General features: G+C 47.2%; 3 protein-coding genes and 1 pseudogene across 4 annotated transcripts; 3 read left to right on the top strand and 1 right to left on the bottom strand.

Moving 5' to 3' along the window:
- Positions 1-20,067: 20,067 nt before the first annotated feature.
- LOC119459235 (uncharacterized) lies at positions 20,068-21,881 on the top strand. The gene is made up of 4 exons (XM_049671639.1): positions 20,068-20,407; positions 21,262-21,324; positions 21,685-21,717; positions 21,835-21,881. The coding sequence occupies exons 1-4, from the start codon at positions 20,068-20,070 to the stop codon at positions 21,879-21,881; spliced, it is 483 nt and encodes a 160-aa protein (XP_049527596.1).
- Positions 21,882-21,914: 33 nt separating this feature from the next.
- Positions 21,915-25,596, top strand: LOC119458505 (uncharacterized). Of its 2 annotated transcripts, XM_049669982.1 has the most exons (5): positions 21,915-22,203; positions 22,411-22,570; positions 23,237-23,371; positions 23,777-23,989; positions 25,054-25,596. In XM_049669982.1, the coding sequence occupies exons 1-4, from the start codon at positions 22,045-22,047 to the stop codon at positions 23,785-23,787; spliced, it is 465 nt and encodes a 154-aa protein (XP_049525939.1). In that variant the 5' UTR covers positions 21,915-22,044; the 3' UTR covers positions 23,788-23,989; positions 25,054-25,596. The 2 variants fall into 2 exon arrangements, with proteins under 2 accessions (XP_049525939.1, XP_037576271.1); XM_037720343.2 differs by lacking the exons at positions 23,777-23,989; positions 25,054-25,596 and having other exon boundaries at positions 23,237-23,491.
- Positions 25,597-29,163: 3,567 nt separating this feature from the next.
- LOC119457358 (uncharacterized) lies at positions 29,164-36,178 on the top strand. Its single transcript, XM_049669974.1, has 4 exons — positions 29,164-29,354; positions 30,789-31,010; positions 32,900-32,952; positions 35,380-36,178. The coding sequence occupies exons 2-4, from the start codon at positions 30,871-30,873 to the stop codon at positions 36,165-36,167; spliced, it is 981 nt and encodes a 326-aa protein (XP_049525931.1). The 5' UTR covers positions 29,164-29,354; positions 30,789-30,870; the 3' UTR covers positions 36,168-36,178.
- Positions 36,179-39,315: 3,137 nt separating this feature from the next.
- Positions 39,316-42,959, bottom strand: LOC119458504 (uncharacterized; annotated as a pseudogene).
- Between the last annotated feature and the right edge of the window lie 28,156 nt (positions 42,960-71,115).

Here is a 71,115-nt window from a genome sequence, read left to right as displayed (position 1 = left end):
TGACATCGAGTGGGCGAGCAGTGCTTGCTCAAGCACGAAAAAAGATGGCCGAGTGTATGCCACACTTGCATGCAGAGAAAAAAGGGAAGAAAGCTTAGTGTGTTTCATGCAAGTGACATTCATGTATTGTGTACCTGCGTCTTTGTGCCAACCAGTCTTCGTATATTTGTGATCCTAGGCTTTGTTTAAAGCTTGCGTTAGTTGCGCCGTCATTGAACTCATGCGCACACTGTATTTAATACTTCATTTTATTGTATAATAAAAGCATTAAAACGCCATCTGACGTGTTTTTTTTTTTCGTTTTCGCAACCTGCTACGAAACTGAGGGCAGCTGCTACAAATCATCATTTTTCCTGCTACAAAACCTGATACAAAACACTTTTGGCCATTCCCATCACTGCGAAGAGGTTTGAGGTTGTAGCATTCTTTGGGGCGGATTATGGTAATGTCGAATAAACAACAGTACATCCTCTCACCAGTTTTATGGATTTTAATTTCCAGCATAAAATACGTACAATGTGTGAGTTGGGTATATATGAAGCTGTGGGTGTATCAAATTAAATATAGATTTAATCTCCCCCATCATGCAGGTTCTGGTGTGACATCTTGCAGCACACATTTTTCACCATCACAAGAGAGAAATGGTGTTGTTGGTGAGTCAGTAATTACTGTGTGATGGCAATCACCATGTTGCACTTGGTACGATGCAAAGCCCATTGATGGTCAATGTTCTTTTTTTCATGAACTCTTTGGAAGCTGGCTCTGCTGACAGCTTGCCACCGCGCTCAGAGCAAGGTGATTTTCATCCATAAAGCAAACACATAGGGGCTTTTTGTCCTTGCCTTTTTTTTCTTCTCGTGCTTTCGTGTCTAACAGTAATGTTATGCGCAGGCACAGAGGCATCTTTGGCACCGAGTGGCCTTGAGCTCCTGCTCGCAGCTGTGGACTGCATTGATGGTGAGGATCTCTGGTAACTTCAGAAGAGCGAATCCAGGAATATGAGATTCTTGACAACACGAAAGAAAATGAATAACAATAGATCGGGGCCTCATTTCATTTCGACAAGAATACTGGTCTTCAGTCCGGCCCAGAGAAATACAAAGTCTGCTTAACAAAACAGTTGGTGATGCATTATTCTTTCTTAATACGGTTATTCAGCACTATTTTTTTATGGCGAAGATATAATGTGTCCGCGTCATAAAAAGTAGCGCTGAATTTTTTTAAAAAACACGACCCGTTGTCGAAACCTTGGCTAGTAAACTGAGGCTATCCATCAATCCTTGTTCATTATGTTTTGTGTTCTCCCTGGTGACTTACATTTTTATTTCCTCGCATGACTGTTTCTCTGTCATGATGCAGGCACTGTGCCCTCTTGCGCAACAAAGTCTCCATTCCAGGAGGACACACATAATGTTACCTGTGAGTGTTTGCCGGGTGCCATTCATTTATGCGTCGCATTGCTACAGTACACAGCAATTCTATGGTATGGTGTGTTTTTTGTCTGTAGGCTGCTCGGATGTAGACTCTACTAGCCCTTAGCTGCAGAGATCACAGCAGGGTAAGGACTTTGTGCTACAAAATGCTTTCTTCGGGGGGTTTATAGTTTTGGTATTTCCTCTGCCTCTTCTCATTATTAACATTTACATTATGCCCAGATATACCACCTCCTTTTACATCTGCTACCCACGAGCTCCTTCCTGAATCTACAGCTCAAGTTGACGGTGAGGATTTCTTTCTGTTAATTCTCATTGCACCTGCCTATGGCATGCATTTGCATGTTATTCAATTACGCCATCAAACTGCACAGCAAATTTATCTCGCGCCTCTAATGTAAGAGGTATTGGGAATAGTAAATCTCTGCTATTATGATGTACAAGTAGCTTTTAGCTAGCACAAGCCACATCAGTCAGATTTCACATGATATACCTGCCTGCGTAAGTCGCTTTCACTCTCATTAAATCCACACGTGCCAAGGCTCAACGGTTGTGTCGGTAGTGCGTTACATTGTTCACCTTAGGCTGACTCGCGTTTGAAACAGCAGCTGAGTACGAGCCAATTTCATATATGCACAAGTGCAGCTATTAAAGCCGTTGTGGTGACTGTGGCATTGTGCTACTAAGCCAAAGAACGTGGGATCGAATTCTGGCCGCAGCAGCCGCATTTTGAGGGGGTCAACTGCAAAAACACATGGGCTACCATGCATAGGGTGCACATTAAAGAACCGCAGGTGGTGAAAATTAATCCGGAGTTCCTCACTACGATGTGCCTCGTAATCAAGTTGTGGTTTTGCACGTAAAACCCCAGAATGTAATTTTTGAATTAAGCCTCAAGGTTAACTGCGAAGAAGCTTTCAGTTTGTGTCAAGGATTTGCGAGTCCATAAAGCAAAAGGTCAGTGGGGGATAGTATACTTCATGCAACTGAAAATGGTTATTGCGCAGGTAATCTGTCATGCCACCTTCTACAGCGTGTTTTCTTGCTGCATTTTTCACTCAGACTGCTCAGCAGCCTCCTTGCCCAGCCATACATCTACAGTATGCCCAGCCTTACAACTTCCGCATACATCTGCTAGTCCCAAGCTGTTTCCTGGATTCGCATCCCAATTTGACGGTGATGATTTCTTGCGGTTAATTCTCATTACACTTGCATATGGCATGCATTTTCATGTTATTCAATTCAGTCCGCACAGCAAATTTTACTTGTGCCTCTAATGCAAGAGGTATTGTCAATAGTAAATTTCGGGTATTATAGCTTACAACTGGCTTGTAGCTAGCACAAGCTACATCAGTCATTTCTCACATGATATATGCCTGCTTACGTAAGTGGCTTTCGCTCTTCACAATCCTCGCCTGTAAATGTGTCAGGGCAGGCACGTAGCCAGGATTTTTTTTCGGGGGGGGATGCCTAATTGATCGAAAGAAACTCTTTCCGCGGCAAAAAAAGGAAAAAAGTTACGCGGAAATATAGAAGGTGCTTAATTATTAGAAAAGAACGCGAACAAAGTGGAATGCAGCACAAGAAGCGAGTTAATCCGAGATGGAAAGGAAGTTTTTGACACTGGAATAAAGCTAGTGCCTGTGCACCAGGAATAATACTTTCCAACCAAATAATCTCCACCTAGAAGTGCCATACAGTCAATAACAAAAAGAGTAGTGACAAAAAAAAAAGAATGCAAAGGAATCAGGCGCCCACTTAGATGTGCGGCAAATAAAAAAAAATTGTCGGACGCTTTCTCTACCCAAGTTCTCACTCTCTGTCTCAACAACAGGCCTGCGAGAAAAACGTGAGCCATTTTATGACAGCAATTCTTAACCAAAAAACACATATTTGGGACAACAAAGAACCAAAACACGCATATGCTTTCATGACACAAAAGATGCTGAATGCAAACATTCGTTGTGCTGTGCTTTTGGAATTAAAGTGCTTTCCGAATAAAGGTTCTTGGGTAGCTGTTCTTGGCGAGTTCCTTGACTATCGTTTGTTTTTTATTGTTTAAATCCACACGCCGCTACTTGTACTTGGGCCTCTATTCTCTTGCGTTAATGGCCGACTGGACGAATTTCGGGGGTGGAGGGGGGCGGGCTGAGCCCTCCCCTGCCTATGTGCCTGCGTAAGGGGTTGGGTCAGAGGAGCATTACACACACTGGTTGCCTTAGGCTGACCTAGGTTTGAGTCAGCAGCTGAGTATCAGCCAATGTCATATGTGCACAAGTACAGCTAATAAAGCCTCAAAGTTAACTGCAGAGCAACTTTCAGTTGGTCTCAACGATTGAGGTCCTTATAACGGAAAAGGTCAGCGGAGAATACATTTCTTCTGGCAACTGCAGATGTTTATTACACTTGTTTATTCTCGCACAGCCTTCTATACCTTATTTTCTTGGTGTGTTTCTCACTCAGAATACTCAGCTGCCTCATTACCCAGCCACACATGTGCAATATGTCCAGGCCTCCAAACCCCTCCTATATCTGCTAGCCACAAGCTTCTGCCTGGATCTGTAGTCCAAGTTGATGGTGAGGTTTTCTTTTGAATTCAAAGCAGATTTTCAAAGTTGAATATGAACACTTTCTATTGCTTAACAAATAAGACATGACGTGACTGCTCTTGCCTTATGATTCAATTTTTGACTTTGTTTCAACTAGGGAGCTCATCAGCCGAGGTCCTTTCGACAACAAACGTGGCTGCTCTGCACAAGAGAATTGCAGAACTGGAGGATAAGCTGCAAAGCCACAAACGAAGACTGTCTGTTTGTCAGCGGCAGAAAAATGCTGCAGTACAAGAGAAGAACCTCCTCAAGAGACGGGTTGATCAGTTTTTAGGAACTGACCAGCTGCAATGCATGGAGAGGCCTACGATGCGTGGCACGCCATGGTCAACGGCTACTATAGAGAAGGGGCTGAAGATCAGGCTCACATGCGGACGTAGGGGTTACAACATCGTTCAAGAGATTGGGACGCCACTGCCATCGGAACGAACGCTTCAGAGGCACCTAGAAAACTTCAAGTTTTCATCTGGCATACTTCATGAAATCCTACCGTCTCTTTCCATCAAAGTGAGTATGCTTAGCATAGCAGGTGTTTTTTTTTCCTTGCTGACCTTACCTACTTCAGCAATAAGGCTCTGAGGTGGTATAAAACTAACTACAAGCACTGTTAAGTCTTTTGGGGAAACAGGGAATACATTCAGTGGCTGCTGTTTCCTCTGGCTACTGCTTTCAGTTACTGAGTTTTTTTACGTTTATTTTTTTAATGCTGGTATTATCATGTGACATACCAAGTTTACATGCTATCTTCTATTTATCAGGTGAACCTCATGGAGGACTACGAGCGGCACGCCGTCCTGTTATTGGATGAAATGCAACTTGCATCGGGGCTCGCCTATGACCAAGGAACTGGAGGAGTGATTGGGAAACCAACCATTCCCTTATCAGATGGGACCCTCCCAAGGATGCAATGGCTACACAGGGTCTGGTTTTTATGCTCGCTGGAGTGACCACCCGCTGGAAACAAACAGTGGCATACCATTTTACATCAAATTCCTTTTGCAGTGCTACTGTGAAAGCTGTAGTTATTGACATTATCAAAAAATGTGAGGACATTGGAATAAAAATAGATACAGTAGTCTGCGACATGGGTGGTGGCAATCAAGCACTTTGGAAAGAATTTGGGATTGTTGTTGGAAGATAGTGCCACAACAAAGTGTCTTGTTGCCATCCATGCGATAACAGTCGGCAGCTTTATTTTATGGCAGACGTGGCCCATTTGTTCAAGAATCTTCGTAATCACCTTACCCGAGGACAGTCAATATTTTTGCCTGAAGATCTAGTCGGGAAACTTGGCTTATCATCTAATGAAGTAAGCCTTGTCCATGTGAAAAAGCTTCTCGAACTCGACTCTAAACTTGAGCTCAACATTGCGCCTCAGCTTAAACCTTCTTGCCTTGACCCCGGTCATTATGAAAAAATGAAAGTTGGACTGGCATTCTCGCTGTTTAATCATGACGCAGCAGCTGCATTATGCCTTCTAGTTCAAAAAGAGGCCCTGTCAGAAGATGCCTTGACTACAGCTTGGTTTTTCGAAACCGTTTTTAAATGGTTTAAGATAATGACATCAAGAACAACCAAGCTGGCTATCAGCAAATTTGATGACGCAAAGTATGTTGAGACGATTTCTTTCATGAAGGATGTCATGAGCTTGTTCTCAAAAATTAAGATAGGTGTCGGAAAACAGTTCTGGAAGCCCGTCCAAACTGGCGTTATTTTAGTAACTACAGTTGCCCTTGAGCTCCAGGATTATTATCTTAATAAGAAAGGTTATGTTTGCGTTTTGCTAAGTCGGTTTGGGCAAGATGCGCTAGAAAACCTGTTTTCAACCCTCCGGTCTAAAAATCCAGTCCCCAGGACACTCGAGTTTCGCTGTGCGATTAGTGCAGCAACAATGGCGCAGTTCTTCAGGCCAAGCAAATCTGGTAGCTATGACCATGACACTGGGTACTCGCTAATAGGTCTGAGCAGCCTGCCAGCAAGACAAAAGCAGAATGTCGACCCTACGAACATTGCTTTTCCTGATGACGTTCTTGCATTAAGTTCTCTTGAGCAAGAGTCTTTTGAGTACCTTGCTGGTTATGCTGTAAATAATGTCCAGAAAAATATGTCTACTTGTTATGAATGTCGCAAAGCTGTAACATGCAAAGATGCCAACACACTTACTCAGCTTAAATCTTATACAGAGAAGATACGGCTTGCTTTGCCTTCACCAGCTCTTGTTCAGTTTTTGGAAAGTGCTGAAAATCTTTTCCGCGTGAACAGTGCACAACTTGTGCAGAATGAGCTAACACTTTCCCAGCTTGAGGAATGTGTGCTGCAAAATGTTACACATGTGAATTGTTTTTCAGATTGTCACAACATTGCGAACAAACTGCTCAAAGTGTACTTGAAAACGAGGCTTCAAATATATTTGCGCAAGGAGAACCAGCGCTTGGCGGAGATCAAGTGCACTGTGAAATGTGGCAGTAGGAGTATTGGTAAACAGGTAGCAACCAGTAATGTAAAATAACGTCAAGCTGGAAGCTTAAAGCGATATGTAGAGAAAATTAATTTCTCCTGTATTGGAAAACTGCCCTTCTATTATACAAAAAACACAACTCCTACCACCAGGAGACGCTTGATAAACCAGAAAAGAAAAGACTGGTTGCAACGCTGCCTTGAAGTTCCTGCTCCAGCTCGCCATGACGTGGATTTTTAAGGCACCTGTTAGTTCTTTATCGGCTTAGTTCTTTATTGGTTCCAATGAACTACATTGTGTTCTAAAGCAGCCATGCACTGAGAGTTCCGGGGACATTTACTGAGTTGGTGTCGCCCGAATCCAAACATATACTTTGAAATGCATGATGTCACACTGATGTAACAGGTCAAAACTTCAGATGTAGTACTTTGACCTTCATTTTCTCTCCTAATAATCAACCTATTATCATAAAATGAATGGCTGCAAAGTTGTGAAATAATATAATATACTCTAAAGTTGTGAAATAATATAATAGTCTAAAGTGGTTTAGTTTTTAAATCTTTAGTGTTCCTTTAACACAACCAGAAAATATTTTCGCGCCTTTTGTAATTTCTATACGAGCATTGCTCGACCCCAACAGCAATGACCTTGATGGCCCAAGTAAATGTTTTCTCTCCCTCTTTCTTTCTCTTTGTGTCTGTTGCAGAGTAGAGTGCAACAGCTCACGTCTACTCTGCCAACAAACGCGCTCGTCTCGCCCGCACGGTCTCTTATCTCCCCACGGCTCTGACCTTTATGCGCCGTTCATTCGCCGCTCAGTTTCCGTTGAAGCGATAGACCGTACGTACCTTCGCCCGCTGCGCGGCCGAAGGTATGTTGCGCTGCCAGCGTTTTGACAGTCGTTGGCTGCACTCATTCAGCGTGATCTATTCATGTTTGTTTGTGCGCGCTCACACCACGCTTGTTCATTCAGTTAGTAATAGTCGGGCCACATTTTCCAACGCACGCTACACATGCAATGCTGCCCGGATCGGCAGTGCAGCGCTACAGGTGTGTCCCTTCGCACGCGCTGCCCACGGGAAGCGCTTCTTATCAACACCACCGTTTCACACGCGCCTTCTCGTGGTCATCGAGTCTCTCTTCATGTCGGTCTACTTACGCCGCAGCACACCTGCTTACTTAATCAGCTCGTGTTTACTACAATTCATATTGCTACCAAAGCCGCTCACCTTACTTCCTTTGACATTGCTGTGTTGCTATCGCATTCATTGCATCGCCCGTAGGGCGAAACTGTGACATTTTTTTCTCTGTTCTTGTTTTCACGACTTTCACTAGCATGCTGAATGCAATATCTGGTCATTCTGTGTATCATAGTGTCATACTGTGTTGAACACTTGTGATTGTCACATGTTTCTTCAAATAGCCAGAGGCAAGTACCAAGTCTGACCTGTGGGATGAATGTCTGCAGCTTCGGCCTGTTACTTCCTGTGAACTGTGCTGCATGCTTGCATTTGGGGCTGTTTAATGTACCACAGGTGAATGAGCTGACCTACATTGCTTTTCAGAAATATGGAAACAAAATGTAAAGGCCCGCACTATCCTCAATACAACACAACTGTTCCGCTGTGATATAAAGAATAGTTGCAAAGTCAATAGAGCTTGTGGACGCGAGATCGCGGGCAACATAGCACATGTTCCATATGCCATCAATGCAAAGTGACAAAGCAACCAAGTCAACTGTGATGTTCTGTTTAGTACCAGACGTTTCTGGCATTCTTGTGGTTTCTTTGGTTATATTGTTCACCTAGTCTGCCAAAGTCATGTGTATGTAAGTTTACTAATTAAGTTTTTATTAACGTCTCGCATTTTTGTTGTGCCATATACACAAAATAAAAATATTAACAATGTGGCTTGTTGTGTACTTGCTGTTCCGTGTCCCTTCTCTGAGGAGAAACGGCACAGTTAACTTTCATTGCTCTATTCTTAACCACTGCATCACCAAAAACCTTCTTAAAAATTATTGCGGCAGGAGGAGGACGGGTGCAATAGCCATTGTAAACGACTAGTGCACCCATGTTGGCCCCTAGTACGTATCAACACTTGGCATAGCTTAGGTGCACAAGGTATGTGCTCCTTGCAAAAGCTCATGGAACATTTGCTGGTTCTACCTGTTGCTCTGATTTTTTAATTACTGAAATATTTCCTCCCCTAATTGCTTCATTCGAAACTTGGTCCTTGAACAAATTCTTCTTCTTTCTGGGGTTTTACGTGCCAAAACCAGTTCTGATTATGAGGCACGCCGTAGTGGAGGGCTCCGGATTAATTTTGACCACCTGGGGTTCTTTAGCGTGCACTACAACGCAAGCACACGGGCGTTTTCGCATTTCGCCTCCATCGAAATGCGGCCGCCGGGGCCGGGATTCGATCCCGCGACCTCGTGCTCAGCAGCGCAACGCCTTAGCTGACTGAGCCACCCCGGCGGGTGGTCCTTGAACAAATAAACGTTGTGCGAGAACGTAACGGGCTTTTCGAACAAAACGCGCAAACGTACAGCATTGCTTGTACAGGGTGTCTACCAAGTTGACATTTTCAGATTCCCTGAGTTTTCCAGGTTTTCCCTGAGTGATTTTGCTAAATTCCCTGAGTGAAACGGAACTTTCTTTTACATCAAGATGGGCTGACACCATGTTGTCTGATGCTGTCACTCTTTAGTAAGCATGTTAAAAAAATGCGAAGCATCAATTGCGATAGCAAATTAGTAGAGAGCTATACGGAGTAAGGATAGTAGTTTTATCGATCAGCTGTATAAACTTAGACATGCAGCAGCACCAGCAATGCGCCGAACTGTTGTCGACGCCGTCGGCGTTTTGCCGGCGTTTGCACCGAACGCGCACGGCGCTGGTGACTGTTGCCTGTGCCTCTGGGGGCGGCTCGGAAGTTTTCGACGAGATCAGAACGGGACACTCGTCGAGCAGCGTCCGAAGTCTTTACCACCTTCTCACCTCACATTTTTATATAAATACGCATTTGGTGGCGCAGCTAAACGTCGCCTCCCCTCCCTCCCTCCATTACCGCAACTTTCGTTCCCTTTCAATTAAATTACAGCTAATTTAGGGACGGGCGAATAGTGGATTTGAGGTTCGAAGCGAGTAGTGATTTCGTCAAATAATTTCGAATCGAATAGTTTGAGCAGTACCCAATGGGCCATGAATGTCCGTTGGACGTCCCGTCTAAATCCGAACGTCCACGTGCGAAACCCAACGTCCGTAGGACAGCCAGCGGATGTTTGTTTTCGGCTATTTCCGAACGTCCGTTTGATCCTTTTCTCGGCCGTCCCAGGGATGTCCTCACTGGATTCATAGCGGATGTTTTCAACCCGGATAACCCAGGGACCGCCAAGGGACGTCGCCTCTGTCCCACCCGAGTGCGTCGTTTTAACGCATGCATGTTTGAAAACATATATCTGTATGGCCTTAAAGGTCTACGTTTTCGAACCGGACTGCATTTTGTCGTCTAACTTGGCGCAGCTTGCCATCAGATCTTTTGACCATGCATGACCGAAGGCTGGAACATAAATAATGAGTTGACCAACCGTGTACCATTAGCGCTATTTTTACTGCTTTATTAACCCTTATTTTTGTCAGATTAGCACCGAAGTTGACGCGCAGGTAGCGCTCTGTTGAACTCTAAGCACAGTTGGGTAAAAGAGAGTTTTATAATACCAGAAAGATGAAGTCAGACTCAGTGAAGTGCCTCTAGCCTGGTAGTATTCCACACTTTAAGAGGGATTTGGTTTCGACGTTACCCAGCCTTAGAGAAAACGTATGGTGCTGAGCGATGGATACACGGAGCGACGCCGTAGATGTATTTTTTGCATTACATGAAAAGTAGTGCCTTTGTGATGCAATGATCTGCATTCAGCATCCCAATGATCCCCCAATGCTCACTAGTGGCTAAGAAAAAGGCGCCGGACGCCATGCGGTTCGAATATTACGTTTCAATACCCGAGAACTGTATACGTACATTATTTTTTGGGAACCGCGCGTGAAATAATACTTCCAAATATTTCAAATCGAACTGGCAAGAGGCCGCACCGCGTCAGCGCAATAAGCATTGCGTGACGGTTTAGCCAGCATCAGATTTTTTATATTTATAGTCGGGTACAACTTTAGAAGACAGGAGGAGGCCCCGCCCAGTTGACCGAAGCGCAGCAGCCAATTCCTCCGCGACTAAAGAAATAGTCCCACTCAAAAAAATGTGACTGCTTCTAAAACACGTATTTGTCGGTATAAATAAGATTTGTGTATCTTGACGAGTGGTTTGGTAAAACTCTCATGATGGAAATGCTACCGCACTTGCCGGATCGCGAGAGAAAAATAACTCCGTGCCTTCTACAACGCTGTGCGTCGTCTGCTACAGAGCAAGATCGACGGCACCGGGCGTAGCAGTCGCTGGCTTAATTGCATAAGATTCATATATACTTTTTGTGTGTTTGCACAACCTTATTTTTTTAATGTGTTGGGCTTATTTTTAATTAATATTTTTTTCTTTTTTTTTCGCGGTTGCGAACCTGCGATCTCGTGAGTTCGCGAACGATCGCGCGCGGCATTCCGTGCCAGTTTTCCGCCATGGAGCCCAGCGAGGTGACATCGGAACGCGATCCTTTGTTGCCGAACGAGCCTTGTGTCGCCTCGATGACCACACCACCAAGGAGCCTCGGCAAGAACAAGAGCGGCCACATCCTTAACAGCGATTCACGCAACATGATCTTCCACTGCTACACGTTTTGGCGTAACAGGCAGCCTGAACGCAGCGTGGAGGACACGAGCAAGTTTGTCGCCGACATGCTTGGTGTAAGCGAAAGGACTGTGTTCAGGGTGAGGCAGGAAGTTAAAGCTTCGCATTTTTCGGGTGGCAAACTGACGACGCCCTCGCGAAAGCGCCCACGCAATGCGGAGAAGAGGAGACGCAGCGCGAAGTTTGACAGCTTCACGTTGTGCGCGCTGAGATCATGTGTGCACGATTTCTTTCGCCGCAACGAGATACCGACGGTCGAGAAGGTAACTACCGAGTTCTCGGAGCGTATGGAACTACCATCACTAAAGCGGTGTACTGTGCGTCGCCTGCTTGCCGAGATCGGCTTCAAGCACGAAAAGAGAAGCCGCAACTCGCTGCTTATCGACCGGGATGACATCACCGATTGGCGGAATCGCTACCTCCGTGACGTGGAGCGCTACCGGGCGGAAGGCCGAAAGATCTTCTACCTGGACGAGACATGGGTGACGGCAGGACACACTCGGTCGATCGTGTGGACAGACACCGTGGTGCAGAAGCGCGGACGCCTGTTCGCTCGAGCAAATGGCCTGACGACGGGTCTAAAACAACCTTCTGGGAAAGGTCAGCGCCTGATCGTGACGCACATCGGCAGCGAGGATGGTTTCGTCGACGGCTGCTTGGATATATTCCGAGGCCAAAAGACAGGCGACTACCACGAGGAAATGGACGGCAATCGCTTTGAGGGCTGGTTCAATGACGTTCTGCAGAAGTTGCCAGCTGGTAGCGTCATTGTTTTAGACAATGCACCTTACCATAGCCGGCGAGAAGAGAAATTGCCGACGACAGCCTGGAAGAAGGAAAAGATACAGGAGTGGCTCACAAGCAAGAACATCACCTACGGTGAAAGGATGATAAAGAAGCAGCTGCTTGAGCTGGTGGCATCTGTAAAGTCACGCTTTCTGAGCTACATCGTAGACAACACAGCTGTAAAGGCCGGTTGCATTGTACTCAGGCTCCCGCCGTACCACTGCGAATTTAATCCCATTGAGCTTGTGTGGGCCAAGGTCAAGAATGGCATCGCTGCGGACAACAGAGACTTCAAGCTGTCCACGGTCGACGTCATCTTGAGGGAGAAAATCAAGCAGGTAACGGCGGAAGACTGGAGGAAGAGCATTCAGCATGTGATGGACTTGGAGGCAAAGTTCAGACTTGACACGTCTGGGAGTGAGCACATTCAACCCATCATCATCCAGCTGGGTGAAGATGACACTGAAGAAAGCGACTCCGACTGCGAGCTGTCTGGCATTGAGCCACTCGACGAAGCATAAACGCTTCTTATTAACAAAAGAACAGCCCTTATTAGGGCTACCAAAATTTTGCCGGTGGGTTCGCAACAGCCAACCATCTATTCCGTGACCTCTCAAATAAATAAGCAGTTCCATTTATGGCATATTGCTTATAATAGAAGCTCAATTCTGATAAGCAACGTCCTGCACACATTGTGCTCGATTTAAGAAGTGGCATAGAAACACATTTAAATGCTGGCATATCTGAATTGAAACACTATTGTTAACCCTGATTATCGTTGGCGGGCTCAAAATGCTCATTCGCAGCCATTCATGTGGTTGCATTGTTTATTTTGTTATCTGGCTCACACAAGTAATGCGATTAAGAGAACAAATATAAAACATCATTAGCTTAGAGAGGCCCAAAATGCTCATTCAGGCAGCCACCGTCGAGTTTGACGTGCCCCATAGTGAAATAGCAGTAGTCAGAGCACGCTTTATGGTTATGTTAGCAGTCTGCACTAGAAATCGCAGTCATGCCATAGCGAGTGGTGGTGAAATAGCAGCAGACAACACGAAACTGACACTGTCAGCAGCTTGAATGCCAAAGCACATTCATGTGGTTGCATTGTTTATTTTGTTATCTGGCTCACACAAGTAATGCGATTAAGAGAACAAATATAAAACATCATTAGCTTAGAGAGGCCCAAAATGCTCATTCAGGCAGCCACCGTCGAGTTTGACGTGCCCCATAGTGAAATAGCAGAAGTCAGAGCACGCTTTATGGTTATGTTAGAAGTCTGCACTGGAAATCGCAGTCATGCCATAGCGAGTGGTGGTGAAATAGCAGCAGACAACACCACACTGACACTGTCAGCAGCTTGAATGGCAAAGCACATTCATGTGGTTGCATTGTTTATTTTGTTATCTGGCTCACACAAGTAATGCGATTAAGAGAACAAATATAAAACATCATTAGCTTAGAGAGGCCCAAAATGCTCATTCAGGCAGCCACCGTCGAGTTTGACGTGCCCCATAGTGAAATAGCAGAAGTCAGAGCACGCTTTATGGTTATGTTAGCAGTCTGCACTGGAAATCGCAGTCATGCCATAGCGAGTGGTGGTGAAATAGCAGCAGACAACACCACACTGCCACTGTCAGCAGCTTGAATGCCAAAGCACATTCATGTGGTTGCATTGTTTATTTTGTTATCTGGCTCACACAAGTAATGCGATTAAGAGAACAATATAAACATCATTTGCTTAGAGAGGCCCAAACATCATTTGCTTAGAGAGGCCCAAACTGCTCATTCAGGCAGCCACCGTCGAGTTTGACGCACCCCATAGTGAAATTAGTCTGAGCACGCTTTATGGCTCCGTTAGCAGTCTGCACTGAAAATTGAAGTGTTGTCATAGCCAATTTTCAATTTATTAATCTGACTCAAGCAAGTAATGCGAATGCAACCACAATTATTAATGTGATTAACTTTGCTAGCATTTTTTTGTCATATTTACGTACCGGAAAAAAGTTGAACGTGTTTTAGTGAGTCACTTTGTTCATTACAAGCCATAGGCAAAGTGACGGACAGATTCAAACAGTGATATTGGGGAATAAATGGTGAAAGTTGCAAAAGCTCTCACAGCACTGCTTCGCTGGACTCCATTCACTAGAAAACTGCATTTGTAATAATGAAAGCATCATGACAGGAAATGATACCACACTGCACAATGTTATATATGTGTACCACTACATGTGACGGGCAGCAAAACCATCTGTTTATAAAGACTGAATGCAACAACATAGCAAGGTGCTGTTTCACAATATGGCACCTTTTCATGTGCACTTCTGGTAAGCTACCGTATGCACTGATGCATAAACACATTAACAGGGGAAAGAGACGAAGTAACTGTGGAAGCCACGTGATGCTTTTAACATTTTGTATCTGTCAATGTTTCTGTTGTAACAGCTGATAGAACTTTCTTTGGTGCAAGTTGATTAATCACGTTGCAGCAACAGCACAAGAAGCAAGGTCAGAATAGTAGGAGAAAACAAAGCAAGGTGGCAGACTGAGGAGGCAAGGTAGACAAGAGAGAATAGCTTTAATGACATCAAAGAGACCAGCCCGGCTATTCACAGGACTTGGTGCTTTGAATGAGACGAGTTAATGGAATTGTCGAAAGTCGTGGCTGCAGCATGCTTACAAGAACAAATGCAAAAATAAAAGGATAGAAATAGGAACAAATACATACACGCACGGAAGAACTCACATATTCACACACATGAACACAAACGCGAAAACTAAGATCTAAAATACAAAAAAGGGCAAAATAACAAATATACACAAACACACAAGAAAACACGCACACACATTTAACGCAGACACGAGTAGAACTATTAGGAGTCAGTTCACAAGCAGCTGTGCCTACTTTGTCGTACTTCTTTTTAATGTACATATTGGCTCTGTTGCCTTCACTGTCATGGGAATTTTTTAGTAGCGACATATCACGACAAATCGCAAAGCTGTGTTGTCGGAAAGCAAGTCGAGCGCTGACAGCACAACTTATGCGCGATTGTATCACAGCAGGCTTTCTACAGCTGGCGCGTGCAGTGAGCGAAGAGTTCTAAGCCACACAGCGACGCGAATTCATGCCAAGCTCCCTTGCAACGGCACCAGTGTATCAGTCATAATTTTAAATTAGCATTCAGGCTGACATTAAGGAAACAAACACTGCTTCCAAACGCCTGACCGTTAACAATCCAATGGCATTCACTCAAGCTGCGCGTGTTAGTCACTGATTGTTAGCATTGGTGGAAAGCAATCAATCGACGGTGCTACACAACACTCGAACGACGCCGCTGACGCTCGGCTATCTTATCACACTGCTGCCAACGATCGGTCGTTTGCACGCTGAGCTGGCAGCAACGAATCTTTGCGTTGGAGGTTGCTTTCACAAATCTTTTCTGTTTAGAAACTCGCAGGTTGGTTTCATCCGCGCACGCTTCTCATTTATCCTGATAATGGTTTTGCTCCATCACTTCACCACGTCCGACGAGAAACGCAGGGGCACAGTACACAAACACACCCGCCGCTCACAGTAGGTACCAGACTTTGGCGAACTCTCCTCGTCGTAACTTCACTTAGGAGCAAAACAAAACACCACGGAACAAACACGTACGATGTTTGTTTGCAGCGGTATGCCGCCGCGGGATCTTGTTTCCACACGAAGCGCAGGGCAGCGCCACCGATGTTCGCTGCAATCTTTCTTCGCCGGCTCAAGGCTCAGAACAAACGCACGCGGCACAAATTGTGCATCGTAAGCTCACAATAATATTTCCGGCATGACAGACCACCACAAACAATTCGAATTCACTCTGACGAAGGGAGACGCACAGAGCTGACGCGACTCGGCCCAGTTCGAAGCGAGGGCGGCCATGTTAGGCATGTTCTCCGTCGGCGGGGACACCGGCCGTCCGGCTCATGACGTCACCTAAAGTGCGCGCCTATTGGTGCCGGCTCGTGTCCATCCGCCTTTGAGGGACAAATGCCGCTGTCTTCTAAAGTTGTATCCGACTATAGTACGTAACGTGCAATGAATAATTTAAAAAATCTGACTATCAGCGCATTTCTTAAACAGCGCATAGCAGCAGTACACTTGCGTACTTGCGTTATGGTGGCCATACTTGCGTGTTTACAATTTGTAGCTGCGCGCCGCCATTGCTTGATCATGGTTGCCAACTATTATAACTGCCACCGCCATCCATAAACGTAGGCCGCCACTGTTTAATCGCCACTGTTTTTCATTTCAGCTGCTAGTAATTTTGTTGTTACCGCATTTTATAACATTTAAATTAGGCACAGTGGAGTTATTACACTATTGTGCTCACGTTTATGTTGTTTTAAAACTAAAATTGCGTCTATCATCATCACTGCCACCAGAGTAGCGCGGGATACACTGTAGAGGACGGCCGCCATTTCTTTTGTATGATTTCTTGGTAACGCGAAGCGGGCTTTTCAACAACTTCCTCTTCGAGAACTGCGTACCTGGCTTCGCGCTCCGTAGAGGTTCTACACGACTGGAGAGGCCGTGTCTGACTTGCGGCCGTGGACGAGCTCCTTGTCTGAGGATTACGTGACCAAGGTGAGCGGGACCGCGCGCTTGGCAAGGCTGTTAACCCTTGTGTGCAACCAGCTGCTTTCTTGCTTGTAGTCGCTAGAAGCCATGTGACAGTTGTGACTATCAAATTTTGTTAGGATTTCTACAAACATGCAGAGGCCTCGCAAAAAGCTCGTTACGGAGAAGGCATCGCGGGAAGCAAGGAGGACACATCTGCTAATTGAACCCTTGTGCGCTGTGCCGGAGTGTATGGGAGACAATGCGTGTGAGGCTTCCGCCACCCAGCCATATCGAGGAGAGTCACAACGTTTGGCAGTTGCAAAACATGATCACTTAGCTGTGCATAGTGAATCTAGTAGTGCCTCGCATGAAATCGCCCATTTTGCGAATCGTGATGCCGATTCCACACAATCGTCAAATAGTTCGTCAGGTGATTCGGATGATTTGCCTGGAGCCTCATGTCAAAACTCGCATTTTTCTTCTGTGCCCGTTCTTTCATCAGAAGAAGTAGCACCCCAAAAAGAAAGCTTTCGAGAGGCTCTGCGTCAATGGGCAGTTGAAAACAACATAAAGCGCAAAGCATTAAACCAGCTATTGAAGCTGCATAAACGTTACAGCATCTTTTCCGAACTTGACCTTCCTGACGACGCGCGTGCACTCCTCAAAACGCCGCGACTAGAAAACACCGAGTACTCCGTGGTGGCCCTGTCTCCGGGCGAATATTGTCATTTTGGTCTCGCTGCCGGGCTTAAACATTCGTTGAAGTTCGTGAAAGACCCTCCTAGTATTGTTTCGCTCATTGTCAATGTAGATGGTCTGCCCCTTGCAAAAAGCTCAAGAATGCAACTTTGGCCTATACAATGTAGAGTTAGTAACTGTGGTGAGGGCTTTGGGCCATTTGTTATTGGGGCTTATGCGGGGCCTTCAAAGCCGCATTCATCCAATGACTTTTTGAGACCTTTCGTTGATGAGTTGCAGTATTTGCTGGCGAATGGGCTTGTTGTCAATGGCAAGCCAATTGAGGTTTGTCTGAAGGCTCTTGTTTGTGATGCGCCAGCACGGTCTTTCGTAATGATGACCAAAGGCCACAGTGGCTACAATAGCTGTCCCAAGTGCTGTGTTGAGGGTGCATACATTGGAGGCAAGGTTGTGTTCCCCGATTCAAACTGTCCCCTCCGCACAAATGCTAGCTTCAGGCAGCAGCACGACTCCGAGCATCACAGAGGAACGTCAATTCTTGTTGAGTTGCCTCTTGGCACTGTGTGATGTTCCGCTCGACTATATGCATGTTGTTCTGTTAGGTGTTGTGAAAAAGCTTTTTTCCCTGTGGCTTTCAGGTCCTTTAAATGTTCGGCTGGGACCACTTCAACGCAATACATTCAATCAGCAAAGCACTGCCTTGCGTCTCTACATCCCGCGCGAATTCCCACGTAGGCCTAGAGGTGTCGATGAGTTAGATAGATGGAAGGCTGTTGAATTTAGGCTTCTTCTGCTCTACACAGGGCCTCTTCTTCTCAACGGCATTCTCGCAGATGACATTTATAAACATTTCTTGCTTCTGCATGCCTCGATGTCAATTTTGGTTAACAAGCAGTTGTGCAGTCATCATGCTGACTATGCCGGGGCACTCCTGAAACATTTTGTTGCCAGTTTTGCCCATTTGTATGGAAAAGAGCACATGTCGTTCAATGTTCATTGCTTGTTACACTTGTCTGATGATGTCAAACGCCATGGTGCATTGGACTGCTTCAGTGCGTTTCCCTTTGAAAACAATATGAAGCAATTAAAGAGAAACCTTCACAAACATAGGAAACCATTACAACAACTTGCAAATAAAATGGCAGAGGCACAATCAGCTGCTTCTGAAGTGCCTTGCAGGCAACATGATCTTATTCCCAGACAACCTTGTGAAAATGGTCCACTCCTTCCTACATGCTGCCTTCCATGCTTCAAAACTCAGAAGTACAAAAATTTTGTGCTGGGCATAGAAGAGCCGGACAACTGCTGCATGCAGGGTGAACATATTATTATTGCAAGAAACATTGCTTCCATGAGGGGTAAAGAAGAGATTTGCATCATTGGTCAAGAATTTTTGCATAAAAAAGATTTCTACACACACCCCTTTGAATCTTCAAGACTTCATATTTATATTGTTTCAGGTCTTTCAGACCTCAAAGTGTGGCCTGTGAGCAATGTGCGAAAAATGGTCAAGCTCCCATGGAAGAAGCAGTTTGTAGTAATACCAGAGTTGCATACCGTTTAGTATGTGTTCCAAGATTAGCTCATTTTAGTGTCGTGTTCTATGCTTTTTCCTCGTAGCAGTGAGGAACTTGTTCTGGTGCTGACTTTTCCCTGAATACTCCTTTTGCCTTCACACAAGCTCTGGTATGAGTGCGGTAGCGAATGAGAGGCCTTACTGAAGTTTTTTTCTGGCTGCTGTAAAATAATTCTTCATGCCACTAGACCGTGCCACAATATTGAGGAATTTGGGCATCTGCAGCTGTTCGAAAGTATGTGTAGATCCTTTGTTGGCTCACAGCTGCTCGTTTCGATTCCCAAGAAATGTTGGTGAGTATAGATTGTTTTCCAAGCGTGTTACGTGGGGATCCTTTAAAGTGTTTTAGCAGGACCATTGACAACAGTTCTATAAAACCTGTTGTGGCCTGTCTATGTAGCATCTTATTTTGGTATCTAACACAGCGTTATTACTTGAACATTGAAGTTGAAGTGTGGAGCTTATTTTCTGCTGTTGACATGTAAACCTTTCATCTCTCCTGATCCTAAAAGTCTGGGTTTATGTGCAAGTACATTTCCTATGGCTTGTCAACAATGCTTTGATTTAAGGTTTCATCATGTTGTGATGAAAGCATTTTGGTACAAAATTTATTTTTGAACAGCCAACATGACTATATTTTTGTCGTATAGGCAGATGTCTGCCTTTGTAGCTTGCCAAACGCTGAGAGCTATAGCTTGACAAAGCTTGAAAAATTATTTTGAAACATGCTTCTCCTAGGCCAGGTCAGTGTATTCTATGTTCAACTTAATTCTTGAGTAGCTCTCTGCTATTGTGTAATTGTGAAAGCCTGATCATGATTGAGCATGTAATGGTCAGTTATATACATAGTTTTCATGGTGCTATTCTTATTTGAAGCAACAGTGTGCTTATAGTAATGAAAATTTGTATTGTTTGGAAAGTTAAAATGCTTTCTTGACAAAAAATTAGTGCTGTTTTGTGCAATGGGGCCACTACAATTCAGAATTCTTTTCCAGATGAGCTATGCTATTGTGGAGTTCACTGCCTCTAAAGAGGTTGAAATTGTGCCAACTACTTAGGTCACCGGGAGCGTGTGTGTCTGGCCGCATAATGTAAAAGCAGAGAAGGCTGGGAAAATGGCAAAGAAGCAGCATCCACCACAGTCATGGTGGAAGCAGTATGAAATTGCTGTGAAAGGTTTGTTCGGTAAGCACATTTCAGTCACCTTACACCTTAAGCTAGGGGTGATTATATTGATCACATTTTGCACTTTTTCAGTTACCTATGAACATGCCCGGAAAAAGCTAAATGACAGTCAGTTCCATTCAGACCTGGCCAGTGAAACTGAAATGCCCCCATTGAAGAGGCGTAGACGGCCACCAGCAGTCTGGAGCGACTCTGACAGTGAAGAGGAGGAGGAAGACTCTGCCACAAGCCAGCCAGGACTGCCACCCATCCAAAATAATTTTACATCTGGTATTGTAAAATGCATTTGCCATTACTTTTCAAGATGCAGCTGTGATTTGCATTGCATTAAGGACGTAGGTTTAGCCTTGCAAACACTCGGTTGGTGTATGAGGCCAATTTTTCTCAACCCTCTGATGTTACAGTGCACCACCTCCTTTCTTTCATCTGCATTGAATATTTGCATACCAGCATTGAAGAACTGCTCGTTAGAAGAGAAAAGCAGGCTGCTAGATGCATTCGTAGCTAGCCTGTTCTTGACAATGGTTATGTTCCATTATCAGTAGGATTTTTAAGTTTACAAAGCATATTTCCAAACAGTGAAACTAAAATAATGGGTGTGTTGGTAATTATCCATAACGAAGGTGGCAGCGCACGGTTGAAACACACAAGAAGGACGAGATGGGACGAAGCGCTTCGTCCGTCTCGCTCTCCCCTGTGTTTCAGCAGTGCACTGCCAACTTCACAGTAAAATAGATGCAACACTTGGAATGCTTTCTGATAATTTCACATTGAATGTCTAGTCAGCAATTGTTTTTGACAAGTGTGAACAAGGTACACACTTGCATGTACACCGAAACTTTGCTAGTTGCCCCTCTGGCATTTATTCACTCGCCATAAATGTTTATCATGGAGTTTAGCATGAATAGAATTGTGACATTCATGCAATTGTAGCAGATTGCTACAAAAGAAATTCATCCTGCAACACTGAACTGTGGAATTGTAGCTTTGAAGTTCAGTATAAATACTGGAGCTTTTGTAAGTTCGTTTTATATAGGAGTATACTGCGCTCCACGGCCAGTGTATGGCTGCGATTAATGCTAATAGGAATCATTACGTGATAGACTACATGTATTGCTTTCTAGGAATAACCTCGAGTGAAGCAACAAGTCTGCACACATTTGGCCAGGGAGACAAAGGCACAGCAGGTATTCTCACACATATACAGCTGTCTCATTACAAAATTACGATTTACGTGCGTATTTATTATTTTTTGTGTTTAACGAATTTAGCAACTTTCTGTCGTTCTAACCTATAGGTTAGAACCACAGATAGCTGTAAAGCTTCTTAAGAGCCATGCATAGATGAATTCTCAAGCATTGTAGAAGCAAGTGGATGAACCAAAATATGTTAACCTCCATAATTCAGTTTTATAATTAAACTAGTAAACCTTTGCTATCGGAAATTTTCTTTGCTCTGCTAGGCTCTTTGTCACTATCTGTCGCACACCAGAATTTCCAACAAGTGGAGTGGTTCTTTTGGCTCACTGCTCTTTTTCGACACTGCAGGGACCCAGTTGTCAGAGACGAACTCGCCACAAGGTACGTCTGATAACCACTCTGTTGATGCAGGTATGTGCCAGATAAGGGAGGTCAAAGTTAAATAAATCATTAGCCAGTTACTCCAAACTACTAATGAATTGAAATTGTGCTTTTCAGGTGAACAGACAGCGCAAGAACGGCCACAAAACTCGCCTCATGATTAGTACGCACCTTTTGAAAGATATGAATGCAGTTATGAATGCAGTTTTCAGTAAAATGGTTTGCTTAAAATGTTCTTGAACCCTACTAAGCTTTAAGAGCATTTATTTACGATATTTTTCAGACTTCCAGTGGCATGTACTACGACTGCTGAACACGCTTCGCTTCATGCTGGAACAACAAGCGGACACCCTGAACAAGTTGTGCGATATACTTCCTACTTTTTCAGTCACCGAATGCGCAGAGCTCTTAGGCCATCCGCTAAGCAGTCTTGAAGAACTACAAGAGTTTGACGACAAGCTCGATGCTGGAAAATTTAGGATCCTGGTAAGTTATGTTTTTTTTTCAGTTCATCAAACTCATAATGAATATTCAAGGTGTTGAAACACTGCTGTTTCGCAATATCAAGAATGTCATGGGTTTTTCGTACATTGCTTACTTGCTTTATGACTTAGTGCTCTTTTTCGTATTCTAAAACATTCACATCATCCAACAAGATTCTTTGTTGAATAGAATTTCTTCTCTTGTACACAGGTTCATGAGTTGGCACAGCTCGGTGGGAAAGATGCCTACTGGGCAACAAAAAGAATCTTGTCATACTGCATCACAGACGAGGTTGCGGCACAATTTTCCTGGATGGGTCGAAAAGGAAAACTGAGCTTCTCTGCCTTGAAGATTGCTAAAGCCATAACAGGTGTGCTGTATAATACATCTTACTTTTGTGTTTTACACAGAATTAGCCTTCCTCAGGAAAAACGAAAACATGCTCATTGGTCTGTTTTTTTAAGTGCTGCCCGTTTATCTATTTTGTAAGTTTGCAGTGTCAGTTATCACTATTGCTATTGGTTGCATATTTCAGCACTGCAAGGATGCTGCAATTTCACTGTGCACTTAAATTTTAATGTTGGCTAAAGAAGCCTACATGGTAAAAAATCAACAATTTGCTAACACTCTAAAGGTCCAGGCTTAGCTTTAGAAGCTAAAAACTTTAAATATTATAGTTAGTCTGGTAAAAAGCGAAGGGCATAAATAAAGTGTAAGATCACTGTGGAGCCTTTCAGTGCAAGGCAGTGTGAGGTGATTGAAATAGCACCAAAAATAGCAATTGAAAATGCAAAGCAATCATTTGATCGTTTTAGATGGTGTTCTGCCTCATTATCATTTGAAAAAGCAAGTGTAACTGATGTGCCCAACTCTATTCAATATAACAAATTTATAATGTGTGGAAGGACTTTGAGTAGGCAGTAATTTATTTCTCAATTTTCTGTAGGCTCAGCAGACTGTTTGACTCTTGAAATTTGTATTTTCACCAAGACAACTGTTATTGTTGAGATGATTTAAGGAATCTTGTAAATTTCAGATGCTGCTCGCAAAGCGCCAAACGCAACTGCTGCTGACGTTGAGGCCTCTATCAAATCGTGGCTCCGGCATGCCCCCGAGCGCCTTGCCACCAAGTTTCAGAAGTCAAAGCAAGGACAACTTGAGCAAGCAGCAGGTAATGGAATTCACATTGTCGCATCATGTAAAATCCTGAATAGTGCACAAAAATGTATGTTGTGCCTGTATTCCTAATGTGTAAGTGTTCTAAGCAGTCAATATGGTGAAATCTGTGTTGAGCTTGACCTACCTTTATACTCTGTATTTCTTCAGCCAGGCTCCTGTCACTGCACAAACTAGCTCGGAAGAAAGGCCCCAAAGTTCCTTACTTGTTTTACCACCTATGTTGCTGCCCTTGTCCACACGTTTGTCCTTGTTCTTAGTTGTGTAGAAATGTATATTTCCACTTTGCAGCCGACTAAAACCATGCTAGTGAGATGTTACACAGTAGATGCCTATAAAAATCCCATTTCACAAGTAGCTTCTGACAATCGTCTTTGTCATGCCATGTTTGCTGTTTCAGATACGGACTGAAACTTTCGCCACGGCTCAGCTTCCGATTCCCTGGTCGTTCTGGGGATATTGATGGCAGCAGATTGAACTTCTAGATGTTTTATGCTCTCACTTTGTCATGGGGTTGTGATGCTGCATAGCTTGTGGTCTTAATGTTTGAATTTATTGTCTTTAAATGTTTTACATGTATGTCTCATGCACTCATCTTTTAGGTGCTTTAGAGGTTTATTTGTGTATGGTAGAAGCCATTGAATTTAGCCATGACCATCTGTATGGCTATTGTTGTGCTTGGCGTGAATAACGGCTGTGACAGATTTATAGTATTATGTTTCTGTCAATGAAAGTGCCCTTATGTATTGTTTCTAGGGGCAAGAAAAAAAGTCTTTCATCATATCGTGCTTAGGAGTATACAGGGTGTCCCATGTAACTTTAGCCAAACTTTTAAAATATGCCAATGCCACGTAGCTGGACAGAACCAAGGTAATGTTGTTTGCCGTCGCTTGGGGATACTCAGATTATTTTTTGCATTCCACATAATTGCACGAGTCTTAATTAATCAACTTCTGAAATATTAAAATTAGATGAAAAATGTCAATGAGAAAACAGAAGAGCAACATGAAAAACTCCCAATACAGCTTTCTGTTGCTCAATACGTGCTACATAAAAGTGTTTTTCTGAGCGTGAAAGAAGCCCACGAATACACGCAATGTGCCTCGAGCGGCCAGTCGCGCGGCAATTTTACATGTATTCGCGGGCTTCTTTCACGCACGCAAAACCACTTTTATGTAGCACGTATTGAGCAACAGAAAGCTGTATCGGGAGTTTTTCATATTGCTCTACTGTTTTCTCATTGACACTTTTCATCTAATTTTAACATTTCAGAAGTTGATTAATTAAGACTTATTATGCAATTATGTGGAATGCAAAAAATATTCTGAGTATCTCTAAGTGACCGCAAACACCATTACCTTGGTTCTGTGAAGCTAGGTGGCATTTGCATATTTTTAAAGTTTGGCTAAAGTTACGTGGGGACACTCTATATATATTTAGTGCAATCTAGTCGGAATCTGTAAGCTAATGGTGGGCTTGGTCCACATGTCCCAGCTATGCTTTTTTTCTTGGTGTTTTTTAATTTGATGTCATAAAACTGAACTTTTAATGTGTTTTATGCACTCACTTTGTAATCGGGTTGACGCAACAGAGTTCCTTGTGTTTATGTTGGAATTTAATGTCTTTAAATGTTTTAGGTGTCTTATACACTCATCTTTTAATAAAGTTGTGTGAGAGGTTTATTTGCATATGTAGAAGCTATTAAACATTACCTATGTCCATTTGTACGGGTATTGTTGTGCTTGTCGAGAATAACGGCTGTGACAGATTCATGGCATTATGTTTCTGTGAATGAAAGTGCCCTTATTTATTGTTTCTGGTGGCAAGAGGCAAGTTTCTCATCATATCGTGCTTTGCAGTTGTATACTTTTAGTACTTCGTGTTGTCTTTGTGTTAGGTTTACTAAAGTATACTTTCCTAGAAAATGTTTAAAGATTTGAGTTGATCTGCTGATCACCCCGACATTTCGAGGTTTTTTTCTGACGCACTAGAGCTGGGGACACTACATCCACTTGCAGGCTATTGGGCTAGGCTTTGCAGATAGGCTTTGCAGTGCTTGTTCTGTGAATGCAGGAGCTGTTGTACTGTGATAACACAAGACCAAAGCCCACTGTTTTTTGCTTGTTTTTGCTTCACTGTGAATAAAAATGAAAGCTGTGACATTGTCTTTTCCTAGCTGTGCACCAGTATGATAGGTCTCCTTCAGGATCAATGCCTTAATTCTTTTGTGTGTTGTAGCATTTAATATTGCAGTAAAAATGCATATAAATGCTGCAACAACATTGAACATGGCACTGATCCAAGAGGTTGAAAACCACATCTGGTACCGGCATGGTACGTCCAGTCAAATTAAAAAATAGATATCCCTCGGACATCCCATATTAGCAAAATATGTATTTAACGGATGTCCCGTGGACATCCTGAAAGAGCTAATAGCCTGCTGTAAATGTCCCTGGGACATCCGCATATCCGGCTTTGATGTCCATGGGACATTCACTGGATGGCCACCTTGGTTGCGCCTTAAGCTCCAACGGATGTCCGTAGTACATCCAGAGGATATGTGCGGATGTCCGCGGGACATCCAAATGTCCACTAATTGTTGTCCGCTGGATATCCGTTGGACATTCATGGCCCATTGGGACATATATCACATATTACAGTAAAACCTAGTTAATTCGAATTTCACGGGATTGAAAAAAAAATGTCCGAATTATCAGGGTATGCAGAACACAATAAGCAAATGCTTACTACGTCAGCACGACTTTATTAGTATAATGTATGAGCAAATCCTTTCGCTATTTAGCACAAAAGCAGTGCGGAAGCTGCAATTCTCGTCATCTCGTGACTGATTGGCTCTCGCAGCGGCGATCGAGGCCTCGCGACTTCCTTCGCAGCACGGCTGCGGCGCGCGCCATCATTTCCGACACGCTTTGCACTACCGCGCGCACATCCCGATAATTTTTTTTGCCAGTAAGCTCAACGCCAACGGATCGCACGTCCATCGTAATGTAGCCGGTGCGCTTCATCCTCGACAGCTTTGCCCCGAGTCAAACCGAAACAACTGCTTGTCGCAACCGCGGCCGCTACCGACACGATTACGAACGGCGACTTTGCGGTGCTTAAGGGTATGGCCACGATAGCGGCAAAAACGCCCGCGTCATGCCGCGAGCGGCAACGCATCATGACGCGCGCGGTAAAAGCGGCAGGAATCGGGGGTTTTACGGCTTGCCGAGGGTGCCGAGAGCGACGAGGGTGACGTCACGGAGCCAATGGCAACCGGACCTCCGCCGCTCCGCGCCGGGTTATCAATCGACGATTGTCGTCTCTCGCGGTTCTATAGAGGGATTTCTGGACGCTGTCCAATCGCACCCTTTTCGCTCACTGTGATTCCGCGTTCCGAGAGCGCGCGAGATCATATCGCGCCGCCGCGCGGCGAGACGCGATTGCCACGGTGGACTTCGCGGCAAGGCGCTGACGCGCGGCAACTTGCCGCTAGTGTGACCGTACCTGGCCGACGCACGCACCGAGTCAGAACGAAACTACCGTTCACTGCAACAACTTCAGACGAAATCGCGGTCGCTATCTATGCGATCATGGATGGCCACTACGGCCGACGTGCGTATTGAGTCAAAACGAAACTAAACGAAACCGCTGCGAAAGAAACCGCGGCAGCTATCGACGCGATGATGGGTGGCGACTATGAAATCCCGCGGCCAACGCCTTGTTATGCGCGGCGGTAAACGCAATAAAGGCACAAATAGGCACGAAGCGTTCCGTCGTTGCTGTCATTCACGTACGATTTCCGCTGCTGACTATGGCTATGCGGACTCCGCCGCTTCGTTTCGGTTGTGCGCTAGCGCCGTTTATGCTCTTTTGCGTCGCACATTTCAGGCTTTTAATGCAAAAACAAATAGCCTTCGAGATTTATGGTTGATGTATGGCAGCCATGACGTGAAGCATAGCCTCCGAGATGTGCACCGAGCGTCCGTGGCTTTTGACTGCCTATTCGCAACTCAAATGAAATGCAGGGGGCGCTGCGAAAATTGGCCGCGTCTGGCTACACTGTGCAACATGGCGGCTTTAGAGAGGTCCAAGCGTGCGCTGTCCTTGGTAAAAATATTAAGTTTCTTGCAGTGCGACGTTAATTCGCGCTGTTTTGTGGAGGGAGAACGAGTTGTGGACGCCGAGCACCTCATTTTAGTCAGTACCAGTGGTACAGGTGGGCTTCTTCGATTTTCCACTTCTGGCTACCCGCGGGCTGCCAGAGCCAGCCAGCGCGCCTTCGTTTTTTCTCGGGTTGCTCCGCCGACCGCGTGACGCACTTCCGCCGCGCGTTCGTTTTACTCGGGCTGGACGGTTCTGGCTACCCGCGGGCTGCCAGAACCTGCCAGGACGATTTTGTTCTGGCTGCTCTCTGGAAGTTCTCTGGCTAGCAGACGACAAAAAGAGGCGATGAGCGCTCGCCGCCATCTTTGTGGGGACTCGACGGATTGCAGCGCGGGCGCTTGAGGACTTTCACCTCGCTCTTGGCTTGCGTCGAGCGCGCGCCGCCCCGGTTGTTGTGGTTTCGGACTTCGTCTCCCGCACTCGTCGGCGCGGTGCGTGGATCGCTGATTGCGTTGCTTCTAGCGTTATCTTACTAGGGTTCTAACGCACCGTTCCGCCTTGCGAGGCGGTGCCATACGAGCGGCGGCGAACCATTTGAAACTTTCTTTTGTGTGTGTGTGTGTGTGTGTGTGTGTGTGTGTGTGTGTGTGTGTGTGTGTGTGTGTGTGTGTGTGTGTGCCGTGAATTCTTCTTCCCCGCCGTAAACAGCGCGCGCGGAGCTGTCACCGTGGGCGCTGTCGATTATGCTTGCATCGTATTTTCATCGTGTTCCGCGCAAGTTCTCGCGAAGTTGTAGACGATCAATTCCCACACATCGCGGGGCCTTTTCGGTTCATCTTTCTCTAGTGGTATCCCTTTTCACATCGCTCGCGTATATGCGGCGATATAATTTTTCTGCAGATATATAGCGAAGGCGTCGCAGCTAGCCCACGTTCGCTCCGTCTATCCGTCGTATGCTTGGGTGGCAGCTCGAAACTGCCGTTGATGTTAAAGGAATGCACTGAGATGAGTAGTGGCCACGCGTATATTAGGTTAATTATTGCTCTCATTATAAAGCTTTTCGATGGTCACAGGTGGCGTGCATTTTCATGCGCCAGCCGCAGCTCCAGCTCCTTCAGCACAGGAGCTGAATTGAAAGGAGCACTATCAACCGAAACAAACTTTCTGAAATCGAATTCAAGCATGTCGATCGGCATGAAATTTTACGCGTAATGACGTACCCGCTTTTTCGTGTCTTGTCAAATGACTTCAAATGTCGCCGGTGGCCGACCTCCTCGAGGCATCCCCGAGCGATCGCTTTTTCGCAATTATTTACGTGCGATTTTACGTCTTGGCATCGGGCTCGTCGAAGGCCGTTTGTCACGCTGTGCAAATTGAGATGCCCAGTCGCGCGAAATCTCGCAAAAGTGATGGTTTTCCCGAACACAGCTGTATATTTTCACGGTGGCAACGCAGAAACGGGCCGACTACGCCGCGCGCGCACGCCGACGCCGGTCGCTGCCATGTTGGTAGCTTGTTTACATTTATCCCGCGGCCAGCGCTGTCCCGGCGTTCGATTTTGCAAACTTCGGGCAGCTCCGGGTTGACTTGGGATCCCAGCTCACGTGACTTCCTATCACAACCGGAACTAGGTGGCTGCCAGCGGGCTGCCAGAACTCCGAAAATCGAAGAAGCCACCGAGTGAGTAGTGAGGTAGAAGTGGTCGCGCTGTGTTTGCAAACCTCCGGCGTAACAGCGGACCCGCACGAGATTGTGGTGAGAATCACCGACGCATTCCGGGACCCATCGATCGTGGAGGCAAAGTGCTCGTGCACTGCTGGATTGTCGCAAAAGTGCAAGCACATCTCAGCTGTTTTGATCCACTGTTATAGGTAAGTCTTCCGTGACTCAGTCACTACATCGACGCGCATGGGAACGAAAAGCAAGCCCGCTGCTTGCACAGCTTTTGAAGCAGGGCCGGGATAATGTAACTGACTCTGGTCCTGTTCTATTCCTTCGCCGCGACCGACGCCAAAGGTGCTGTTTCCAAATAGTTGTCAGGGCTAGGAATAGAATCGAGGAAAAAAGTGGGTTACATTACACCAACACAGCTCAGTTTTTCAAACATAGAAGCCAGGGAAAAAACGAATGTCCTTACATACTGAGCGTGTGGCAAGGAATATAAACGCGAGCTTTGCACTTTGTCATGCAGCCTAGTTTAGCATGCTTTCCGAGGGTGTGGTTAAGCTCTCTTCCTAGTTTTGCGTTCCTGAAACTTTTATTTTCTATTTTAAATTCAAGATAAGCTCACGATGACTGCTGCTTCGCTTAGGCGTAGTTACTGCAGTAGGTCGTTCACTGTTTCTGTCGTAGAAAGAAGCGCGAAAAAGAAATTGAACGACCTGCTTTTAATAAGAACAAACCTATGCAAACCAGGTGCAGGTTTGACTTGTGGTGCATGACCTGATCGTAACTGATTACTGACTGCCTCATGTGCCACCACAATTGGCTGCTATGTAAACTAATGAAAGGGGAAAATCTGTTTCTGTGTAAACTAGTGCTGACTCACCTCTTGCGCGAACCTGAACTGATTTTGCATGTTCCTCTGTTGTGTCCTGCATTTTAAGGCTATGTTCGCCTCCCAACTGTTTATTTCCTTCAGACGCGAATATCAAATCATTGCTTCAATGTTTACTCATTTTCAAATGAATGTGGCGCTTACTTCCCAGCGAAACAATTCTAGCCTGGTAAGCGAACATTTAGACCCAGCTTATTCCATTTCTGTAAATACGAAATCAGTGGGGTTTTTTTGTTTTTTTTTTCACGAACAGGAGCTGCACTCATGGTTGAAAACAGGAGTGGAAATCACTGATGAGCTAGGAGCATGGTTACATTTGGAAAGACGAGTGTTCACATACTTTGTGAAGAGCAACTTGTTCCAAGTTTTCATCGTGTAACTATGTATTACTTGGTGCATTGATGCAGCATATGGCACCAATGATCTTTTGCAGAGTTCTTGTTCTGAGCTATGTTGTGTGTTTTTTTATTTTGTTATCACAGCCCATAGAAATCAAAAGCAAGTCACATACGTAAATGTATATTTTGCAATTCAAGGGGTTATTAACACATGTATGGTCATTGGTACAATTGAGAGCAATCTTTCTAAATGGTGTTTTTGGGCACTAGATAAGACACACAGAAGAAAAAAATGCGCAATCATCACTGCACAGCAGGTTTTCTACTGATCTAGAATGTTATGCTGATGAACTAGTTGACTACGACTTGTGTATCTCAGTTATGTTTTGTGCAACAAAAACCTCTTCCAGATCAGGCCTTGGGTCCCTGCCACCACTTAGCTGTACAGATGTGGCGTGTGCATGGGGCACAAAAAAGAAACTTGTGCAAAATATGTATGCACCTGCACCCATCCGAACATATTGCCATGTGAAGCTGCCTGTCCCTCCTCCACAAGTTCCAGTGACTGATGCCACGCATATGCTGCAGATCCTCCAAAACAGTGCTCCAAGTTCTGCTATTGCAGTATTCAAGTAAGAGTGCACCAGTAACGCATTTGTGAACCGAACTCTTCTCTACTGAATGATACACTGTAGCTGATGTTTTTCACATGTAAAGTGTAACTAAGATAGCAGCCACACCTTAGTGCGAAATTTTATTTCTGCATGTTTTACATATCTGCTTCTTTATGAAATTCAAAGAGCCTGCAGCAGTGCAAGCACTTGTAAAGTCATAGAAAAGGAACCAGCCAATAAAGCACATCATCCTCAGAACAGCCAAATTGTAGTAGTGGCTGTAGTGTCCTGCTGCTGAGCATGAGTTCACAGCTTTGATTCAGAATGTGGCAGTCAGATTTTAATGGAGGTGAAATGCGAAACCCAGTGTTAGTTAGGCTCATGTTAAAAATCACAGGTAGTCGAAATGAAACTTTGGGCAACAGCACAGACGACCACAAGAAGGGAGACACGTACACACAAGCGCTGTCGTACAGCGCTTGTGTGTACGTGCCTCCCTTCTTGTGGTCGTCTGTTTGCGCTGTTGCCCAAAGTTTCAAGATGTACCAACTCGCCCAAAAAGAAGTATTGATGAAGTCGAAATGAATTGTGAGCCGTGCACTACAGTGTCTTGTATGGCCTGGGTGTTGCTTTGCGAGCTGAAACACAGTGAATTAATCCAAACTACTTGCAAAGACCACTCGTAACATTGAGTAGGCGCACAATGGCCGCTGTAGCTTTTCTTTTTTTTTTTAATGGGGAGAGCCATCGTATAGTAGCACCAACCAAAAGCTGTAGCGTAAACAATAATTAACAGAAGAAATTTATTTTGATGTGGAACAATGACAAGATGGCAAGCTTGATTAGCCACCTGCTTGTCCATGCTCTATTCATTGTTTTGTTGAAAAGAGGTATCTTAATTGCTTCTCATGTATGTCGGATTGGTCTCGAATGTTTATATTTTACCCAAAAGTGATTTGTGCTTGTAAAACTTGGGTGATAACCAAAGTGACAAAAATAAATCAAATTTTCCTCTCTGCATAGTGAAGGCTGGGCAATGCAATTTTCGGTGCTATAAAAATACTCGTGCGAGACATGAAATGCCCAGAGGTGTTGTTCAGGTTCATTTCTGCCTCACACAGCTACTTTTTTTTTTTGCTGTAAATGCAGCTGCTGAACCACTGACCACATTCATTTACACATAAGGGTCCACCATAAAATTTTGAAGTGATTGATAGCGTTAGTAATTTATGAAATAAGCTTTTGCAGGGATAGCTGATGACAGCCTTTTTTTGTACGCCACATCATTACTGTTATGAAGTAACTGCTATCCCCTTGCATGAGCTGCACAGGAGTGAGTGAATGCATTGTTCATACAAAAATCCTGACAAGTTGGTGCATGTCCTAAGCATGATTTTTGTAGGTTTTATAATGACGCAACATTACGGCTCACCACAAAATATAATAAATCTGAGGGTTTGTTCAAAACCAGTAGAGCCAAGTAATGCAATCTGGCTCTCTTTAGCTCATATGACAAGAGCAGGTTGTGTCCTCCACCCCTTTTCTCACAACATAAAGTTCAGCAGCCTTGTAACATTTACAAGGAGGTACAGGATTCTTCCTCCACAGGACCAGTGAATTTGAATGAACTTGATGCAATTCTTTTTTCCTTCTGTATTCATGTGCCGAGAACCATCTATGTGACGCTGATTTAGGTTACTAAAGGAATGATTGTTCCAAGCAGTTTTATATGAAGAAACGCATTATCTGTGCAAATTTAGGAGGCAGTTGTAGCATGGTAATGATTATTTCGTTTTTGGGCGCATGATTGCTATAAGAGCCACATATGCTAGTAGGTTGATGATAAAAACTCGATTGCTGCATGTTGTTTTATTGTTGCCACTACCATATTCTTTATTGCTATGCAGAAAACGCAGAAGAGGGCAAAACAGCTCCACAACAGAGTCTCGGACCAAGAATGGTGAGTTCTGCTGGTGTCATGTGTTACCATGCAGTCGAAGTTTCACGTTTAATTGTGCATGTCCTGTGCACTGGGGCATGCTCCTACACCATTGTTTAAGAACTGAAGTGTCTACAGCTTAACTAAAATTCAAAGTATCTTGCTGACTGGAAAACTTTCACATATGAATAAATTTATCATTTCAGATTAAATTGTGGATAATACAGAGGAAAATTACTCTGTGTTATGTTATTAGGTCCAACAGAAACTACTATACTGTAAATGTATAACAGACTGCCATTCTTCATTGCTTGTTTGTCACCACCAGTGTGGACACTGGCCCACATTGGTGTATTTCACTCCACAGAAAGCCAGACATTCCTTTCCTGGAAGAGTCTTCACACCTTAAATGGCCCCTAAACCACCCAGAGGTAGAAATTTAGTTCTGGTGTTGCAGTTGTGCACGAGTCTACAACGAACATGTAGCTGTGAGAATATTTCAAAATGGTGCCGTAACAGCGGAGTTACACGCGTTTGATGATCAAAACATGGCCCTCGCTCATTTCGCTCTTTCCTTCGCTACTCTCCTCACTGAATGCTCCTCCAAATGTCACGTGACATACGTCATCGCCAACGCGCTGTCCATTTCCAGTTAAGGCACGTCCATGCTAGCGGCAAATACACCGACGGCGAACCGGCCTCCATGCCGTAGACCGTCTGCCGCGCGAGAAGTGTCCAAAGTAGACAGCAGTTCGGCCGGTGCACCGCCTGCAGCACGATCAATGGCCCAATCGACGACCGTGAAGCTGCGAGCCTCCGCCACCGGCGACAAAAACATTGGCTACAGCTCAGCTACAGTGACTAGAAGTTCAGTTGCAGTGCACGGCTACCGACGGAAGACGACCAGCTCGGCTCTGATCGCATCGCAGCCGACACTAATATCAGCATATTTTTCTTCTTTGTGTACAATTATTGTGAAGAGTGATAACAGCGATAAGAAAATATTGCGGTTTGTGACCGTCGGTAATTCATTTCGAAGCGCCGTCCGCTTTAGCTTTGAAGGGAACCAGAAAAGGCCTAGCAACAATATCGGCGCTGTCGGGCGATCGGTGGCGGTGAGGCTGCCGCACAAATGAGTCCCGGTCTCATCCTCTCTACGTACGGCAAGGAAATCTCGCCATTCGCGAGCAATACCGCTGTCGAATGGCGACTCACGAATGGCAAACGCCAAGCGGCGAGTTACCGTTCCGGTAATGTGGACGGACCTTATCCGCGACTCAGCGCTTCTCGGCTACCCGCTGTTGCTTCTGTGCCAGCCCGTGCTCATGCGAAGCGTGTCGCTATGGACCCTGTGTTGCGCGCACGTCTAGAAAGGCCAACACTGTCGCACTCTGTTCGCGAAGCTAATCAGACCGCTAAGCACGACTGTGTTGGGACGAGAGCGATTTGGCACTTGCGTTGCGGGCTGTAATTACCGATTCACAACGGCGCATAAGCAAGCAACACGGCGAGGAAGAGCAGGGAGCGTGCGTACCTGCCAGCAGACAAACCGGAAGTCGTAGGTTCTTGTTCTACCAATGGGCATCGTCGACCTGGTTGACATAACCAGATGCACCCTGCTGACATCGTGACGACCACTGGGGATACCGGAATGGCCAAGAGAGGAGGACGGCATTATTTTTTTTATTTTGTGGCGTGCCCGCGGCGCGCAGCGCTGCAGCGTTTGGCGTCGTTGATCGTGGTGGCATTTTGAACTCGATGCGCGTGTTTACTTGAAATGTTCAAAAAATATCTGAGGTGATTTAGGGGCCCTTTAATGCGAAGTGCAGACCGTGCTCACAGCTAATTAAGTATATATCCTTTGAGAATGCACGAAAGGCTAAAAATTGCAAAGCAGCAAAAAGGAAGATGACAGCAGACTACACAGCATTTTGGCATTCTACTTTTGAAAACATCTTTTTTCTGTATGACATGCTTTAGTTTTTAGAGGCCACCCATCTGCAGCTCTCCCCGCAATAACAGGATGCATTATTTGCTAAAACTACACATAGCCTACGTGAGAGGGCATACAATTGCAGCAGTTGCACTTGGACACTGTTGGGGCAAGTAAACAAGTCGGCATCTCATGACATTGAAAATCTTTTTTCTTCTGGGCCTAAATGAGAAGGTGGCAACAACTTTCAATACCGAGCTCACTAATCTAGAAATAGTGTCTCCCTCACCAGTGTAGGCTCTCCGCTAGATATAGTTGGTTATTAAGCACATGCTACTGTGAGTTTCATGCTTTTTCCGTACCATTTTCTATATTATAAAATTTGCATAAGTTGCCCTTGAATAGCTTTTTTGTGATATTCATAGCTGCAGAATTGCGATTTTGGTGCAGACTTATTGCTCTGCAGTTGCTTTCTTTCTCCTGAACTTGATGCAGGTCTGTGTTTATGTTTGCAGCTAAACAAGCCTGCCGTTCCGCCCCACTTCCCATGTTGGAAATGATGAGGGTTCAAGCAACTCAACTGAAGCAGAAGGCACCGGAAGAAGTCATGTTGCATGTGTGTGAACTATATGGTGGAGAGCGTGCTAGGAGTGAGATTGAATCCTTGACACGGGGACAGTCGAATTCTCCAGAATGGCACAGATATCGAAAGGGCCTGGTAACTGCGAGCATTGCTCATGCTTGTATGACTCGCGCGAAGACTTTTCTTCGTTCGAAAGGTGCGGCCAACATTGATCCATTTCTTATGCTTATTTTAAGAAGCAGAACTATTACAACACCAGCAATGCATGTTGGGATTACGAAGGAAAGTGCAGCGCGTGCTGCTTACAAAACATGGCAAGAGGCACTGGGGCACACACTGGAAGTGCGCCAGAGAGGGCTCGTTTTGTTCGAGGAGTTTCCCTTCATAGGCTGTTCCCCCGACGGCGTTGCAAGTTTTTCGTGCAAATGCTGCGAGGGCAAGGAAGTCCTCTTGGAGATTAAATGCCCAACAAAGCTCGACAACTCTTTCAAGAACTACGACACCTTAGAGCCTAAGTTGGAGTATTTAACACAAGTTAATGTACAAATGGCTGTGTGTCATGTAAAAGAGGCCCATTTTTTTGTTTATTGTAGTGACATTTCTTTTTGTTGTGCTGTAGTGAACTACAACAGCGGTGCCTTTGATGATTTCAAGGATTCAATCATTAGCATATATAAAGAAAGAGTGATATCGGAGCTTCTCTTGAGGCTAAGCCACTGATATCGTACTTGCTGGCACAGGCTGCCGATAAATTTTAAAGGGACTGTCAACCAATTTTAATGTTACTTTTTTTTTCTTCTACTTCTCCCAAGTGTGACAGGGAAGCTTTTGCCGACATGACTTCGTTTCCTATGGCTCATACGTTATCGTTTCACAAGTTGTGCACGAGCAACTGTGTGATATCAGTGGCGACTCAGGCAGAACTCGTGAAACCAACTTTTCTTTATGCTGTCTTTGTGCCCTTTATAAAGGGGCCCTGAAACTGGCATGCTGCATCATATAGATAACACGACCACCACAAGCCCTGTATAGCTCCAGACGCCCATCTTGCGTTTAGAGAGTGCCACACATGCCAAAACCACAAGTAGCAATGCGAGAATAAAAAAAAAGAAATAGAACTTAAGCAGGGCCTTGCCCCCTTGCCATGCACCATATACCTTCCAGCGCACTAGTGGAGACGAAAGGAGAAAGCAATGCATCGGTGCGATAACTACTAATTCCACTTACACTTCAAGGATTTGAAAAATTTTTGCGGCAGATTAGTCAGGCGATGTCCTTTAGTAGAGAGGTCACTATGATCAGTCGGAAAAGTGTTTCAGTGCCCCTTTAAGTGCTTAAATTTTGTGAATGTTAAATTTTTATATGTCACTTTCCATTTATTGATATGTTTATAGTAAAGACAGCTCTATCTGCTCTCTGGAGGTCAATAATTAGCATTCACTGAAGTTTAGTCTGCACAAATGTCTCCCCATCTTGTATTACTGGTGGTTTAGTTATGTTTCCCAGGACAGCCATTTGCATTGTATTCAAGATATTAGGAAGAAGCATAAATTATGGTACATATACCAGCTGGGGTCATTTGAATGAAACCATTTTTTCAGGGTACTCTACTCTGGTGGCCAAACTTTCCAAATATTCATTGTATGCAGGTTTGACACTGTTCCATGTTACTTCTCATGTTCTGTTCGGCAAGATAAACAAACCCTCATATGCTAAAAGGTGCAACAAAAATGGGCTTGAGTAAAATGTATGAGGCAAACACCTTGACACTGAGTACAGTATGTGTGGTTTATTTTATGAAAAATGCAAGTAAGGCAAGGGACAACAAACAGCCATTGAAAAATAACCACAACTCTATGCACACAGATCATAAGTGAACTGCAAATATCTTGCAATACCATAAGACGAAAACTTGCATTAGAATGTAAATCAGCACTTCAATGAAGAATACAAGTTGCAAAAGAATGTGCATTGATAATCTGCAAAAAGTGTGTTGAAGTTGAAGTCTGCGGGTTTGGCCAATGCAAACAAGCACAGCATGTAGATCACATGGTAACAATCGTGTCTGAAAAGTATGAAACGGCTGAGGGGCATAAAAAATTCTGCATTTCCAAACAGAAGACTGCATGCCCTTACTCAAGGCTGCCACGCTTTGACGGAGCCAAGGTCATGCACAAAAGCCTCTATGCAAGACAGGCTACTTGCAATGTCGCCAGCCATGGCACATGACTTCTGTTAAATCATCTAATGCCGAATATGCAACGCTGCCACTGGAATTGTGAAGAAATTTTTTTAAATGTGGGGTTCGACACGTTCACGTGACATGGTATTAGTATTGGTATTGGACAAAGCAGGGAAAGAACACTTGCGCACCCTAGTTGAGGCAGAGAGAAAATGTCTGCTGGCAGTAATGCTTGCTTCCTGGCAGCATGGTAACAGGTCAGGTTCTTCCATTCCTAAGATGTGGCAAATTTCCTCCTAGAAATGGCTTCAGGTACTCAGTTTACAGAAAACAAGGCTGTCCAAGTGACATCGGGTAAATTAATTTGAAATTTTTCGAAAAAAAAAGGCTTTCTAGACGGTGTATAACTACCAGTGCATAACCAAAATTTGCAATGGGGCCTGGTGAGGGGCCCTTACGATGCCATGCACAATTAAGATTTCTTAACATAAAAAAAGGTAAACAGAGGCAACATAGCAACACATGTTAAGTTCAAATGGGCTGCAACAATACACGACTGTGGAGATGTAAAAAAAAGCAAACAAAACATTAGAACAGGCTATAATAAGGAAGTACACAATGGAAACAAGGAATATAAAAAAAATTGTTGGAGGGGAATTGATGTGCCAAAAGTGAAGCCAGACCATCATTTTAGAAGGGGCACTATAAAAGAATAGTTTGCACTAAAGGAAAAGAAGTGCTTCCCTCACACTTCCCACTAGTTTAAAGGGTGTGAAACACCAAATTTTTAGGCTATAAAAAGCATACTGTAGGCTTCCTCGGTATGCAAGAAGACTCAATATGAAGAGTTGGACACAGAAAATGTTTAAAATATATTTTCATTTGCTTCCAAAGAGTGCCTAAATTGACACGGACGTCACTGTGTTGGAAGCATAATGAAGCATTGCGCTGCTGAGCACGAGATCGCGGGATCGAATCCCGGCTGCGGTGGCTGCATTTCGATGGAGGCGCAATGCAAAAACGCCCGTGTGCTTGCGTTGTAGTGCACGTTAAAGAACTCCAGGTGGTCAAAATTAATCTGGAGCCACAGAACAAGCTTCCTAGACAGTGACGTCACTGTCCAACTCTGCGCCCACAAATCAAAACTGAAAATCGTTCACATAAATAATGTGATATTAAATTATTTACTGAGAATATAAGAATATTGAGTGGTGTATCATGCTTCCTGGAGCAAAAGAAATGTTTGAAACAAAAGTGCAATCCAGAAATTTGATGCCTGAACCCCATTAACGTGACTTATTTTGCCATACAGAGACTGGCTGACGTGTACTTTAGTGTTACCAATTTTAAGATGAAGCCAAGTGCCACAAGTTGCAGTCTTGGTAAATTGGTTCAGAAATACTGTAATCAATACTCAGAGGAAGATAATACTTCTGACAGGAACAACATGCTTTTAGTGTCTAATTAGCCACGCAATTACATTACCAGAACCAAACGACTTGATCTGTAAGAGGACACAACCCAACAAAGGTCTATTTCAGATCTAAAATAAGGCCAAGCACTGGCTTCACCTCTGCTGGTAAGGAACATGGCACTTCCACTTCTGCAAATTTTTAAACTTCCTTGCATGGAAAGCACGAACCACTTTTACGATGCAAATAATACGCTTGGCAAATGTATTGATGCAGGACTCACAGAAATCGATGTGCTGCTAAAATCGGTGACGAGAGGTTTGTGATGCCTGCAGCAATTATAACAATGTCGTCAAGTAGTCCTACCATGCTCCATGGGATTCTTGTTGACAAAACTTTGAATATTTTCATTCGCTGTATAGCACGCTCTACATGAACTCTTGCTGATGCTATCTTTTGTGTCCTAAGTGCATCACCCTTTGACATCTGCTTTTGTTTTCTGAATGGAGGCCTGATTAACTCAATTAGGTTGTCCGCACAAATGTCATCGATAAGAAAGCCACGGTCTGCCATTATGGCATCTGATATCGGGTCTAGTTGCTTGATGAGGCAGCTTTGCTCAAAAACGGCCTTGTCTGAGGTGCGGTATGTGGGCAATAAGACCACTTGGTGTAACAGTCACCATATATTTAACTGTGAAACCTTTCTTATAGAAGGAGTAGGTCTGTAATGCACACCGCAAACAGTTGGGCTGGCCAATAGGAATTTCGGTGCAATCTACAATGACACGCACATTACTGAAGTGTTTAAAGCAGACAGGCAAATGTTCAACAACATCTTCTTTTGGTGGCACAGTCACAGTTACTTTTAGAATTTTAGACATCAACTGAACAGTCTCTGCAATTATGTTGCTACATGTGGTTAGAGAACAGTTAAAAAGGTGACTCAAGAATGCAGTGGAAATATTGTGCTTCAGTTTCACCAATGTCAATGCAATTCTTTCTTTTGCACACAACTGGTGCCGTCCTGAAAGTGGATGAATTTTTGTATAGCACGTCACAAGAGCATTCAGAACATCGACTGATGGCAGGCCTGTGAATGTATTTACGTTGCTACTATTTATCGTGTCCACAAACTTCTGTGGAAAAGAACCCGATGTCACTTGGACAGCCTTGCTTTCTATAAGCCTTGTTCCTGAAGCCATTTCTAGGAGGAAATTTGCCACATCTTTTTCTTCTCTCGAGTACTTTGCCGTTAATGTCTGGGGGCCAGGTCGGCAAGCACATTCCTGTCACAAAACAAAAACAAGAGTTATAATGTCTGACATAGCTGATGCGAGATGTAGCTTCTTTTTTGTCAAAGTACTTTTTTTTCCAATAATGCATGCCAATGTGTTAAATTCAATGTTGGAAGTAGGAAAGCCAGGGGTTTTGCATCAGTTACTGTGCACCCATCACACACCACAATGCTTTCACAAAGTAAATCCAGAAAGCATGCTGCTGGCTAGGTAAAGACAGCTACCATATCACATATATATAGAAAAATTACCAAATCTGCTATGTCCATGTCACTTGTGGTGTTTACAAGGCTTTGGTCCATGCTGTTAGGGCATGGGAGATCGTCCTGCAATGTCAGGTGGAGTTTAGTCCAAGGAACCAGTGGTTAAACAATGTGTGCACAAGTTGCAGTGAATGTGCACCCATCACACACCACATGATACAATGCTTTTACGAAGTAAATCCAGAAAGCATGCCGCCGTCTAGGTAAAGACAGCTACCACAACACATATATACAAAAAGATACTACCATATTTTCTTTGTCACTCATTTCGTCCATGCTGCTGCTGTCAGGGAATGGAAGATCATCCTGCAATGTCACACAGAGTTTAGTCCCAAGGAAATAGTGGTTAAGCAATGTGTGCACAAGTTGCAGGCAGTCAATTTACCATGGTGGTCGTGTTGACAGGTCCATGGGGCAATGCCTCTGCTTCTAATGGAGAGGCAGCAGTCTGCTTGCTTGATTTATTCTGTAATGCATTAAAAAGTGTTGACATTATTTATTGCATGCTTGTAGCCATGGTGTATGTACCATAAGCATATACGTGCTGCACTATGCAGTCAAATTAACTTACTCTGGCTGACCGATCAGCACGTCGGCGAAGTCTTGCCAGTGAAAGCTCTTTCATCCGAATATCTTTGTTCTCATCATAACATGACGTCCTTGGCAGGTTTTCAGTTGGTATTGCATTTTTTTTCAGCCGCCGTCTTTGACATGCAACATCTGAAAAAATAAATGAATTGTTTATGCTTTATTGTGTCTCAATATGGGCTGCGCCCTGAATTTTTTCTTTTTACCTCAGAAGCAAGGCCACAATATTTATTAAAAAGCATTTGCAAGGAAATGAAGCACAGGTTTGAGTGTGCAGAGCTATGCAACGTTGTACACCGAATGTAGCATCTGCAAAATGTAGTTGAAAGCTGCTCATAACACAAAGTACAGTTGCAAACACCGCAACATGACCCGAGTATCTTTGCCATTGACAATTGGGGATGATTTAATAATCCAGATAATGCTAGTTTAGGTACTAATACTGCACATATATATGGGACACGTCAGTAGACGGCGGGCGCTGTAACTTTACCTCGCAACTAGCAAACGCGTGTAAAATTGACGTGGCTGGCGCGTAAGTGGCCAACTGCTGCAATGAACGTGACACGCTCGCCGTCTGTGCGAAATACCAGTGTTATATGGGCACTCTTGAGCGCGTCGGAGATTCTCAAGTGCAAGTGGCAAATTCGTATCAGTCGCACTGGGAAGTGCCCGTGTGCAGTGCGCCTGTGCTGCAAGTTCATCCGCGCCGCGCATGATATTTATTGCGCTTGAGCATACCACATACGTGCCACGTTTACACTCAACGCTTCCCGAACTTGCTAGTACATCATTCGTAAACATTTAAATTTCCGACTCCCGTATATGTTGCGCGAGACGTGCTGGGCATCAAAAGCCTCCCGAGTTACATCCACGTGTAGTCAACGAGTGCAGAGGAGCCGTTCCTCGCAGAAACCGCTGTGAAACGTCGAACATGACCTCTAATTACAGCCAATGTGGTCAACGAGTGCACAGGAGACGTTCCTCGCAGAAACCGCTGTGACAGGTCGAACCTGTGCTCGAATTTCGCGTTGCAGCTAACATATGCAGCAAATAATGCACAGCCCAATCGCAAGTCCTCGCAATGTGAAACGTGTTTACATAAGGTGCCGCAGCGACATGTATAATTAATGACCATGCACAATGGCCATGTATTCGATTCGAGTTCACAATAGTGTCTCACCTGGTAAGGAGAAATCATTCCGTGCAAAATGCCGTGAGCAAACAGTCATTGTCACCGTCACAGCCTTGCCGATGCGGAGGTTAGCGATCCACCTGGCTCTGCGGCTTCGGTCTTTCGATTCGGAGGGAAATACGTGAAAGGAAATATCGCTGTCCTTCCATCTCGCTGACACGCACTGAGGAACACAGCAGAACTGCTTGGCCGTTCGCTTTTTTTTTGCTAGGGGCTCCATTCTTCCGTCCGTGATAGCAGTCTCTACGGCACACACGGCGACTGGACCTCCATATGGCGTTTCTCCCTACCGCCGCTAGGTGTCGCATGAATTGCTGGAGTTGCGAATTTGGGACCGCTGAATAATTCGAAAATATTGAATCCATGAATTCGAATCGAAGCGAATAACGAACATTGAATTATTCAATGAAATATTCGACAATACCCTATATTCGCCCATCCCTACAGTAATTTTCCCTGATAGAGGCACAAATTCCCTGAGTTTTCCCTGAGTTTTTCCAGAATATTCAAAATCCCTGAGAATTCCCTGTTTTCCCGGTTGGTAGACACCCTGTTGTATGTTATTTTTATATCATCTTGGGCGCTAGCAGTCGAGCAGAACTAAACAGAGGAGTGGCAAATGCACCTCGGAGGTAAACTGGGAGGAAGCCCTTCGACCAACTGTCATGCAGTCGCGGGGAATGCAGTTAATTTGTGGTTAAACCCCTTGCCGCTATCAGCTCTCTGCGATGTCGCATTAGCAGGTGCGAGGAGATTAAACGCGACGTCATGACATGTCAACAAAGGAAGCCAGTGGCCTCCTTTGAGGGGCATTGCTGCGTTTTTGAGTTGTATGCGACTGCAAATGTGGAAACAGCGTAAAGTGTGCATGACGCAAAGGCACCTGAATACTGTCATGTCCTCTACCAAACGCTCATACGCATGAATAAAAAAAATATTCTCTCCACATTTGATATAACCGGGGATCATTATTGTGACAGCTTGCTCCTTCGCTTTATATGACAGATTCCGTGTTGCGGGTGCATTAATTCAGTTATTCAATATTGGAAAACGAACAATCCCCCGGAAGAACTGCTAGCAATGCTATCCCCATTGCAACGCCCTTGATTATAGAGTTAAATCATTCCTGCGTGGCTTTGTCAGTGGCCAGGACAAAACCTTGATGTTAACTCATAGTTTCTGCTCTGCATTTGATAAGATAGTAGATACAATACGCAGGGTAGAATTTCTCGGACCCGCGCGCAGCACATGCAAGCGGCAATATGATCCGCAAAAGCAGCCTCGCATACACCTGTAAGATGACCGCTGCCGCGCTACTCAAGTCCGCAAAAAAAAAGAGAAAAAATGTGTGGAGTAGTGTAAGGCTTCCTGCAAGCGAGCGAAGCCCCTAGCCTCATTAGACAGTTTTAGTTTAGCGTGGTTACCGGAATAGCGGGCGTACCGGAATAGCGGGATCGAAGTGCGCATGCGCAGAACGCTAACCGACCTATACCGTTTACCGTGCGCACGCTATTTCTCAGAGTTAACGTTACCGTGTTAGCGTGGTGTACGTAGTGTCAATGCCTCCTTTACTAGATGCCTGACGCGTCGCTCGCTTTCCCATTGGAGCGGAGGTTCCCGTAGTTCAGGGTGGTCGCGGAGAGACGGCGCTCAATGCCGACCCTACTTCCTGTTGCAGAGGAAGTGACGATTACGAGGCTGGGACGCGCTCGACCAATGGCTTGACGAGAGATCGCGGGTCCTGCCTCCGGGATCGCAACAGACGCCGCTGTAATCTCGGAGGCAGGGTGTCGTGATTCAGGTTTGGAGCGGCCGCCGCAGCTAGCGCTCGCAGCCGACCCCGGTGGAGGAGAGGAAAGAGGAGAGGGGCAGGAACCAGCTTCTCGGCTCACGCGGCAGGCATCTTCTAAAGGAGGCATTGGTAGTGTACGTAAAACATGGCGGCGGTCCCGGTCGCCCGCTTCGAACTGAATTTGGCGTTGTTTTTGTAGAATTCACTTTGTTCGTAGCAAATGACTGCGTAAACGGCTTTTGCTTAGTCTCATGCCGCTTCGCCGAGAGAGTGTTATGGCTAATCTTGAGGAATTTTCGAGATCGCTTCTCGTTTCGAACGCGCCGAAGCCTAACGAGAGAAATTTTTTCTGAGATGCGAGCGCCATCTGTCGCTAAAGTTGGGAGATAGGCGCGACGACGGCATATGGCCTCTGAGATGGGAGGATTTCGGAGGCTATGGTAGACAGCTTGTACTGCTTGTCTGTTTCGTTGCAGATCGACGGACATGTGAAGTAAAAATACAACGCGCTCCTGGCTTCCATTGCGCTGCCCATCGCACTTTCCGGACGCACACACACATAGAATTAGGTGCCCTGTGTATGCGTAATTCAAAGCGTAATGGAATAGCGTCCCACACGTAAACTACGCTATCACGCTATACTAAAACTCTCTTTCTGCAAAGTTCGTTTGCGGAACGGTAACGCTATTTCCCGTAACCCCGCTATTACACTAACGCTAAACTAAAACTCTATTATCGACGGACCGCTTCCGCCGAATGATCGGTAGCTCACTAGTCAGTGAAACATGTAAGACAACTGCATATATACAGCTGGTGGATCATTCACTCCCGAAGCGTAGTCATTAGCGACGTTTACATGAATACGACAGAAGCGTATCGTATCAGCTTTCAAGCGTATCGTATCTCATGTAAACGAGGTAATTCGCTAGGAAGGCGCATCGCATCCAATGCGCCAAACAAGGGTAGTTGAAATGGAGAATGCGCATTTCAGCGGCGCATGTAAACAGAAGCGTATCGCATCAGGAATTATGGGAAAGCATTCGCTGCGGGATTACAACCGGTCAACCAACCAGCGGCGCGGCCGCTGCCGCACTGCGAGACATCAAAACAAACATGGCGGCTGAAAAAAGGTGCGTCGTCGCACGGTCCTGTTGCTCGCGAGTGTTGTGTCTGGCGGTCCTTCGGGACAAAGGAGGCCTCATCGACAGACGTGAACATGTCAAGTGCTCTTCACGTTTGTCGCGGCCAGGAAGTGTCACCGTCAGTCACCTGGGATTGATGGACGTGCAATTAGTCCCCAGACTGCAATGGGTCATCGGCCTCGTGCGTAGCTAAAACGACAACGTCGCTCTTGGTGTGTTTCGTGAAGCACCAGCGCCCGCCCGAGCTACGACGAGGCCCGGCGCCGACTGCGACGCGCCAACCTGGAGCCCATTCAAAGACAACAGCCACCGCTCTCCCTGGAAATGGTGGCTTCCGCGAACTGACCGCCACGGAGAGGCGACTAATTCTTGCAAGGGGCCAGCGTCAAGCATTCCCCGTGGGAACGACATCAACGTTTGGTTCCCAAGGTGTCAACCGTTGCCTGTGTGCGGGGGCGATCAGGAAAGATTGGAGGCGGAGCCCGGCAGGAAACGATGGCACATCATAGCGAGATATGACGAACTAGTCGAAGATGGTCTTTGGCTAAGAAGAACCAAAGTGCATTCCCTCGTCGAGTGAAAGTGGGAAACGAAAGGGATAAAAAGCGCGACTTGAGTGTTTTGAGACGCTCAGAGATGTAAACGCTAGAACTTGCAAAGATGTTAGCGTGTAGACGGCTCCAATATCATGGAACCTTACTTGTGAAATATGTACGTTTGTATATAAAACCGTTTTTCTGATCTCTCTGGATATCTCCTCCTCTCGAAACTTGGCGCGTCACCATCCATGGAACCTTCGCGACCACTCGGACTTCTCAACACAAGTAAATAGAGGCCCGCTCTGCACGCTAGCCGCTGGCCAACGAGGGACTGGAGCTACTGAAACGCAGAGATCACGGCGCCAGGTCAACCAACGCCGAAGTCGCGCGTGGCATGGCTCAGTTAAAGCCCGACTTAGAGGCTTTAGGCTCACTGTATCACCGCCAATATAGTACAGCCATCTAAGCGCAACGGCATTTATGCGTCCTCTCGTTGTTTCGGCAGCCAGTCATAACATAACGCGAAAAAAAAATCACAGCATATCCACGGGGTGAATGATGATGAGTGGGCGAAGCTCCGGAGGGAATCATCGGATCTCCCGCCTAAGGGGACGCTAGCACAAACGCGTTAGAAACGTGCAGTACTCTCTAGTAAGGGGGAGCGGCCACAGCGTCTTACGCAGCCATTTACACATGCCGGAACGTGCACCGCGTTTGCCGACGCCATCACATGACTGCTGAGAGAGTTTACACATACCCCCCCCCCCCCCCTATTCATAAACGCTCCTCGACTTGAACTTGACTTGCCACCGCTTTGGGCAGCGCGTTCGAAACGCGTTGAAGGTAAGGCGGAGAGGCCACAGCGTCTTACACCAGCTTCTTACACGGGCCGTAACGCGCTAGCACAAACGCGTTAGAAACGCGCTAGAAACGCGGCCTTTCGTTAATGTTGGGTATTTATTGCCATCGTGGTGCGTGTGTCCATGTCCGCTTCGTGGCGTAGTGGGCTAACGCCGCGCGCTCGGAAGCGAGGGTTCCCTGGTTCGATTCCGCGCTACGGACACAACTTCGGAATTTTTGTAGCGTTAGCTACACTGGCCTAGCCAAGCCCGTTTCGCGCGGCACATCAAGAGCCGTGCTGCGCATGCGCAAGGGTCAGTGATGTCACACGGCATGCGCACCGGAGCCGGCACCTCTCGCGCACTCCGCCGCCGCCGCGCGCGGATCACCGGCGCCGGTCTGCGCATTCCAGAGGAGTGACGTCGTAGCCGTGGTAGACGCACTGGCGCCGGCGCGCGCTCGCTGTGCAGTCGCCGTCTGACACTGCGCTGGAGCCGCTGCGCTTCTGACTGGCGTTTGCCAGTGTGGTATAGCCATGGAGCAGCAAATGCTGCTCAACAGCGCAGAAGAACGGAGAAGCTTGACTCATAAGAATAATCTTATCTTAAGAATAAGCTAAGAATAATCAGCTGAACCTTTGCTAACGCTACGTATATCCTGGCATAGCCGAGCTAAGCCACTGCAACTTTTTTTTTCCTCATTTTTCTCAGACTGGTTACACACTACTACTACGACGACGGGGACGAACGGGTGCCGCTATTGACCCTTTTCGCGGAGCAGTTTGCCCTACAAGAACGAGATGGCGCTTTCGGCCGCGCGCCATACGTTGCCTCAGCGAATGCGCACGAATACGAAACCATTACTGCTTCTACCCTGCTACTGTGCGATCAGCTGTTGAAAATGCAACTGGGTGTGCGGTAATGCACTGTGCCCAATTCATACTGCAAAATGTGTAACGATAAAGGGAAGACGTGTGCGGTAGTTCGCTGCAAAAATAGGGATCCACATATTAATGAATGGAATCAACCTGTGTCGCCACTGTTACATAAGCACTGCCTGTGTTGCCGCCCTTCGCGATGCACGGCTTTCCTCAAGGATAAAAAAATATAATTAATTCGCCCGCTCTGTATAGCTAACCTCCAAAGAAAGGACTTCAACTCCGGAACGTCGGCACTTGGGAGTGAGTACCGCTCCTTACACAATGAAGTAGTGCCACTTACTGGCATAGTAAGTTTCCTGCACCCTATCGCCAACGTGTGAGTGAATAAGCAGACAATTGAATAAATGTGCCGAAGCATGAGTGACGGCGACTGCACCGACAAGACACGAATGTTTGAAGCTTAATTTTTTGTGACGGTCCACAGAGTAAGCGAGGGACTAGCGATAATACGTCTTTGCTGCGAGCTACCGCAAAGTACAGAACATTTAAATTCTAAGCTTTGTGCGCAGCAAGAACAAATTTATCGCAGCAGAGCAGACCCGCAAATGATTATGCTAAAAATAAACAATCAGATAGTGGCCGCACCGAGGAACTTTACTGAGTCAGAAATATGACAAGCCGCTGGTTCAAAATGTTTGCCAAATAAAGAAAGCAGATCACACTGATCGCGATTTTATTCATAAGCGGAAAGCTTGGACAGCTTGGAATACATTTCTAGCCCCGCTTTTAGTACAAGCACCGTATACACTGCTCACGCCATTTGGACAAGGCGTAATGAGCTCTGAAAGCACTTAATGTCCTCTAAAGCTGTGGCCAAAGCTTCGTGTCGTGCACGCAGTCACCGTCTACGATACGCGTCGAAACAGAGCTTTGCTGCGCCGCGCCGGCGTCACGCGTTTGCATTGTAAACGCGGAGGCGGCTGAGGCAAGCAATGGACGCGTCACCACATGATTAAACATGGCCGCGCCCTCGGGAGCGCCGCGAAAAGGGTCAATAAGGAGCTTCGCCCCTAAAATTCCGATCAAAATACGAGTTCAAGAGCGCGAGCGACACGTAGCCACAGCGCTTCACACGTAGGCACTGCGTAGGGGGAGCCACGGTCGACGCGCCACGGCGCTGCGCCGCTCGCGCGTACCATGTTTCTAGCCGCCGCCGTTGGAACAGAGGAGGCGTTTACGGAGAACACGCTGGGTTGGGGCTGACTAGCCTGCTGTTAGGGGATCGGTGGTATTCCTAAATAAACGCATCACTGTTTTGATGATCCAAATATAATCTCACTATCAGGGAGGGAGCAGTCTACCTGACTGGAGCAGTATCTTTTTTTTTGGGGTGTTGCTATGCTGCGCTCCGCAACACCCCAACGACCGCCGCTTCGCGTCGGCGCCCGGCACCACGGCTGCCGCCGTGGCGCCGAGCGCCGCCGTTCAAACGACCGCGCTGGCAAACAGACAGGAAAACAAAAGGAAAAGCGTGATAGAATAAAGAAAATCGAGCCAGGGCGGGAATCGAACCCGCGTACGCATTATCCCGAAGCGAGCGCCGTAACCACTCAGCCATACAGCCACACTTGCAAGGTCAGCAAGCATGCGAACCATATGATTGCGTTCGAGCGCCCTCGGCGAAAGCAACCACCTAGAAACGCGGTACGCGCGAGCGGCGCAGCGTGGCGCCAGCGGTCGAGCGCTGTACGGGGGCTGAAATACGGGGGCTTCAAAGTACGGGGGCTTCACTCTCACGAGTGAAGCCGACGGGAGCGGACGTGTCGAGTCGAGGTGCCATTTCAGGGCAGCAGGAGCAGCGTGCCAAAGAGATAAGTTTTGTTATTTTATATTTCACTTTTTGGTTTTTTTAGGAGGGTTAGCTTAGCCAAGCAATCTTTATAAATTATTTTAAGGCTTTCTCACTTTCTTGGTCTTCTCGCTTAGATAAAAGTAGGTAAATAAATTTTTTTCCCACATCTACGCCTTGTTAGTACGAGATGATGGTTGGTACTAGGGGGAACCCACGCGTGCGTTGTTCTGAGTGCGAGCGTTCCTACGCGCAGGAAGAAACGCGGTTTCAGTCAGCACGCGAAGCGAATGGTGCAGATTTTATCTGTAGGATGTGTGTGCTAGGGCAGTGCCTCCTCTATACTTTATAGAGGAGGCGCTGGCTAGGGTCGCGGCTAGACCGCCTAGAGCAAGACAAGGATAAGTTAGCTAAGCGGGTTGGAAAGCTAGAAAAGGAACTTGAAATCGAGCAGAAGCAGAGGAAGGAGGCAGAAGAAAAGCTAGCTAACGCAGAAATCCAGCTGAGCGCCACCATTCTGCAAAGCAATGATGAACGCATCGAGGCGAGCACCGCGAACGGAACTGGCTCCGATGCGAGTGCAGAGACAGCCGAACCCGCCACGCCGGGAAGCAGTGGCGGAAACGTCAGTGATAGTCACGAAGGGGATACCACTGACGCGGCCAGGGAAGAAAACAACGTCAAGGGCAAGGATAAGAAAGGAGGGGAGGGCATTGTGACTTCAGGGGCAGCTTTCGGCGGTGAGGGGGAAGGAAAGCGTCGAGTTGTCTTTGTTGGGGATTCCAACATGCGTAAAGTAGAACCGGCGATAGCAGAGAGGGTAGGGGCAGACGAACGAGTCCAGGTTAGCGCGCTTCCGGGAAAGCCGATCAGAGAGGTGATAGCGAAGGCCAAGGAACGCATGTGGGACACAATGGAGGAGAAACACCTAGTGGTGATAATGGGCGGAGTGATTGACGTACTGAACGGACGAGGAGCAGGAATCACAAAGCAAATAGCCAAAGGGGTCACCGACCTGTGGAATGTTTCAAAAGAAGTACAAATCGCGGTGTGCACGGTGCCAAGGTTGAAAGGCAGGGTTATAAAATTGAAAGGCCAGTTCTTGCAGTAAACAGGGAAATTTGGACTCTAGCTAAAGCAATGAATTTTACGGTCATTGACATCAACCGAGAAGTGCACCGAGCAGGCCGCGAAGGCGCTTTTGTGCGTGACGGGATACATTTTAGTGAAAGTGTAGCAACACCGGTCGGAAGTCGATTCGCGGCACGAGCTGTAGCTTTTTTAGGCGGGCCCCAGGCAATCAGGAAGCAGGATTGAGTATTGAACATAGCGAAACACCAGTAAAGGGCAGAATTAGGCGACCAGGAGTCAGGAAAAGACGCAGAAAGTATAAGAATAGAGAAGGTAAAATTTGCTACATTAACATGCAGGGTGGTCGTAAGCAGGAAAAATGGCTGGAAATTCAAACGCAACTGAATGATGAAGCGATTAGCGTGTACGCCTTGACCGAAACGCATCTACGAGATTTGGAGCAGCCGCCTGTTATTGACAACTTTGTATGGGAAGGGTGCAACAGAATGACCGGGTCAAGGAAAGGCGGAAGCGTAGGCGTACTAATTAGGCGAGGTCTGAAGTGGCGAAGGGTAAACGAGACATGTAAAGAGCATTTATGGATTAGTGGTACATGGCAAGGTAAAAAGACGTGGCTGGGAGTAGCTTACCTATGGACAGGTAGTGATAGCAGGGAAAAAAATAAGGAATTGGTCGATTGCATTAGAAGCGATATTAATGAGTTCAATAAACTCGGGCCAGGTGATATTAGTGGGAGATATGAACGCGCACATGGACGATTTAGACGGATATACTGATTACAACGGCTCTCTAGTGCTGGATTTGTGTGATGAACAGAACCTTATAGTAGTTAACAGGGAGAATAAGTGTCATGGACAGGTAACGTGGCAATGCGGAAACAGGCAGTCATGTATCGACTACGCCTTAGTCTTGGAAATGGTGTACGAACAACTAGACCAAATGATAATAGACGAAAATGAAAAAAAAATAGCCTGGGAAGCGATCATAGACGTTTAGCATTAAAGTTTGGGTGAGATACTAGCGCAGAACATGAACCCATAGCATCAGAGTTTTTAAAAATAAATGACGAGCAAATAACAGAGATCGCAAACAACATAGAGAAGAAAATTGAGGCTTTTCCTAGAGCAGTCTGGGAATATAAGGAACTGGTGGAGGTTATGCAGCATGAAATAAGGCGGACACGGCAATACAACTGTTGGATTGGAAAGAGGAAACCACGTAAGTGGTGGAACAAGGAAATTAAACAAGCTATAGAAGAGCGTAAAGAGGCATCTAGGGTTCATCGAGAAGCCAAAAAGTTGGGATTACAAGAAGAAGAGGTGCTCCTTAGATGGAATACATACAGAGAAAAGAAAAGGGTTGCGAGTGAGCTCGTGCAAAAGAAAATTAAATGCGCAAGTGAACGTTGGGTGCATAACATTCACAAAAGAGACAAAGGCGCCCCAAAAAGATTCTGGAACCATATAAAAGCACTCGGAGCTCCAACTAGAAACTCGCAAACGGCTATAAGGGATGAAGACGGTAACATCTATGAAGGCGATGATGCGCTGCGGTACATCACAGACGTTATCAGGCATAACTTCGGTACGAGAAAAAGTGTAGTTCAGACAACAGACCCAGCAACAACAGAGAGGCTTGAGAGATCAAAATTCAGCATAGAAAGCTTCTATTGGAAAAAGGCAGCAGAAAATGTCCCTAACAACACGGCAGCAGGACCCGATGAAATCCCAATACAGCTAATCAAAAACCTCGGTCCAAAAAGCAAGGCACTGCTGACTAATGCCATAGAGCAAGTGATTAGAACAAAGAATATTCCCGTTGGATGGCGTGAAAGCAAGATGAATCTCATCTACAAAGGCAAAGGAGATAAGGATAAGACGAGCTCGTACAGGCCAGTTACATTAACGTCGGTGATATATTGAATGGCAATGCAAGCCATAAAATTAGAACTGTCGAAGTGGGTGGAGGAAAACGGTGTATTGGGGGAACTACAGAATGCCAGGCCAGGCAGACGCTTAGTACAAACATATTGTCTTCAACTCAGTGCATAGAGATTTCAGTAGCTCAGAAAAGACCTTTATGGGTAGCATTTCTAGATATTAAAGGAGCTTATGACAACGTAGACAGGGAATTGTTGTGGGATATTCTTCAATACGAAGGCATAGATGACGATTTCGTGGAGCTGCTGAGGGAGATATATCGAGACAACCAAGTACAAGTGGCATGGGAAGGCCGAAAAGGAAATGAAGTGGTGGGAATTCACCAAGGATTGAAGCAAGGATGCCCTCTGTCACCATTGTTGTTCACGCTTTACGTCAAGGGCATAGAAAGACGACTGGAAAACAGCGAATTAGGTTTTGATTTATCCTACATGCGTAATGGACAAATGGTGCAACAGAAGGTCCCTGGATTGATGTACGCAGACGACATTGTGCTACTAGCGGACAATAAAAAAGATTTACAGATACTTGCGAATATCTGTGGGAACGCAGCGACAAATCTAGGCCTTAAGTTTAGCACAGAGAAATCAGGGATTATGATCTTTAATGAACACACGAGTAACTTCGTGGTGTCAATTCAACAGCAAGTAATACCCATAGTGAAGCAATATAAGTACCTCGGCGTACACATAAACGAAGGAAAGATTTACTCAAGCAACCACCAAGATAATCTCAAATGAAACACAGAGCACTGTGGGGCCACAATAAGTATGAGGTGGTGCGTGGAATCTGGAAAGGAGTAATGGTGCCAGCGCTAACATTCGCAAATGCCATTATATGCTTAAAATCGGATATATTGGCGGGTTTGGAAGTTGACCAAAGATCAGTAGGACGGTTGGCTTTGGGAGCCCACGGTAATACCACAAATGGGGCAGTGCAGGGTGACATGGGTTGGGCCTCTTTTGAAGTCAGAGAAGCACAAAGCAAAATTAGTTTTGAAGAAAGGCTCAGGAACATGGATGAAAATAAATGGGCGGCTAAAGTACACAAGTATCTCTACATGAAAAGCGTGGACACAGAATGGAGGAAGAGGTCAAGGAAGTTGGCAACCAAGTACAGGATAATCGAAACTGTAAATAGACAACCAGAGGTCATCATAAAGAAAGTGAGAGAAATAGAGACCGTGAATTGGATGCAAAGAATGGAAACGAAAATGACAATGGAGATTTACAAGAATGAGAAGAAAGAAATTAGAAGGGAAAATCTGTACGATAACACAAAGGGCAGTGCCTTGCTATTTGAGGCTCGAGCCGGTTGCCTAAGGACGAAAACATTTCGGAACAAATATTCGGAACTAGATGAGACATGTGTATGCTGCAGTAAAGATCCAGAGACCACTCAGCACATCCTAATGGAATGCGACGGGATCCACCCAGCGAGAACCGTAGGTAACGTGCAACTCCCAGAAGCGCTTGGGTTTAAATATAGTGGAAGGAAACATAAACAGATCAGCCGTAGAGATCAGCAAGAGACGATTAGAGTACTGGTGGAAAAAAAGCAGGGAAAAGATGGATACGACCTGATCTCTTAAAATCATAGGCAGCGGTACAAGCTAAATTTTTGAAAAAGGTATACAAAAATGCTAGATAACGAACATGTGTAGTATACCTGATTAAATCAAGCAGGCTAGGTGACTATTTGTCGCCACCCCGTTTCAAAGGGGATGCCAATAAATCATCATCATCATCATAGGAATACGCCCCCGCGCGCCGCAAAGAAGAAAAAGTTGTCGCAGTTTCACCTGAAAGGCGAAGCATCAATTGCTATCGCAAATTTGAAGAGAGCTATACGGAGTAATGATAGCAGCTTTATCAGCTGTATAAACTTGGACATGCAGCAGCACCGGCAACACGCAGAACTGTTGTCGACGCCGCCGGCGTTTTGCCCGCGTTCGCTCAAAATGCGTGCGGCGTTGGTGACTGTTACCGGAGCCTCTGATATAAATAGGCACTTGGTGCCGCAGCTCCCTTCCCTGCCCCTCCCCCCCCTCCCCCACATCCTTTCGCGCGTCGGAAGAAGGTACGTGTACTCTACATATATGGTGATCGTAGAGGAGGAAAGAGACGCCTACTTCTGCAGCCCTTAAAGGGCCCCTAAACCACCCAGAGGTCGAAATTTAGTTGTGGTGTTGCAGTTGTGCACGAGTCTACAACGAACACGTAGCCGCGAGAATTTCTCGAAATGGTGCCGTAATAGCGGAGTTACACGCGTTTGATGATCGAAAAACGGCCCTCCCTCGTTTCGCTCTTTCCTTCGCTTCTCTCCTCGTCGGCTGGTCTCCCCTCGCCGAGTGCTGCTCGAAATGTCACGTGACATACGTCATCGCCAACGCGCTTCTCAAAACACTGCCTACTTCCGGTTAAGGTCCGTCCACGCTAGCCATGCTAGCGGACGACGAACCGGCCTCCTGTCTGCCGCGCTAGAGGTGTCCAAAGTAGACGGCAGTTCGGCTAGAGTGTACTAGACAATGGACCATATTCGAGTACACTCTAGTTCGGCCGGCGCCCCGCCCGCTGCACCTTCAACGGGCCAATCGACGACCGCAGAGCTGCGCGCCTCCGCCACCGGCAACGAAAACATCGGCTGCTGCCGAGTGCACGGCTACCGACAGGAGACGACCGGCTCGGCTGTGCTCGCATCGCAGCCGATGGCACCGCTAATATCAGCGTATTTTTCTTCTTTGTGTACAATTATTGCGAAGAGCGATAACAACGATAAGAAAATATTGCGGCTTGTGAGCGTCGGTAATCCATTTCGAAGCGCCGTCCGCTTTAGCTATGAAGGGAACCGGAAAAGGCCTAGCGACGATATCGGCGCCGTCGAGCGATCAGCGGCGGTGAGGTTGTCGCACAAATGTGCGACAACCTCTACGTACGGCAAGGAAATCTCGCCGCTCGCGAGCAAAACCGCTGTCGAACGGTGGCCCGCGAATGGCAAACGGCATGCGGCGAGTTAGCGTGCCGGTAACGTGGACGTGGACTCGGCGCTTCTCGGCTACCCGATGTTGCTGCGGTGCCGGCGCGTGTTATGCGAAGTGTGCCGCTATAGACCCAGTGTTGCGCGCACGTCTGGAAAGGCCAACACAGTCGCAATATATGCGCGCAGCTAATCAGACCTGGCATGACTGTGTTGGAACACGAGCGATTTGGCACTTGCGTTGCGGGCTGTAAATACCGAAGCGCAAGCGCGCACAAGCGAGCAACACGGCGAGGACGAGCAGGGAGCGCGCGTACCTGCTAGCAGACAAACCGGATATCGTAGGTTCTTGTTCGACCAATGGACATCGTTTCCACCGCTGACATCACCAGATTCCCCCTGCTGACGTCGTGACGACCGCTGGGGTTCCGGAAAAGCGAGGTGAGGAGGACGGCATTGTTTTTTTGGTTTTGTGGCGCGCCCGCGGCGCGTAGCACAGCGCAGAACGCGCGTTTGTTCTCCGCCGTGCGTTCACTCCCCGTGAAAGCGCGCGTCCCTCGCGCTCTTTCACTCGCACATACAGCGTTCGGCGGCGCGCGGCGACGATTTCATCTCCATTGACGTCATACGGAACCTCACGGCGACGCCGACGGCAGAAATCTGCTTTTGAGTGTCCATATAATTGCTATAAATTGCAAGAAAGGGGTCAGGCAAGGAGACACAATCTCTCCAATGCTATTCACTGCATGCTTATAAGAAGTATTCAAGCTCTTAGACTGGGAAGGATTAGGAGTGAGGATCGATGGCGAATATCTCAGCAACCTTCGGTTTGCAGATGACATTGTCCTATTGAGCAACAATGGAGAGAAATTACAACAAATGATTGAGGACCTTTATTGAGAAAGTGCAAGAATTGGGTTGAAAATGAATATGCAGAAGACAAAGATAATGTTCAATAGCCTGGCAAGGGGACAAGAATTCAGGATCGCCCGTCAGCCTCTAGAATCTGTAAAGGAATATGTTTATCTAGGTCAATTACTCACAGGGGACCCTGATCATGAGAAAGAAATTTACAGAAGAATAAAATTGGGTTGGAGTGCATACGGCAGGCATTGCCAAATCCTGACTGGGAGCTTACCACTGTCGTTAAAAAGAAAAGTGTACAATCATTGCAATCTACCGGTGCTAACATACGGGGCAGAAACTTGGAGGTTAACAAAGAAGCTCGAGAACAAGTTAAGGACCGCGCAAAGAGCAATGTAACGAAAAATCTTAGGAGTAACGTTAAGAGACAGGAAGAGAGCGGTGTGGATCAGAGAACAAACGGGGGTAGACGATATTCTAGTTGACATTAAGCGGAAGAAATGGAGCTGGGCAGGCCATGTAATGCATAGGATGGATAACCGGTGGACCATTAGGGTTACAGAATGGATACCAAGAGAAGGGAAGCGCAGTCGAGGACGGCAGAAAGTCAGGAGGGATGCTGAGGTTAGGAAATTCGCAGGCGCAAGTTGGAATACGCTAGCGCAAGACAGGGGTAATTGGAGATCGCAGGGAGATGCCTTCGTCCTGCAGTGGACATAAATATAGGCTGATGATGATAATTGCTATCGCAATAAAAAGAAAAAGGGGAAAAACAACAACAACCGCGCGCGCTCGGGCCGCGCACTCGCCGGAGCAAGACGTGTTTTTCTTGCTCCCTTGCGCCGCTTTGTTTCCCTCCCACGACCACGCTCTGTGCGTAGCCCTTATCAGGGCTCCCAAGGGAGTGGGACGTTAGGAGTCTTAGCTCTAGCTAGGCGGCTACACTGTAGCCATCCAGCTCAGCACCCTCACGATGGGTGACCTCTCGGACGGCGAGTCCGGTTTCGCGCCCAGCGGCACCCCCGGCCGCTCGCGGAACATGGAGGCTCTCCTCAGACCCACTCGACGGCTCCTGACCCATGACCTGCACCCACCGGCTCTCCAGTCTGCATCCCAGAAGGTCGGAACAGTGGGCAAAAAATGTGCACTGCCAAGCGCCTCCGGCCTTCACCCAGACGCAGGGGTGCGGGCGCCGGTGTACGGGCCCGAAAGCGCTAGCGCCGCAGCCCCCCGGGATGCTGCATCCCCCCCAGCCACATCACAAAGCCGCCCCAGTTTGAGAGAAGCTGAGACCACAACCGGTTCGCCACAGCACACCGAACTGGTATCGCCTCCGTGCTGCGCGGGCCTGCTGGCCTCCTGCTGGCCTGCCCGGCGTACCTCCAGCAGCGGGGCCCACTCCTGCAGGAGTTCCGCCGCCTGGGCCTCCCCTCTGGCAAGGAGGAAGATCTGTTCCCCGGCCGACACCACCTTTCTGCACTTCGAGGCGTCGTGGAGTACCTTGACTCGTCAGGGCTCTCCGCACGCCTCTAAGGACATTTCTGCAAGCGGGAAGGCCTCACGGCCTCCCATCCCATCCCGGGCCTGACAGGCTCGGAACCACACCCCTGCAGACTCTGCAGCACTCTACGGCCTACCACCTCGGCCGATACGTGCCGCCAATGCCTGCCGGTTTGCTACGCCTAGCCATGGTGACTCCACTCTATCCCTTCTTTCGCTCCCACTTACCCCTCCCCGTTGGCGCTGAGCCGTGCTCCCTCAAGGGCTGCAGAAGATAGCGTCAACCTTTCCCTTTCCTCAAGAACCACTTACTACTGGCCAGTCGAGTCGCGCCCCCCGCACGCGCCACCAGCGCTCATCGAGCTTGACCAGCATCAGCGTCGACATTCCGCTGTCCCTCAGCCTTGGCCTTCGGCGACGCGAAGCCACGGCGATGAGGGCGGCGGAAATCGTAGATGCATGGATGGCCAAACGTGCCGCTCAGGAAGTAAGCAACACAACTACCGAGCCACAGCACGTAACATCAGCCACTGCGAGTCTTACGCAGGTGCCTGCAGAACCGCTAACAGCGACGCCTGGCACAGCATCCGAGCCTGACCCAACAGAGCTCCCAGAGGAGGAGGAGGGCATGGACCAGTCCTCCTGTCGCAAACGCAGCCGCGACAGCGACGACGACGCTGGACCAGCTCAACCCCTGGGCCTCAGCGCACACCCGGAGTGCAAGCGGAAAGCTCAAACTGCACCACCCAACCGTGACGTCAACAAAGCAGCAACGGAACCAAAGACGGCTGCAAACAACGCTGTAAAGGTTGCTGCCCCTGGCCCTGACACAGCGACCAAAAAGGTATACCCCGCTAACAGTGCCGCAGCTTTCTTAAAGGAGCCACGTCCCCCTGTGTCCACACACCTTGCAACAAGGAAGAAAGGCAAGGGACAACAGCCCGGGAAACCTGCAAACTCGCAGCCCCCAAACCCAGCCCCAAGTGGCACCTCAAGTCCACCAGCCTCGCCACAGCAGCAGCCAGATCCAACCGACACTGCTGTGAACACCCAGCCTGCAGATCCCCCCACAACCAAGAGTGGTGAGTCAGCAGCTGAAGGGTTCACTGTGGTCGCCTCTCGCAATGCTCGCAGGCGTGCCAGGGCTAACGAACAGGGCGCTGTCCTCCCCAAAGACCCATCGGTTGTGGGGACAGCCCTGTTTCAACCATCCGCACCGGGGGGTGCCTTCCAGCGCGGAACACGCCTGGCACTCGCCTCTGCACTCTCAGTGCGGCCCGACGTGTCCGCTGTCCGGGTCAACACTCGTCGAAACATCGTGGCTGTAGACGCAACATCCCAGGCCTGCCTCCAGGAGCTGCTCGCCATCACCCAACTCCGAGGGTTCCCAGTCGCTGCCCGCTTGCCAGCTGCTCGTGGGCAAAGCACCGGATACCTGCACGGCGTTGATGGTGAGATCACTAATGAGGAACTGCTCGGGGCGGTGGGATCGAGTGTCACTGTACTGGCTGCCTCCCGCGCCGGAAACACGGTGACACTTCGCTTCAATGGCCCAATCCCCCCCGAGCACGTTACCCTTCACAAGTTGCAGTTCCGGGTCCGGCCTGCAAGACCACGGCCAACACAGTGCCAGCAGTGCGGCCGATACGGGCATGTCACCGCCACATGCGACAGACCGGACAGCTGCCTCCATTGTGGCAGAACTCACCAGAAGGAGGAAAACTGTCCCAATGCAGCCCACTGCGTCAACTGCGGTGGTAAACACCCTGCAAACACTCCTGCTTGCCCCAACTGGCAGGAGGAACGCAGGGTGGCAACTATCATGGCAGCCGCCCCCACACCACTGTCTCGTCGTGCAGTACGGGCCTCGGTACGAGAAGACACCCAACAGGTGAGGGCACAAGCATCACAAGTGCCGGTTCTCTCGTATGCGCAGGCACTTGCAGGGCGCCCACACGGGACGCAGCGGGTAACACTGCCTCCTGGCCTGCCCCGAGATCCAAGGGACGCCGGCCAACTGGGACCACCGTGCGCACCGGTACAGCGCCGCAAGCGCAGCCTAGCCCAGATCCACGGGACCAAATCATCGCCAGCCTGCAGCTAACCCTCAAAGCCATCGGGGAGTTGCTGCCTGCTGACAGCCCACTGCGAGCCCTCTGCATCCAAGCAGGAGGCACGCCTCCAGTCCCACACCAGCATGGCCAGTGACTCTACAAGGAACCGCCGCCGTCCACGGGTGCTGCAGTGGAACGTCAACTCACTGCGGCGACGGCATGCAGAGCTATGCGAGCACCTCCCGCTGTGCGACTTTGATGTGCTTGCATTGCAGGAAGTGTATGCTGTGGCTGAGGACCTGCGGCTCCCGGGCTACATTGGCTACTCGGGCGCAACCACCTGCTCAACACGCAGCTGCACAGCGGCACCCTGCTTGGTAGGTACGCACAAGCCTGGTAAACCAAGGACCGCACTTTATGTTCGCAGCACCGTGCCCCATGCGGTGGTCCCTGTGGCCGACATCGCGAGCGGTCCCCTGGAATGCTGCGCCATCAGGGTACGTCTCGGCAGCCACGACACGACAGTGGCGAGTGTCTACATCCGTCCACAAACGACGTGGGACCCCACTAGTCTCGTCCAGCTGGCTGTGCGCCTCGGCGGGCAGGCAGTCGTATATAGAGGAACTATAGAACTATATAGAGGTGCGCGCCGCCGAGATCGTGGACGCGTGGATGCAGAAACAGGCCACCCCCACCACCCTAGCAGCCGCCGCTACCCAGCCAGCGGCCGCACCCGTCGCCACCGCGGCACACGTGGCGCCGGCGGTGCAGTCCCCCCAGGCGAGCCTTCTCCCCCCCTCTAGTACACTGTATCCCCGCGGAGCAAGACGCCGCCGCCATTGCTGACATGGCCAGCGCCGCCCCGCTGCCGCCATCGTACGACGAGGAGGCCATGGACTCCTCCTCCTCCTCACGCAAACGCACGCGCGAAGCGGAGAGCGAGGAGGACGAGGAAACCGGTCGCCGCAAGCAGCAGCCACCGCCGCCGCCGAGTAGGGTTGCCAGATGGCCCCAACAAAAAATAGCCAAATGATCTCAACATATAGCCCAAAGATAGCCAGACCCAAATTTTTTGTGACCCAAAAGTAGCCAAAAACATAGCCAAAAGTTTGATGATATTCGAGTCACCCTAATGATGTTCTGCAGGTGTCTTATAGATGGTGCAGATAGTTAACCGCGTATTTCCGGCTCCAAAATTACTTCCACCGCATGCAACGAGCACAACAGTGGCCTCAAGATCTGGGTAAAGAATTCTAGTGAGAGCTGCCATTCAGACGCGGATTCGGACACCACTTACTGTTACAACGAGCTGAAGGATTTCGTTTCCGAATGATTGATGATGTTATCAGTATTTACTGAGCCACGTTGTGCGCTAACTTTAGTTCACGCCTTGCTTTACTAGAGGCATTTTTCTATAAGTGTCGGGCAAAATACTGCCAGCTCCAGCCTCTAGGATCAGCTTCGGCTGGTCACGATCGAGTGCCCAAGAGGCGGCCCGAGCCCAATGCATTTTAGAATAGTGATGCCTTTCCTAAGCTTGATTCATAAAATAAGCATGTTATTTCTACCCGGCTCTCTCTCCTTCTCTCTCTCTCTCTCTCTCTCAATTTTGTATTTTTTACTCGAAATTAGCTTGACGCTGAGTTAGCAAATGCTGCCGCTTAGAGGCACACTGGACTCTGGAGAAAACTTGAAACATTCTCGCATTTTCCTCGTGCGAAGAAGGGACAGTTGTGACTGCAATTCGCCTTTGAGTGCAAAAGCGGAACGACCTGCTGGACCGTAGCAGAAGAGGTGAATGAAAGTTTACAGTTTCAATTGCCACCTGGATTACGGCGCTGCCAATAACCCAGGTGGTATTACTATCGAAGCATTGAACTCTGCAATTTTTAAACAGGGATTCCCTGGCAAGATTCGTGCAAGCTGAAAACGTGTGCGTAAGTTTCTGTGAATGCAGGCATGAATGCGTGTGTTGCCAAATTTCCGAGGGGGGCTGTGTACCTTACCTTCAGTGTGACTTGAAAAAAATAAAGAAATGTAAATCCACTAGGGAACACGTACGCTCGCGGCGACGATGTTACCGTGTTTGTACTTTAGACGCAACCTCACAGTGACGACCACGGCAGAATTGCGCTTGGAGTGCCCATATAATTGCTATCGCAATAAAAGGAAATAACTCTTGCTCAGTTACCTGTTATTTTATCATAGACAACCACTTTTGTTAAACCATCTCACGTTCCAAAAATACTCATTTTACGGGTGGTCAGCCCGCCGGTGCAGACAACAGTAAAAGAAACGATCCCGCGCACTCTGATAACCCGTTCTTCGCGAACACACTCGGCTCGACCAGGCTGGCGCACCCTCCGTTACCGTCACTACGTCACACTAACCGAAAATGGCACACGTGCGTTCTTGGTTCTGCAAAAATGACACGCAATAAATATCCTATAGCGCATTCGATTATCCTTTCTTTAATAAAGTCGGTGGGCCGGCAATATCTATGTGTTTCCAAAGACTAGAAGGGTAAGAGGGGACGGAACGGCAGCGGTCCTCCACGCGCACCGTGGACGACGAGCGCGTACAAAGTGCGTGCACCGCAAGTACGAAGTGCGACAGTGCGCTGGTGCCTGTGCCGAAGTTCGTGATCATGTGGGAGCCCCACGCAAGACCTTGACCCTACCTTAAAACATCCTCATTCTCAACTGCAATATTTTTAATTTTTAATAGATTTATGCTTTGCAGATGACCGTGAGATTGCCATCGAATGCGGAAGGAATTTCGGAAATTTGCCGAGTTTCTTACTCCATTCCGAAACAACGCACGACCAGACGCTTTTAAACCGAAATACGCACATAAAGTAAAATTTACCTTTGAAAGACGGGTCCTTCTCCCCTTCCTTATATGCACGGCTGTATTTCGCCCACTTGCCCATGCTTAGTTTTGAGAACAGTTTTCTTACTGAACCACGCGTGAAGCGGCAGCAGATGGCGCCGAAACCAAAACAAAAAGAGAGCTTAGCCTGGAAAAACGTGTAAACACGGCAGCGATTATTTAACGCCATCCACTCAGCGCCGACATTGCCTAAAAACACAGCCTTCGAGATTGCCTACATAACTTTTTCGCAGCTATGAACTTTGTGTTTTCATAAACCGGCGTTGCCAAATGTTGTCAGTCCTGACGTGGTCCCCGGGACCCGGAAGTCCTTAATACAAAAATAGCCCAAATATAGCCATGTAGCCAACTCGGAATTTTCGACGCCAAGCCGCGTAAAAAGTAGCCCAATTTGGCTATTAATAGCCCAATCTGGCAACCCTACGGCGCCGACCGCCCCACCTTGCCCGGAGCACGGCCGGACTGGAGAGGCGCGCGCGCTTACGGCCTTCGCTATCGCTTCGGGCACAATGGGAGCGCGTCTCCGCGGGTAACGTCACGGCTCGCCGCGTGAGGGCGCAGCGACCCTGCTGTAGTTGTAGTTTTGGGAGCTTCTTGCTACTGCCGTCCTGACATTCTCTTTTTATGTCATGTGCTGCATCGTTCGACAGAGTGGATGCTGCTAGCCAGATACGTCGTGATTTGAGCACCTTTGACTCGTAGCTTTTGCATTCTAAGGGATATGCCTTGCAATGCGAAGCAGTGAATCGGTTGCTGTGGACCGGCCAGCGAGACCATGGTGTACTGTTGCGTACCGCACTGTAAGTCGCAGTCAAGTAGGACCAAAGGCGTTTCCTTTCATCAATTCCCGAGTGATGCAGAACTGGTGGCTAAGTGGCTGAAAAACATTTCAAGGGAAAATTTGGTTGTCAACGACAAGTCGGCGTCAACTGTCGTTTGTAGCCGGCATTTCCTCTCCACTGACTACGTGCCTGGGTGCCGAATCAGGAAACTTCTACCTGGTGTTGTGCCAACAGTGTTCGACGAGTACCCAAGTTACCTCGTGCCGAGTGCCAAGAAGCCTCGTAAGGAGATCTAGATGTTCTGTCCCTGCTCCAAAACCAAGTAAGCGAAAAGCGGAGCCAGAAGGTGCGGTCGACCTTCCTGAATCGCAGGACGACTTCGCTGACAAGAAACATAGTGTCTGCACTCAAACGGCAAATAAAGACGCCCAGCGAGTAAGTGCGTATGTTTCGCTTATCGGCAGGCTTCGTAAACAAGCTGCGTACCACCGTTCGAAGTGTAGCAAACTCCAACAGCAGCTGGACGCTGCAAGGAAAGCAAACGCTTTCTATCGGGAAAATAAGAGGCATGCTTCTGTCAAAGAAGTTGTTGCTGATTCTGCAAAGGGTGAAAAGAAGGCCATCTTTCTCCTTCATCAACTAGACAGTTGTGGGCAGAAGCGACCGTGCTACCTAGAGGAGATAATCAGAGAGTGTGTCGTGTGGCGCTTTCTTTCGCCTAAGGGGTACGATCACGCTCGGACATCCCAGCTGCTGACACTGCCAGCAAAGTGCACGCTGCAGCGGTACATGGGACCAAGCCCGACAACGACAGGGATGAGTCCTGCGATGAGAGAAAGACTGGTTTTTGAAGCTTCCTTACTCAGCTCTAAGCAGCATATGGCAACGCTAATCATTGACGAGGCTAGCATCAAGCCGAAATGTAAATACGATAGGAAATCGGACGCTGTGCTTCACGGCATCGCTAGCTCCTACAGAATTCCCTGCTCGTACTATTTCACTAAGCAACTTAGCGGGAGAGACCTGTTTGCATGGACTAAGGAAGTGATCAACGCTGTTGAGTCGTGCGGATTTTTGATTGTGCGCATTGCGACGGACAATTATTCCGCGAATACTACAATGTTTAAGCTGATGGGAAATGGCTGCCTATCGACTGTAGTGGAGCATCCACATGATGACAATCGGGTGATCTTCCTAAGCTTCGACCCATGCCACGTACTAAAAAACGTTCGGAGTCAATTTCTTGAACGAGAACTGACAGACGGCGTAGGGGACATCCCTGGCATATTTGTCCAAAAGCTGTACGAGCACCAGAAGGACATGACAGTCAAACTGGCAAGAAACCTAACCAAGAAACATGTCTACCCTACAAACCTGGAGAAGATGAATGTCCTTCGGGCAGTGCAAACATTCTCTCCACAAGTAATTGCAGCTATTGAGCACCTCCAAGAAAACACAGGCGGTGACTCTACCCTCTACGTGTTCAGCAAAGCAAGTTCAACCATTCACTTTATGAAGACAATCAAACGATGGTTCGATATCCATGATACCACGTATGACGGCAGCGGCCAAAAGAGCCCGATATCAAATACAGACGACCCTCGGCTGCTGTGGCTTGCAAACGAGTTCACCAGCTACATAGAAGGCATCCAGGAAAACTCGAAAGCACGGGGAAAGGATGGTTTCACTTGTGAGACATTTGAAGCCTTGCGCTTTACGACGAAGTCTACAGTCGAAACTGCACGTTTTCTTCTGCGGAATGGTGTCAACTGCGTCCTTACGCGGAAGCTGAACAGCGACCCCATTGAGGCCATCTTTGGAAGAATAAGATTCATGTGCAGAGGAAATGACATGCTCGACGCAAGGGCAGTGACTACTGCGCTTGATCACATTATCAAGTCTGAGACCTCAATTGGCCAGAAGCTCACAATACCTTGTGGTGATGCCGAAGAGCTGGCTGCAGCGCTACCACAGTCTCTGACTGAGGAGTTGAATGACCTTGCGGAATATCCAGACACCCCATCACCCTCTGTCACATACTCTGGTTTGGTTTATGTCGCTGGATACATCGCCAAGCTAATAAGTGACTTTGAGTGTGACGCTTGTTCAATTCTCCTTGAAACGCACGAGAGAAGTGATCCTCTGTACACGCTTCTACAAAGCCAAGATTTTAGCAGGCTGCACTATCCAAAAGCCGAGTTTGTGGCACTGTTGGACAAAATTGTGTGCTTTTTTGAGAAAGCTATCCTGCACCTTCCACGGACAAATGTGCTGGAAGTACTACGAATCCTCATTCAGCCACATCTTGAAAACTCGCCGCTGCTACGTTGTCCGGAAGGCGTCGACAACAGCCACGCGATAAGGTCTGCCGGCTTGATTTCCGAGAAGTTTGTCAGAATACTTCTGATCAACTACACCCAGAAGATAACCGACAAGAACGAGAAGTCAATAACTTATGCGCACAAGCCATCCAGGAAACACTTTAGGCTTTGAATTTGTGTCCCAGGTGGGAGTTATTTCAGCAAGAAGTGATGTGCTCGACATGACCGTTTTCAAATAATGCGGTATTAGTGAAGGAAATGCTTAAACAAAATACCAGCACTACGGCTTCAGAGCTATGACGCAAATCCAAGCCTGGCGTTTCGTTCTGTGCAAACACTGCACGTTGCGCGGAAATTTATTTGCCGACTCAGACCCATTACTAGGCAAGACAAAACTGCGCGGTGGTTCTATAGGAATAAGGGTCAGAAAGTTTTTATCAGTGCATGGCACTTCCAAATAATGCGAGCATGCACGGCCGAGAGGGGAGCGAGCGCACGCTCGCCTTCAGTTCGCGCCGACGGCGCCGGCGGCAGCAGTAGGGTCGCAGCGCCACCACGGGTGCGCGGCGTGAGGGGGAAACAGCCGCAATGAGAAGGCCGTAAGAAGGAAAGCGCGCGCGCCTCTCCAGTCCGGCCGTGCCCGGAGTACAGTGAACTAGAAGAGGGCAGTGGAGCGAACGGAGCGGCTGCGCCTTCAAAACGCGCGTCAGTGCAGGTGTCGCCCGTAGCGGCGGCGCTGCCGTCGCTGACTACGCTGCGCCGGCTGTGCTCAGCTTGCTTTTGGCATGCTCCTCCCGCCGTCTCCGGCACGTTTGGGTAGCGCGATGTGTAGCAGCTTGTTTTGTGCGTGTTCAGTTATTTTAGTTGTGCTGGTGTCGTGAACGGTGATTGTGTGATTCTCCTCAGCGATGGGGAAGCAACGCGTGAACCATTGTTACACTCCTGGGTGCAGCAGCGGGTATGACAGAACCAAAGGTGCTAAGCAACCCTCATTGTTCAAGGCGCCTGCTGACCCTGCACGATGAAGCCTGTGGGAGCAAAATCTGCACAGAGCGGACAAACCACTCACCGCGGATTGCGCAGTGTGTGAACTCCACTTTCAGCCGCACTTCATCGTTCGAGACTATGTGCACCAAATTAATGGTGAAGAAGTTCGCCTACCGCGGGGAAAGCCTACGCTTACGCCCAACGCCGTACCGACGATTTTACCAAACGTCCCGGCGTATTTAAGCAAGCGTGTGACTCCCGCAAGAAAGCAGAGGAAGCGGAAAGCAAGTGAAGCTGCCATTCTACCGAAAAAGGCTCGGGTATCGAGTGCCGGCGAAGATCACAGTGTGGATGAACCTGCCAGTAACGGCGAAGCTGGCGAGGCCGATACTACCGATACTGTTGGTGGGTGCGAACCTGCCGAGGCTGATGCATCCCTAACTGTCGATGCACTGAAGCACGCAACTGTGCCGAATAAGCGCTGGACGCTGCACGAGATGCAAGACAACGAAGGAGTATGTTTTACTTTGTGCGCAGTGAACTCCGTCACGGGTGAGGTAAAAGTAGAAAGGGCTATATTTCTCACTGCGGATAGCTCCGGCGGTTTCCGCTCGAAGACGTTCTTGCAAGGCAAGCTGGCTGCAGAGTCTTCGCTGCTTCGAGTACAGGACGCCACGACTGTATTGCAAAAGGCGAACCAAATGCTTCTCTGCTGCGGAGCAGTTGCGAGTAATGAAAGCTCTTTAACAAGCAGCCTTACAGATCACTTGCGTGGCCAGATGGAAATGAAATCGGGAATTGCTTTCAGCATCAACTGCCATGGGAAAACAACAAAGGAGGGAACGCCGTGCGTCGCATGCAAGTACTTAAGGAGAGCGCTTGTTACACGGGAGTCGCGCGTCAGACGTCGGAAGATGTCAAAACGTCCCTCAAGGATTGGTTCGCAGAAGCTGCTAGCGAGCAACCGCCTAAACAAGCGGCTTCTATCGAAGATATATAAGCTTGCTGAAGATCTCAACAAGACAAAGGCGGAAAGTGCTTCAACAAGTGAGGAAGTGCTTGCTGAAAAGATTAGGACTCTTTCACCTAAGCAGCAACTAGCTGTCCAGCAGTGTTTCGAGGCATCAAAGAGAAAAAGTCCCCGTGGAATGACGTACGAGAGAGAGTGGACTCTAGAATGCATTCTGCTTAGAATCAGAAGTCCTAAGCTCTACCGATATATGCGGAAGCAGGGAACTTTGGCTGTCCCAAATGAGACCACAATCAGGAAGTACACAGCTCAGTATAGGTCTGGGTTTGGATTTAACGAAAAAATGTTGAGCGCTCTGAAAGGGAAAACCGCGCAACTAGATGAGCTTCATTGGCACGGGGGAATCATTATCGACGAAATGAAGTTGTCCGAACATCTTTCAGTGACGTCAGGAGCAAAGATCGAAGGATTTGTAGATCTTGGTGCATACACACCGAAAGGACAAGAATCCTTGCCATGTAATCACGGTCTAGTTGTAATGTTTGTGCCACTTGTTGGCAGTTGGACCCAAGTTCTTGGTTCGTTTGCCAGCCACGAGAATGTTAAGGGTGAGTTGTTAGCCAAAATTGTTGTTGAAGCCACAATTCTTGCGGAGAAAGCTGGTCTTCTCGTTGATTTTGTTACGTGTGATGCAGCCTCGTGGAACAGAAAAATGTGGAGGGTGCTCAATATAAGAGCATCAGTGAAAGAAGTGGTCTGCAAGAGGCAACATCCAGTAGACAGCAGCCGCTCACTCTATTTTTTTCTGATTTCCCTCACCTAGTGAAGAATGTACGGAACAGACTCCTCAACACAACTTTAAACACGCCGGATGGACAAGTGTCCTTACAGTTCGTCAAAGAAGCTCTCAAGCTTGACACAAGTGCAATTGCTTTAAGGGCGATGCCAGGCATAAATAATGTTCACGTTGCACCTAACAATTTCGAGAAGATGAGAGCCAGTTATGCCTTTCAAATCTTCGGGCAAGGTCCTTTGCAGGCATTCTTCCTTTATCGGGCGCAACTAGAGAGGAAGTGTGGAAACATAGGCGCAACAGAGAAGTTCTTTACAAGAATGAAATCACTCATCAGCATAATGACTGCTAGGTACCCAGCAGAAGCTCTAAGACCGAACTCTTCTGGTGCGGAACGGATAAAAGAAATGCTTGATTTTCTGAACAAATGGGAGCACCAGACCGATAAAGGACATTTCCTGAGTGATTCCACTGCAGAAGGGCTTAGAGTAACACTGACAAGTACGCTGGAGATGCTTGAGTACTTACGCAAAGAGGTTGGATTCATATACCTGCTGACGTCACGCCTCAGCCAGGATAAAGTTGAGAACTTCTTCGGCATAGTGAGAATGTGATCAGGCTGCAACACCCACCCAACACCGCAGCAGTTCTTGCTAACAGTGAATTGTCTCTCTTTCTACAATCTCGCTCAGAGTGTTGTTGGTGGAAATGCTGATGGGTGCGTCATCAGCTCTCTTCTTGACACTACAGACAAAGAGGAAACTTCCAAGCGAAAGCTTTTAAGAACAGTGGAGTCATCCATAGGTGACCATGCAGTGTCTCCAACAGTGCCTGTGTTAACTGCAATCAATGAACACGAGTACCACGTGGAAAGAAGTGATTCAAGGATCACTTACTACATTTCAGGCTATGTGGCAAGAAAGTACGTGCTGCCAAGCAAATGCTCCCGTTGTATAAGCGAGCTCTTGCTTCCAGCAGAGCAGGGGCGCCTGTTGAATGCCTCTGTGTTTGTGCAGCACAAGGATGAGGGGGGGCCTCTTGTACCCTTCACTTCAGCTGTTCCGCTTCATCACACACCTGGAGAGCATCTTTACAAGTTGTTTCTCGGCTCATAAGGTTCATCGGGAAAGTGTGATGGACGTGTTACAGATGATTCATGGTACTTCGTCTCTAAAAATGATTGGTTGTGCAGAACACAGTGAAAGGCTGACACCTCGCATTATTGGGTTTTACATAACCATGAGGCTTCACTTTTTTGTTAAAGGGATAAATAAGTCAAACGCTGCCAAGCGGAAGTCAGCAAAGCATCTCAAGCTCAGCAGGCTTAATTAATTGTTTGCATTTATGTGAGATAGTCAACCATGTTTAACCTGCTTACAACTTTGTATGTGATGAGCTTTTATTGTGTATCTTGCACTCCTGTATAGCAGTTGTTTTTCATTTGTAGTGTGACTTTCAATGTTCTATCTATAATGTCATATGTAACTGGAAATAAAAAATTTTCAGAGCTGTGACATTATTTGCCATATTATTTATCATAGCAGTAATTAACGATACAGAGGCGCAGATGCCTTAAAGAAACAGCCGCAGGTAATGGCGTTATAGGGCTATGTAAACCGCCTATTTGTTTAGCAGGTCTAAGTATCTAATCATTCCTTTGCTACTATAAGGCGAAGAAAATACCTAATCTGGTCTTTATGGCAACTACTACAATAAGCCGTCAGCAAAAATATTTAATGCATAACAGTAGGCGACTGGAAATAAAGCCTAGTTATGGGTGTGGGACAGGCGTGATGAAAATTATACCCCAAACGCATGTAAGAGAACACGAAACGAAGCCTGAGTTTCAGGCCGCCGCATCGGTGCGCGCACGAGTGAGCGCCTCGCGCTCTCGCCTTCCGTAGTTGTCGACAGCAGCGCCGCCGCTACTGACGCCGCCGCGGTAGTCATGCGGAAAGCGCGGTCATTCCACTGCCCTCTTCTAGTTCACTGTACCCGGAGGCAACACTACATTTCCTAGTAGGTACAGCGTTTGACCGCTGGTGCCACGCTGCGCCGCTCGCACGTACCGCGTTTCTAGGTGGTTCCGTTCACCGAGGGCGCTCGAACGCAATGATATGGTTTGCACGAATGCAACACTTGGAAGTGTGGCTGTATGGCCGAGTACACTTAAAAAAGATTTAGACATCACACCATACACAATTCGTTTTACCTTTTAAAGATCCCTGTGACCCACCATATGACATGTTCGTAGTACTTGGTCTACATAGTCTCTGGCGCAGTAGAATGTGTCACAGGCACGCTGAACCACCGCGAAGCACTTGGTCGTTTTTTCGGGAGTCGGCTGCCTACGTTCGTAGTGTGTACGCTGCTCAAGAAACAGCGCCGGACTGGATGACTTTATTGGACGCGTGCACATGCTTGCCTGACTTTTGAATATGTACCTGTAGCGCCTTGGTTCTTGTGTTGCTGAAGATACTGCTCCCATGCAATAAAGAAAAAAAAAAGTGGCTGTATG

This window comes from Dermacentor silvarum, chromosome 7 (genome assembly GCF_013339745.2).
Source record: "Dermacentor silvarum isolate Dsil-2018 chromosome 7, BIME_Dsil_1.4, whole genome shotgun sequence".
Taxonomy (NCBI): Eukaryota; Metazoa; Arthropoda; class Arachnida; order Ixodida; family Ixodidae; genus Dermacentor; species Dermacentor silvarum.
This window is presented reverse-complemented; position numbering and strand designations above follow the sequence as displayed.

Excerpts from the sequence above, each read along its gene's own strand:
- LOC119459235 (XM_049671639.1), top strand. The coding sequence starts at position 20,068 with ATGGCAAAGAAGCAGCATCCACCACAGTCATGGTGGAAGCAGTATGAA. Across the intron at positions 20,408-21,261 it reads CCAAAATAATTTTACATCTG|GAATAACCTCGAGTGAAGCA; the intron begins GTATTGTAAAAT and ends ATTGCTTTCTAG. Across the intron at positions 21,718-21,834 it reads AGAGACGAACTCGCCACAAG|GTGAACAGACAGCGCAAGAA; the intron begins GTACGTCTGATA and ends TGTGCTTTTCAG.
- LOC119458505 (XM_037720343.2), top strand. The coding sequence starts at position 22,045 with ATGCTGGAACAACAAGCGGACACCCTGAACAAGTTGTGCGATATACTT. Across the intron at positions 22,204-22,410 it reads CTGGAAAATTTAGGATCCTG|GTTCATGAGTTGGCACAGCT; the intron begins GTAAGTTATGTT and ends TCTTGTACACAG. Across the intron at positions 22,571-23,236 it reads GATTGCTAAAGCCATAACAG|ATGCTGCTCGCAAAGCGCCA; the intron begins GTGTGCTGTATA and ends TGTAAATTTCAG.
- LOC119457358 (XM_049669974.1), top strand. The coding sequence starts at position 30,871 with ATGTATGCACCTGCACCCATCCGAACATATTGCCATGTGAAGCTGCCT. Across the intron at positions 31,011-32,899 it reads TCTGCTATTGCAGTATTCAA|AAAACGCAGAAGAGGGCAAA; the intron begins GTAAGAGTGCAC and ends ATTGCTATGCAG. Across the intron at positions 32,953-35,379 it reads AGAGTCTCGGACCAAGAATG|CTAAACAAGCCTGCCGTTCC; the intron begins GTGAGTTCTGCT and ends TTATGTTTGCAG.